Source organism: Lycium ferocissimum, chromosome 2 (genome assembly GCF_029784015.1).
Source record: "Lycium ferocissimum isolate CSIRO_LF1 chromosome 2, AGI_CSIRO_Lferr_CH_V1, whole genome shotgun sequence".
Taxonomy (NCBI): Eukaryota; Viridiplantae; Streptophyta; class Magnoliopsida; order Solanales; family Solanaceae; genus Lycium; species Lycium ferocissimum.
Window position 1 is genome coordinate 29,599,324 of NC_081343.1, and position 64,916 is coordinate 29,664,239.

General features: G+C 37.6%; 1 protein-coding gene and 1 pseudogene across 1 annotated transcript; both read right to left on the reverse strand.

Annotated features, from left to right (window-relative positions):
• Window positions 1–1,295: 1,295 nt before the first annotated feature.
• On the reverse strand, window positions 1,296–49,113 carry LOC132047485 (gamma-tubulin complex component 2-like; annotated as a pseudogene).
• Window positions 49,114–51,449: 2,336 nt separating this feature from the next.
• On the reverse strand, window positions 51,450–56,050 carry LOC132034628 (ankyrin repeat domain-containing protein, chloroplastic). Its single transcript, XM_059425017.1, has 7 exons — window positions 55,204–56,050; window positions 53,215–53,291; window positions 52,885–52,983; window positions 52,619–52,717; window positions 52,240–52,338; window positions 52,042–52,140; window positions 51,450–51,877 (listed from the first exon to the last, which is right to left on the reverse strand). Exons 1-7 carry the CDS (start codon window positions 55,955–55,957, stop codon window positions 51,779–51,781), a joined length of 1,326 nt encoding a protein of 441 aa, XP_059281000.1. The 5' UTR covers window positions 55,958–56,050; the 3' UTR covers window positions 51,450–51,778.
• Window positions 56,051–64,916: the final 8,866 nt, after the last annotated feature.

Consider the following 64,916-nt stretch of genomic DNA (forward strand, 5'->3'; position numbering starts at 1 on the left):
CTCAAGTACATATTCCGTATCGAATTTTCTTCGGGGTCTGCTTTCACGCCCGCAGTACGTACGCTCGGCCTTGGTGATCCACCTGTCTAGGACACCCGTTCTGCTTTCTGAGAGTGCTCCTTCGTCTGGAGCCTATATTTGGTATATATACTTTTCTGATGCATATGTACATATTTATTCAGGGGTACGACGGGGCCCTGTCCCGTCATTTGATTTTGTTACTCTGTTTAGAGGTCTTTGGATATGTCTGTGGGTATGGCTATATCTGTACAGCTATGTGTGTGTTATTTGTATTGGGCGGTCCACCCGCGCGCGATGTTCCCGCCGGCTCGCCTCGTGTATATTTTGAGATCTCAGACATTTTGACAAATTTCAGCCGCTTATGCTACTTCGATGACTATTATGCGATATCTGAGGCTATATGTGATTAATTATGATTATGCGAGTTAATATGCTAGTTCTAGTTGTCGGGTACGTATAAGTGTCCATCTCGACATTAGTCACGGCCTACGGGGTTGGGTCGTGACAGGTACGGATAACACCGAGCCGTGTTATGGCCGGATACGGATAACACCGAGCCTTATTATGGCCGGGTACGGTATCATTATATATGTAGGTATGGAATGTTTTTGTTTTCTTTAGAGAAAGGTTAAGTTTGCACGACAGTCGCCTTAAGAGGTATTATGAGGTATAAATTGATCTCTTTATCTCATGTTATCTTCATATTTTCATTATGCCGCTATTCATGCCTTACATACTCAGTCCATTATTCGTACTAACGTCCTTTTATTTGTGGACGTTGTATTCATGCCCGCAGGTAGATAGAGAGACGGACCAGACCCCTAGGTCGCTTCTTCAAAGGAGGGGCAGGGGCGCTCCGTTTGTTTCGGAGTTGCAGATTAGCTAGTACTATTCTTTTGTGTACATATATAGGCATGGTGGGGTCCTGTCCCATCTTTATGATGTTTCCGCACCTTGTAGAGGTTCGTAGATATATATATATATATATATATATATATATATATATATATATATATATATGTGTGCTCTATAACCTTACCGATTCATATTTTTGTATATCATTTTTGGCAGCCTTGTTGGCTTGTACAAATGGGCATAGTTGATGAAGTTTATATAGACATGCATAAGTCCGATGGAAATTGTGTCTCTTCAAGTTGTGGTGAATATGAGTTAGCCATGTGGCTCACCTAGAAATGATTATAAGAAGTGTGTTAAGAGGTACTCGTTAGGTTGGCTCCGGGTACCCGTCATGGCCCTCCAGTTGGGTCTTGACATTAAAAACCAAAGTACAAATTCATTACAACATACATAACAGATTCAAATACTATGACGCTTTCAGCAGCTAGTCTCAATATCTTAGATGAGGTCCTTAGTTTCAAGTTCTTATATTTATCTATACTGAGAGAATCAGTAGATAACATCTCAGTATCAGCAATAGCCAATAAGGAGGTAATCAGTCGTTGGGTTACAGCTGCATATTGTAGATATGTCAATTGCAAACTCTCCACCTTCTGCATTTAGAGAACATTCATGAGGAAAAAAAATAGTTAGAACAAAATACCAAAATTAATCCCCTGAAAATGGGAACTTCAGTAAGCAGATAAACAACAAATATATTGATAGACTCAAAACTAAAACGTAATCTAGCAGTTGCTATTGAAATGTGCCCACTAACAGGTTCTTCTCGAACGTTACAGAAAAGCTAGTCATCATCAATACCAGCACCTTTTGTGAAGATTTTCTATTTAAGAACAAAGTAACTGAAAGGCCACCAAAGAAGAATCAAAGAACAAATGAAACAATACATTAAGTTAAAATGGAAGGACCATCTCAGCAGGAATCTCTTCTATAAATGTGTTTAGACACAAGGTTCCTTTGTAGTTTTTACATAAGACAAATTTAACATAATCATTTTACCTCGTCAATGCTTTTCGTTGTTTGAAGTCTACTGAGCATTTCATGGGAGTTTGGTACGACCCAATTCAACTAAGTCGCGCGGGCACCTACCTTTCCCAGCTCGGTAGGCGAACCCTCAACCTAGAAATAGTAAAAACACAACCAATTAATTAAATAAGCGGAAGAAATAAAATCACGTAAGTCTGACAATAATAGTACAAAATTATGCGGAAGTACGGAAAATGCACCCCAGAGTCTGGTCTAATCCATACAAGAGCATCTAACTAGAATATACAAGTTTGGAATATCAATGATACATCAAGTCTGAGTATGTCTCGGAATAGAAAATAAGACATAAATAAAGAAGAGTCTTCAAGGCGGCGGACATCTCGTGCTCACCCTGTCGACTCTAAGCAACTCTCAGAGCGACTATCAGCCACGACAAATAGAGGTAGATCCAACCTGGAATTCTACATTCATAAAAGAATGCAGCAAGTCCAGATCAGTACAAAACCACAGTACTGGTAGGTATCATAGGCCGATTAAGTTTAGCTAACATAATCGAGACAATAAAGTAAGATAAATAGGTAATCCACAAGTATAAGTCAACACAAATCAGAAACCACATACACGTCATCACCTAGGTTATAGCATCTAATCCCAAGTGTGCAAAGTCTTAATATAATCAATCTGAATCCAAGTAACACAAGTATATCACCAGATCATCAACACAAGCCACAATGCAATACAACGCAATGATGTATGAAATGTGGATGTAATGCAATGATGTGTACACATATACTCCGGACGGAAGTATCGACGTCTCAGTAGCACAACCCATGGGGGACCCATGAAGTTCATGTACCACTTGTTCCGGATCTTTTCCCAACGGTAACGAGTCTTTGGATCTTTGCCCATGGAGGATCTGTATCAAATCGTACCAGCACAACCCATGGGCTACCTAAGGAGTCCATGTACCACTCGTTCCGGATCTTTGCCCAATGGTAACGAGTCTCCGGATCTTTTCCCACGGAGGATCTGTATCAAATCATATCATATAATATCACATCACCCGGAACCATTTTCCATGGGGCATTTAACACATTTTCTCTTATAGATACCATAAATCTTTCATTGATCAGTTCCAAACCATTTCCATCATGTATGAATGCATAAATGCTAAATCAATGCAATAAATGCCAACGAATATGCTATGGAAGTCACAACACTATCAGCCCTATCGAGACTTATATAAATCAACTCAATAGTAAGCAGGATCTCATCATCAACAGCCAGATCCATATCACAACTACTAAGCATGGGTACACCAACAATATCATGAAAAGGCTACACAAGCCATATAGAACACTATCCTCGTATCAAACGTCCACAAGTAAGATACTTCAATATCATGAAGAAGTATAAGTCTCCAATGTCTACTATCACCACGTGGCATCAATCCAACAACAATAGAACAAATCAAGTCCCAACAAAGGGGGTGGCTAGCCCCGATCACAAACCAGGGCCCAACATATGACAATATCCAACCCAACATCATACCCGAAGGTTTTTATGCTTTCTCCGACAATATCATCTAAATATATGCTTCATTGAACGAAGTCTCACCATAAGGTAAACTGTTGTCAAGACCCAACCCGAGGGCCATGACGGGTACCCGGAGCTAGCCTACCGAGCACCACTTGTCAGACTTCTTCCAATCTACCTCGGTGGACCACTTCTCTAGTTATCAAATAACTCAACCTGAATAAATGCCATTCTAAAAAATAAAAATTGTTACGAAGCATTCTTCGATTCCACCTTAAACATATATATAAACAAGCCTGCAAAGCTACAAAATGATATACATAAAATACACTAATAAGGTCATGAAATATATAATATCCACACATGTCTACGAGTCTCTAACTGGAGTATTGAAAGTCATGAGGACGGGAAAGGACCCCGCCATGCCCCAAGTATGAACACAAAAGAATATACCAATAAACTGCAACTCCAGAGTAGTGGAGCGCTCCTGCAAATTGCTGATAAAGCTCCTAAGGATCTGGACCCTCTCCCTGTCTACCTGCAGGCATGAACAGCGACCCCAAAAGAAAGGACGTCAGTACGAACAATGTACTGAGTATGTAAGGCATGAATAATAACATCATAAAGAAATAAAGAAATATAAGATAAAGAGATAACCTATAACTAATTGCCTCTTAAGGCGGAACCATGCATGCTAATTTTTACCTTTTAAAACAACATCATAACATATATATAAACTGCCCGACCATATAGGTACGGTGTAATCATCATTAGCCTGCGTCCGAGCTAGCCTTTGAAAGAAGTGGACTAGCCTTAACATACCTTTATGTCTCCTTAACGACTAAACGTTCTCCTCTCAAGCTCACGACTCTACATTCAAGAGAATTCGTACTAAGGTTAGGTCATTGAAAGCATGATTAAGCTTAAACTAAAGTAACTAAGAGCTAATGGAATTTAATAAAAGATTTCCTTTGTTTCATCAACTTTCTCCATATAATAAACAACTCCCAAACATCAATAGCAGCATCCATAATATCATAATCAAGAGGCTTCTTTCAAGTTAAACACTGTCCAATCCTCAAAACTCCTTTTTAAGGTCATTCATAACCATAGCTACAACACAACACCATATTCACCTACATACAATACTTCCACCACATCATTAGTACCACCCACAATAAGATTATACTCATGGCATACTAAGAATAATGATTCAAGTTAGTTTACTACTCAAAATATCATTAAATCCATATTTGAGCTTCATCTCCTACTTTCTTCCCTCACCCAAGTTATTCAACAACCAAATACTCTTAATAACATGAAATAGATGTAAAACTCACCTTTCATTGTACAAGGATGAACTTTGGATTAATGAATCTCACTTGAATGAAACTCCAACTTCAACACCAAAGGAAATCTTGAACTCTACAAACCCTAAAGAGTTTCTCCACACTTGATTCTCTTGATTCTTGCTATTTAATCCTTGGTTTCTCTTGGGTTTGTGTTAATATGGTAAGGGGAATGTTCTAGACCTTCAAAACATGGGGAAAATGCGGGAAATGAATTAAATGAACATGGGTCATCTATATATAAAAAGAGAAAAATCTGGAAAAAAAATGACCCGACCCGATTATACGGCACTTATACAGTCCGTATAAGTGGTCGTATAATCTTACCAGGGATTACCCCCTCTCTGGAATGGTTATACGGACCGTATAAGTGGTCGTACAACCCATTTTTTTTCCGAACTTGCTCTCGTTGATTCGTTTGACTTCCAATTCTTGTTGAACCTTCTTGGCATATGTATAACACTTCATTAACCATCTAAGGAGCCCTATAGCTCTTCCTCAAAACATTACTAATTAAATATTAATTAAATTATTGCAAAAACCTTCCCAAACACTAGTCATATTTCACTTCCTTCAACAAACTTAGTTCCACCGATTCATGTGACTTCAAAATCTTGTAGTACGCACTTTAAAGCTATCAAATACTCTTCTTAACTTCATAAGGACTTCATGTTTACCCTAAGCTCGCATTAGTCTATTCACAATGCAACAACTCAAATTTTCTGAGATGTAACAATTGTACCCTACCTGGAAGGCCGAACAGCAATATCACCAACAATCACTCCTTAGCCTTTCCTTTCCTTTGAGTCTCGAGATCAAGAAAGTCTAAGCATAATCGAATCATGGAATTAGAATCAAGAAGAACATCAAAACCAACCCTACTTCTATCAAGACCTAAATCCCCAACCTATGGAATAGGGTTTATGAACTAAAAGAGTGAATTTAGGGATCTAAAGGTCCCAACATGAAATTAAACCTCTAGGTAATCAATTCCCATCAATAGCAAGCTAGAATAATCAATAATTCACTCAATTTCAGATTCTAGGCAAAACCCCCAAATTTGGATGTAAACCCTAGTTTCCAATTCCACAAATTAGCATCTAATTAAGAAGAAATTATGAAATAAAGAATTCTGATCATCAATTTAATGCTTAAAGAAGCTAACCTAAAAAACAAATCATGACTTAGAAGCCTAGATAGAATATTCATTAAAACCACCTTTAATCTTCCATTACTTAATGAACTAACAACATAAAGGGATTCTAAGATGATTAGGGGCAATGGAATAGCAAGGAGATTCGAAGGACATACCACCAAGAATGAATTGCTCCCAATAGCTCAATTTTCGGAATGGTAATAAATGAGAGACTAAGGGCTTTTAATACATAAATAAATGAAATAACAGGCTCGATACCGATATGGCGGCCGCGGGACCGCTGCGGCGGTCCTGCCCTGACGGCCTCTCAGACCGCCGAGACGATCAGCTACAAATACAATTGGCCGCCCAGCGGCCCATCCCACCGCTATGGCAGTGCCGCTGGGATGGTAAGGGTGCCACCATGGCGAACAACAGCATCAGAATTTTTGAAATAACATAATCTCAATCCGAAATCTCGACTAATACCCGAGGCCATCTGATCACAAACCACATACACAGACACACATAAAAACACGCTACAAACGCACTCGTAGCCTCAGAATTTCCAACGGAGGTCTCGTTGATCGAGTCAACACCCGATACCTCAATTTCAACTTTCCAACTCAAGTTCCAAAATGCACCTAAGTGCATTGAGAATCAAACTAGATATACACACAAGTTCTAAAAGACCATACGGACCTCTCGAAATTAATGAATTTCCTAAAAAGGTCCATTTATCCGAAAGTCAACTTGAGTCAACTCTTTTTTGCTTAAAACCAATTTTTCCCAAAAAGTCACAAAAATCAACCCTCAAACACCTCAAAAAACGTGTCAACAGTCCCCTCGGATCAAAAGTGAGCTAAACAAGCTCGGGGAAAGGTCAAAAGTGTCGGAAAGACTATAACGACCAAGCAGGTCATTACATCAGATACTAATTAAACAATCGCTCGTCCTCGAATGACAAGGAAGGGAACGGGGAAAGATACCTGAGCCCGCAATAACTAAGCATATCTTGAACACATATCAAATTTCTCCTGATAGGAAAGATTCACTTTGAACAGAACTGAATCACAACGAATGATATATGAACCATTAGAAAGGCACTTCTCCAACATAAAAGCATAGAAGACCAAATAAACACCTGACCGGCCTGGTGAAAAACTAACTCATAGAACAAAGGGTCCAACAACGGGTAGTCTCAAATGGCCAATACACCTCAAGCTCACTTGCCCTCCTTCCCAAATCGCATGACACCTTTGCCGGGTGTAACCTTCAAACCTGATCATTCACTCTACCAGTCACAACTCTCTAACTCAACTCAAGCTCCAATTCTCATAACTCCGTATTCAAATTTCCCTTACAACTGATCCTCGAATAAATGAATTGCTTTTACTTGAATTCTCTGATGGGATAAAACCGCAACTCTGAACATGATCAATAGGCCCCACAAACACTTTCCCAAACCAATGCAATCCTCTGAAACATGGTCACAAACCAGAGCCTATTCTGAATCGACAAAATATTCTGATTTGAAACCAGGACTTATTCTCGCCAGAAATAATCCTTGATTCATCTGCGATCTCTACGCTATTCCATCAAAACTGATCTTATCGGCAGCCAACTTGGCCAGTTCCAAATCTTTTTAAACCTTCCAATCACAATACAGGAACCATACCACTGAATATCTCGTCGAGCAAACAACTGATCACTATAGAGACATCTCACACAACAGTTCCTCCTCAAATCTGTACTAGGCTCATTGTATACCCTCATTCTATCCCAAATAACTGTTCTTAAAAAGTATCATCAAATCCACTAGAAAATCCTGAAAAGCTCCGTAAGTCTGTCATACCTCAAATCTGAGCTGAAATGCTTTGAGTCCTTAGATATCTTCCTGGAAGTGTAATCATAGACCTTTCAACTTAACTCGAACAACGTTGACCCTGAACTATTGCACAACTCTCAAATATCACCAATAGTCATTAGAACTGACTCCGAGTTTCGAAACCAATCACAGTCATACCACGCATAACAAATCCTGTCTATTATTTTTGACTCCACAAGTTGAGTCCTATCCAAATTATCAACTTAGTACCAAAGAGCTATACCTTATGATTTCAAACTTTATGTTTCTTAACCTTTACCCGATACGCAAATCCGATACAACCCCGAACTTTTTTACGTGAAACCTGAAGCCTCATATAGTAATTATATAACCATTAAACCTCTTATAGTATCACCTCGATATGCTCGTAAATTCTCTGAAAATACCCATTCTTACACTGCTGCTCGAAATCTCACACAATTACCCCCAAGTCCTTAATAACCAAAGTTCTTACCCAAACTATCCAGTTAATATTACTTGCAATCATACTGTATTACCACGAGTAAGGTCCCTCCCCGAAAATATAACTCTAGCCTCATATGATAGGAATTCCACAATCTTTTCTCTTAAAGCACGCTAACTCATTCACTGTAGAAAGTTATGAACTTTTCCAACGGTGCACCAGCAAGCCATTTCTTATAAATCCCAACATGTCGGTTCACTGAAATATGCTCCTCACTAGTCACTGATCACGAACCTAACGGAACTCTATCATATCACATGGCCCATTTCTGTAGATTTCCTTCTTAAGCTCACGCAATAATCACATCTCCACCGGAATGTACAAGAAAACGACACCACAATCCATACTGGCCATAAAATCCCCAAGATGTACCTTTTTCTTATCGGTTCACAATCAACTATACCTTTTATCGACTCATCAGTTCTCAATTTTCTAATCACTTCACGATCATCGATACCGTAATCAATCCTCGAATCCACTCCATCGAATACCACAAAATCATAAATCTTGCAATTAACTGAATTAATCCTGGAGATAGGATCGTACCACACACTCTGCACATTAGAGTTTCCTTAAACCTTACAACTCGAACGTGAACACTCTTTAAATGCAGCGTATCACACCTACAATCTCACTAATATCCGCATGTATCCCACTGAAGCATCCTTGCCCGAGTTGCCTTACTCAATTTTTGAAATGTATACCGAACACAACTCAGTTAACCCATCATCGCCCATTCTATCATTTCAAGTACCCATGTTATCTTACCTCAAGTCTTAAGAACCTTAATTCCCTGAACCCGATAGCAATATGCCTTATCGACATCCTTCAATTCCCATATTTCAATTCAAATCTCTTATCACTACCGACTAACAAACACTCAAATACACTCGATCGTCTAAACTAATCATCCATATAAGCCAAACGAATCACCAAACAAAATCCATATTTCTCCTCAAATCTAGGTGAAACAACTAGTAATTCCTGAAGTCATTAACGCACGTATACGCCCATAATTAAAGTCATCTCTACCAATCAATTACTAACTTCTCAGAAGTCTACAACCCAATCAATTTACCGATCAAACGATGTGCCCATAGCATTCACTTAATAACCGAGTAGTCCTTTAACATAAACAAGCATATATCCAGAATAACTTTTAGTACCATATCCCCAAAATGTCACGTGAAACTGTAAGTACGACTGTTACCCAACCATGCCTAATTATTTCCACAAGATTCAATACTCAATAATAACCATAGCTCAGACGACCACTTCCATCGGTACCATTCTGTCATGTCGAACCCTCTTTACCTTTCACAACCGAACACAAAATTCGCCCTCGTATCAATTTCAACCTTATCCTGACAACCATGTCAAATACCAATTCTTTTCCTTCCCAATCTCTCAAAAAGTACTCATGGCTAAGATATTCTATGAAGTCTCACTTCGCTGTACGCTTTTCACAAAAGTCTTCCTTCATGTCCTTATTGTCAACTTCCTTTCTTTATTACACGCGGTTACAATACGTTTGCCTAATTCGATGGTCATTACCGAACTTACACTTGTTCCCATATACCGAAGTCTAATCCTATACCGCTGCTAACTCATTGACCCGTCATTAGTACACCAGTGTCACGTACACCATCATTATGCCTTGACAAAGCTGAAGGCAACCAATCACATCACCGAGCAACCCAACACTGAATCATAGAGATCATGTAACCCTCTGAACTATCTTTCCCATTTCTCCCAAACCTCCACAATAGACGAGCCTAATTGCGAATCCTCATAACAATTGAGTCTAATCGCGACTCCACACAATTGAAACCTCAGGCCATAACTAGTGACTGAACTGGGTCACGCATCTGAATTAGAATAACACATCTCGTAACATGCCACAACACGTTATAGATCAACCATTCCTGTAAGAATTTAAGGATGGATTTTCATCTTCCGATGATGATCAAGATAAGAATGTCAAGATACCAATTGGACTCAACTACATACTAATTTGAATAAAGTCGCACAAGAGAATGAAATAATTCAAAGTTTTCTAAATGTCTTATAGCCTCTCGCAGATAACTACGGAGCTCATCGTACCGATCCACGAGATTCTACTAGACACGCACTTGTATTATAGACCGGGCTCTGATACTAACTTGTCACGTCCCAATTCAACTAAGTTGTGCGGAAACCTACCTTTTCCACCTCGGTAGGCGAACCATCAACCCAGAAATAGGAAAAACACAACCAATTAATTAAATAAGCAGAAGAAATAAAAAAACGTAACTCTGACAATAATAGTACAGACAATATGCGGAAGTAAGAAAAATACGCCCCAGAGTCTGGTCTAATCCATACAAGAGCATCTAACTAGAATCTACAATTTTGGAATATCAATAATACATCAAGTCTGAGTATGTCTCGGAATAGAAAATAAGACATAAATAAAGAAGAGTCTTCAACACAGCGGACGTCTCGTGCTCACCCTGTAGACTCTAAGTAACTCTCGGAGTTACTATCAGCCACGAGAAACAGAGGTAGATCTAACCTGGAATTTCGTATTCATAAAAGAACGCAAAGAAGTGCGTGTCAAGATAAAACCACAAGACCGGTAGGTGTCATAGGCCGACTAAGTTTAGCTAACACAATCCAGACAATAAAATAAGATAAATAGGTAATCCACAAGTATAAGTCAACACAAATCAGAAACCATGTACATATCGTCACCTAGGTTATAGCATCTAATCCCAAGTGTGCCAAGTCTCAATATAATCAATCCAAATCCAAATAGCACGCGTATATCACCAGATCATCAACACAAGCCATAATGCAATGCAATGCAATGCAATGATATATGAAATGTGGATGCGATGCAATGCAATGCTGTGTACACATGTACTCCAGACGAAAGTATCAACAACTCGGTAGCACAACCCATGGGGGACCCGCGAAGTCCATGTTCCACTTGTTCCAGATTTTTCCTACGGTAACGAGTCTCCGGATCTTTACCCATGGAGGATATTTATCAAATCATATCAGCATAACCCATGGGGGACCCGCGAACTCCATGTACCACTCTTTCCAGATCTTTTCCCGATGGTAACGAGTCTCCAAATATTTGCCCACGGAGGATCTTTATCAAATCATATCATATAATATCACATCACCCGAAACCATTTACCATCAGGCATTTAAAATATTTTCTCTTATAGATACCATAAGTCTTTCATTGATCAGTTCCAAACCATTTCCATCATGTATGAATGTATAAAGGCTAAATCATTGCAATAAATGCCAACGAATATGCTATGGAAGTAACAACACTGTAAGCCCTATCAAGACTTATATAAATCAACTCAGCGGTAAGCATGATCTCATCATCAACAGCCAGAACATATCACAAGTATCAAGCATGGGTAAGCCAATAATATCATGAAAAGGCTACACAAGCCATATAGAATACTATCCTCGTATCAAACGTCAACAAGGAAGATACTTCAATATCACGAAGAAGTATAACAATAGTCTCCAATATCTACAATCACCGCGCGGCATCAAGCCAACAACAATAGAACAAATTAAGTCACAACGCACGAGGTGGCTAGCCCCAATCACACAATAGGGCCCAACCTGTGATAATATCCAACCCAACTTCATACTCAAAGGTTTACATGCTTTTTCTGACAATATTGTCTAAATATATGCTTCGCTAAATGAAGTCTCACCATAAGGTAAAACGTAACCTACTTGGAAGGCCGAACAACAATATCACCAACAATCACTCCTTAGCCTTTCCTTTCCTTTGAGTCTCGAGATCAAGAAAGTCTAAGCATAATTGAATCATGGAATTAGAATCAAGAAGAATATCAAAACCAACCCTACTACTATCAAGACCCAAATCCCCAACCTATGAAATAGGGTTTATGAACTAAAAGGGTGAATTTAGGGATTTAAAGGTCCCAACATGAAATTAAACCTCTAACTGATCAATTCCCGTCAATAGCAAGCTAGAATAATCAACAATTCACTCAATTTAGGATTCTAGGCAAAATCCCCAAATTTGGGTGTAAACCCTTACTACCAATTTCACAAATTAGCATCTAATTAGGAAGAAATTATGAAATAAAGAATTCTAATAATCAATTTAATGCTTAAAGAAGCTAACCCAACCAACAAATCATGATTTAGAAGCCTAGATAGAATATTCATTAAACACACCTTTAATCTTCCATTACTTAATGAACTAACAACTTAAAGGGATTCTAAGATGATTAGGAGTAATGGAATAGCAAGGAGATTCGAAGGACTTACCAGCAAGAATCTTCTCCAAGAATTGCTCCTAATAGCTCAATTTTCAGAATGGTAATAAATGAGAGTCTAAGGGCTTTTAATACATAAATAAATGAAATAACAGGCCCGATATCGATACGGCGGCAGCGGGATCGCTACGGCGATCCCGCCCTGATGGCCTCTCAGACCGTCGAGATGGTCGGCTACTACCCGAGGCCATCTGCTCACAAACCACATACACAGACATATATAAAAATACGCTACAAACACACTCGTGGCCTCAAAATTTCCAACGGAGGTCTCGTTGACCAAGTCAACGCCCGATACCTCAATTCCAACTTCCCAACTCAAGTCTCAAAATGTACTCGAGTACATTGGGAACCGAACTAGATATACAGACAAGTTCTAAAAGACCATCCGGACCTCTCGAAAACAACGAATTTCCAAAAAAGGTCCGTTTATTCAAAAGCCGACTTTGAGTCAACTCGTTTTCGCTTAAAGCCATTTGTTCCCAAAAAGTCTCAAAAATCAACCCCGAACACCTTGGGAAGCATGTCAACGGTCCCCTCGGGTGAAAAGTGAGCTAAACAAGCTCGGAAAAAGGTCAAAAGTGCCGGAAAGACTATAATGACCAAGCTGGTCGTTACACAGTTAGGTTCAAGAACCTGAAGATACAATAAGATACTGGTTCAATCTAACTAGCAATATACATCAAAAAATCTACAGTCAACCCTCTTGCATATATCAACCAATAAAATATCAAAATTTTGACAGTCATCCGTCTTGTATATCGACCAATAAAATTCATTTATTTAACATTCTAATAAGAGAAGAAAGGAATAACTGGACTTCACTAGTTTTATGGATGTACTAAAGCACATGTTTAATATACATCAATAAATGAAGAACATTCGAGAAAGAGAAGAAGGATACATTGGTGGTCTTTGCGGTGACATGATGAAAAGAACAATAAGTAAAATTGGGAAATCAAAGCACGCAACCAGAAATAAATATAACAAAGGAAGTATAACTTGTCAAAAAATAATAACAAGGGAAGAATACCACAAAAAGTTGGGAAACTCAAAGCATTCAAGCAGAAACAAATGTACCACAGGCAGGCAGAACCAACAGAGATAATACAGAAACTGCAGCCTTATGCAAGGGTGAAACTTGCCTCAAATGTCAAATAGTGTAAGAGGCTACTTTAGCATATTGCGACATAACAAAGATGATACAGAAACTGTAGTTCCTTGCATGTCAAGTTTGCGGAGACCCTATAGAAACAAAAAGAAGATGAGTAAATCTATCAGAAGTCAAAAAGGAAAAGAGATGAAATTTTACTACTGTTAGTAAAAGTAATCAAAAGCTCATACCTAATGTACTTGCCATGCCCCAGATAGTTGTCTATCAACATGCTTACAGTGAAATAAGAATATGAAAATCAACTGGTATTTTGTCAAGACTTTCCATGATATTACAAGAGATAATGACCATCGAACCTGAAACATAATAAAATGCAACCAGATCAGGAAACAATAATACAATGATTCTAGCAGATATAATTCCATGACCTTCAAGATCATTACTCCATACTACAACTACCATCGTCATTCTCGCCAAAACAGATAAAGAAGAGAAGAAAACAAGATGCCCTCCCTCAATGTCAGCTATTAGCATACAATTAGTGTAATAACAGATGATTATATGATAACTTAAGAGAGCTTACTACTGTAGATTTCTATTTTTGTAATTCCTAATCTTTAGGAAGTTGTTGTAACTTTCTCCTCCTATTTAGGCTCTGTTTTGATAGTCATTGTCTTTTTAAAGTTTATCTTTGTTGATAAAGGTGTTGTGCAGATTCTTTAAATATGCTGCCATATGATTAGTAACGACAACACATTGTTTTCCCATCTTCTATTCTCTTTATGGTATCAGAGCGACTTTAGACTCCCACGAGTTTATCCTTTGTTTTGCTTACTCACCCAAACACTCAAATGGCCTCTAATATTTCTGTAACCAATGCTGATGGGGTCAACAACACAAAAATGTTGTCCAATTCAATCCTATTATGCAACTGTCCATAAAATTTAACAGCAATCATAATTTCTCCCAGTGGAAAGCTCAAAGTGTCCATGCTTATGCGTGGTCAGAATCTCTATGGGCATCTCGATGGCTACATCCCTTCCCCTACTACCACCATCTCTCAAAACAATCAATATGTCTATAACCCTGAGTTGGTTCCTGGTATCGCTAAGATTAGTTAATTCAAAATGCTCTGTTGGCCTCCATTGTTCCAACACTTGCACCCACTGTTGCTATTGCAATCTCGGCCAAAGCTGTCTGGGATGATTTGCATATGTACGTGAACAAATTTAAAACAAGAATTTTCAGCTTGCGAGACCAATTGGCTCGCCTCACTAAGGACTCTCGTCTGATCACAAACTATTCGATCATTTTGTGATGAACTTGCAACTGCTAGTGTGCATGTATCAAATGCGAAACTTATTGTTAAAATTCCCAGTGGACTAAGATCTGAATTTTGAGAACTCTTTGTTGCCATTCGTTCTCGAGATTCTACGATTTCCTATAATGAGCTTTATGAGAAGCTTCTATATCATGAGTTTTTCCTAAAGCATGAGGGAGACAAAAAGCCACTGTCATCTCTTATTACTGCTGTTGTAGCACAAAAGATGACTTCTACTTCCTCTCGCCAGGGTAACAATCCTAACTCTAGAAATCATCGTCTAGGTGTGAATACTCCTGCCAAAAATCAACAATGGCAAGCACAACCATGACGTCCACAACCAAATAGTCAGCCACAGTACTTTGACAAAAACCTTCATTGCCAACTATGTGATCGCGTAGGTCATTCTGCTAGAGTCTAAAGATCGCAGTCACATACTGAAGACTTTGAAAAAAGAGATTTTATTAATTCTCAAGTGTGTCTATACAACCAATTACAGAGGTATTTATACACAAAACTGACGCCTAACTAGGAAATATACAATTAAAGAAACAAGATAAAATATCTATAATAATAGAAACTAAACCAGATAATAATCTGTCTAATTATGATTTAGAATCTGATCATATCAAAATCATATCAGAATCTAATTCAATCTTGATAGAACCAGAATTGTCAACACTCCCCCTCAGGTTGGTGTATAGATATCACACATGCCTAACTTGCAAACTAAGTTGTGAAAGGTTCTACTACTAAGCCCTTTAGTGAAAACATCAACTAGCTTCTTGCTAGATGTCACTTGTAACAGGCTCAAGGTATCATCAGTCAACTTTTCCTTGATGAAGTGTCAATCAATTTCAATGTGTTTTGTCCGATCATGTTGTACTGGATTATGCGCTATACGGATGGCTTCCTTGTTGTCATAGTAGAAGGATAATTTATTATCTCCAGACTTTCACAGCCACAGAAGTTCACAGACACCCTGAGCCATAGTTATATACTCTACTTCAGCACTTGATCTAGCAACTACACTTTGCTTCTTGTTTCTCAAAGTGACTAAGTTCCCTTCTATAAATGTGCAATAACCAGTTGTAGACCATATATCATCTAGAGATCCAGCCCAATCGGCATCTGTAAAAGCTTCTATAAGGAGGTGATCATGTTAGGCGAAAAGAAGACCTTTTCTAGGAGCAAATTTCAAATATCACAGAATGCAAAAGACAGTCGGCATATGAGACTCATGAGGATCATGCATGAACTGGCTTACCATGCTAACTGCATATGTTATGTCAGGTCTAGTGTGAGAAAGATAAATGAGTCTTCCAACCAATCTCTGATATCTTTGTTTATCAATCGACTCTCCTATCCCTGCTTGTAGCTTATGGTTGCTCTCAATTGGTGATACTGCTAGTTTACAACCCAACATACCAGTTCCTTCGAAGAGATCTAGAATATATTTCCTCTGAGAAATGGAGATTCCTTTTCCTGATCTAGCCACTTCAATTCCCAGGAAATATTGCAGCTTCCCTAGATCCTTGATATCAAACTCGTGAGCCAACAACTTTTTTAGCGGACCCATCTCTTCTTTGTCATCATCTGTTATCACCGTATCATCAACATAAACCATTAAAAGAGTGATATTACCCTCGTGATGTCTTGTAAAGAGAGTATGATCAGCATTGCTTTGTTGATAACCAAAAGAAAAAATGGCTTTGTTAAATCTGTCGAACCATGCTCTAGGAGAATGTTTTAGCCCGTATAAAGCTTTCTTCAATCTACACACCTTTCCTTGAATTGTTTCATTATCAAATCCAGGAGGAATCTCCATATACACTTCTTCTTCCAAGTCATCGTGTAAGAATTCATTTTTTACATTAAACTGCTGCAATTCCCAAACAAGGTTGATTGCACAAGATAACAAGATTATGATTGTGTTCATCTTTGTAACAGGATCAAATGACTCTTGGTAGTCCACTCGATATGTTTGAGTGAATCCCTTAGCTACCAATCTAGCCTTGAAACTCTCAATCGTACCATTGGCTTTATGTTTTACAATGAACACCCACTTGCAGCTTGCCAACTTCTTGTCTGGAAAAGGAACGACTAATTCCCAAATCTTATTCTTTGTTAGTGCCTTCATTTCTTCAAACATCACTTCTTTCCACTTGGGATCCTTGAAAGCTTCCCTCACATCCTGTGGAATAGACACAGAGGAAATAGACAAGGCAAAGACTCTATAGGAGGAGGACAAGGAATCATAGGACACAAAGTTAGAAATAGGATGTTTGGTATAAGATCTGACCCTTTTTCTTTGAGCAATAGGTCTATCTAAATCATCAGAAGAATAAAAAATTAAGGATGACTCACCAGAAGAGAACGATTCTTGGCAGGGAGTAGGTTGCATAATGGCTTCTTGTCTCTTGTTTCTCTTTGAATATCTCATCAAATCAGGTTTGTCCAGACATCCAATAGTCTTTTCATGAACGTAGTCCCCCATCCCCCCCCCCCCCGAATAGTACATCTTACAGTTTCCTCCTAAACACTCTCTGATGGTACTCTCACCTGGAGTAATATCATCAAGAAATCCAGAACTAGGTATCACCTCTTCTCTTTCATTACTCTCCCCCTGAAGAGGTCATTGGGTTCCATTGAAGCAAGGTTCAGATTCTCTAAAAGTAACATCCATACTTACAAAATACTTCCTTGATGGAGGATAGTAACGCCGATAACCTTTCTGTGTTGGAGAATACCTAACAAACACACATTTAAGGGCCCTCGGATCTAGTTTTCCTGCATTCCTACTATGAACAAAGCAAACACACCCAAACACCTTTGGAGGAATAGTATAGACATTATTCCATCATAAAATCTCTGAAGGACTCTTAAAATTGAGTGCTTTGAGAAGCATTCTATTGATAAGATAAGCAGCTGCTAGAATTGCATCTCCCCAGTAAGGTTTTGGAGATTCATAGTGAACATGAGGGATCTAGAAACTTCCAACAAATGTCTATTTTTTCGTTCAGCCACTCCATTTTGTTTACTAGTGTAAGGACAACTAGTTTGGTGGATGATCCCGTTAGACTCCAAATAAGTACCAAATCAACTATCCATGTATTCGATGCCATTATCAATTTCTCAAAAATTTTATCTTAGTTTCAAATTGAGTGCAAGATATCTTATGAAAAGATTGAAAGCAAGAAAATATATCACTTTTTACTTTTATCAGGTGAACCCAATAAAAGTGACAAACTATCGACTACCGGACAGAGAGGTTGTCTGAGTAGGCCCCTAAACATCAGAATGAATAGTCATGAAAGGAACGGCGCTTTTATTATTACTTGACAGATAAGAGTTTCTAGTATGTTTGGTATACTCACAAGAATCAACCAGAATCCTAGAAAACAAACTAGGCTATAATTTTTCTAAGATAAAAAAAGATGGATGCACCAACCGCCTATGCCACCGTATTATTTCTTGATTGGCATTCTTATTTTCTCCAAAAAATACTTGACATAGAACATCACTTTGATTCCTGTCCAACGTATATAAGTCATCATGCACTCTACCACTGCCAATTCTCTTCCCTGTTTGAAGATCCTGAAAGACACAATGATCAGGAAAAAACTCAATTTTGCAGTTTAGAAATTCGGTGGTGGCGCTAACTGATAAAACGTTAACTGGAAACTGAGAGACATGAAGTACAAAAGATAGCTTAATATTGGGAGCACAAAAAACAGAACCTGTTCTAGCTACCAGGAAAGAGAACCATTGGATATTCTAACATTGTCTATTTTTAGACATGGAGAGTAGTTACGAAGTTCTTTAGAGGAGCCTGTCATGTGTCCATTCACACCAGAATCAATAATCCATGAATTAAGATGAGCAGTACCTACTTCACCAAATTAGATGTTGCACCGGAGAAAGAGTCAAGTTGCGATAAAAAGGACTTGAGATGCTTCAGTTCACTAGGAGAGAAAAAATCACGAGGTTGTCTCCTTAGATGACTTTACTATCTCTGAAAAATTTGCTTGAGCTCTCATTGAGTTGACTCATTTTCCTCCACAACCTCTAGAGGGTCGACCATGTAACTTCTAGCAAGTTTTCTTGGTATGGCACGACTTCCGACAATAATCACAATGTAATTGATCTTTATCATAATTGGTAGCCTTTATGTGCTCACGAGAATCACTAGCGTTCAATCTAGACTTCTCAACTGGTGTTGTGTAATCACTAGCAGTCAGCCCAGACTTCTCTATTAGTGTTGTGTAGAGCATAGCACTCCTTCTTCCTGCTGGGCATAGGGATAGGCTTCCTCAAGAGAAGGAAAAGGGGTTTTACCAAGTACTTGAACCCTTATCTGGTCAAATTTGTGGTTCAACCAGACCAAGAAATCACAGATCCGCTTCTTTTCAACAAGTTTCTAGAACTTTACTACATCCTTAGTACAATTTGCTTGGAAATCTTCATAATAATCTAGCTCTTTCCACTAACCACCCAATTAAAAAAAATACTGAGAAATTGACATCTCGCCTTGCTTTGTGCCATGGACTTTGTTATGGATCTCAAAGATTTGAGCCTCATTCCCCATGCGTGAGTAGGTGAGCTTAGTTGCATTCCAGATTTTTTCAGCAGTGTCTAGCAATTGATATTGTCTGGTAATCTGGGGTTGTATAGAGTTGATAAGCCATGACATGACAAGCGAATTCTCTGAGTCCCACTGGCTATAGGTGGGATCAGAGGAAGCTAGGTTTTTCTTATCCCCATTAATGTACCCCTGCAACTTTCGAGCTTTGATAAATAATAAACTGGATCTAGACCAAGCAAGGTAAGTAGCACTACCATCAAGTTTCACAGGGCTAATCTGTAGGTGTGGATTAGTTTCTGACATGGTGGCAAGAAAAATGCAAGAACAGTAGAAAACAAAAGGAAAATCAGAGAAAAACTTTACAGCGGCTCAATAGTGTGGGAGCAAGGAAACTCTATCTCTTAAAAAGGCACGAGCTCTGCTACCATGAAGACTTTGAGAAGAGAGATTTTATTAATTCTCAAGTGTGTTTATACAACCAATTATAGAGGTATTTATACACAATACTGAAGTCTAACTAGGAGATATACAATTATGAAAACAAGATAAAATATCTATAATAATAGAAACTAAGCCAGATAAGAATCTATCTAATAATGATTTAGAATCTGATCTTATCAAAATCAGATCAGAATTTTATTCAATCTTAATAGAATCAGATTTATCAACACATACCATTTGCAAGCCCGGGTAAACTTTACTGCTCATTTTTCTCCTCAACAGACTCCTTGGATCATGGATAGTGGAGCCACTCATCATATTGCCTCTGCTGCGCAAAGCCTAGCCATTGTACATGACTTCCACGACATTGAAGAGATAATTATGGGCAATGGTAACACCATCCAATATCCTGTATGGTAACGCTAACATAAGTGCATTAAATCATCATTTCAAACATCTTAATACCTTATGCTCCCATCATAAAAAATAACCTTATTTCTGTTTCTCAATTTTGTAATGATTCATTCATCTATTGAATTCTTTCTTTTCCATTATCTTGTAAAGGATCTGAGTACGGTGGCGTATCTAGTTCGAGGGCAGAATAAAGATGGGTTGTATGAGTGGCCACAGGGTTGTACAGATTGTTCTCCTCAATACAGTGTGGTTGTTCTTATTCACCTGTGGCATCAGCGTTTAGGCCATCCTAATCATCGCGTTTTAAATACTATCTTGAATAACTTTTCCTTTCCTGTTTCAGATCCTAAACCTAGTTCCATTTGTAATTCCTGTTATTCAAGTAAAATGCACAGGTTGACTTTTTCAGAAATTCAATTCAAAGTAATAAGCCACTGTAAATCCTTTAAGCGATTAATGGGGTCCATATCCGATTTTATCAATTGACAAAAATGATATTATGCGTTATTTGTGTAACACCGCGTACTTTCGGGCTAAGATTTGACCCGTAATAAGGGAATATAATGGAATCAATATGGGAGGTAAAAAAAAAAGTGTCTTGAAACCTATTACCTATAAAAGGTATAAGAAAAGTATTTGGAAAAATTAGAGTTGGAAGTTACACTACGGACCATATTTTTAAGTGAATTTGCAGAAAGGCTTACTTCAAGAGACTATAACCCCCTTATTAGTTGGGAATTTGGAAATCTTCCTTGATGAAAGTTGTATCCCTTTGAAATACCTTTCCATCGACATAAGGATCAGGTCAAACGGATCACTGTACAAAATGTTATGTACGTTTTACTAAAGAGTTGTCAGTGGTGCTAGTCCACGGGCTCGCGACGCGAGCAAACTGGCGACCCAGAGCCATATCGCGCGCATCCGGGCAGCGAAGTGAGGCCCATTGTGTATGCGAGTGCACGCATGCATAGGCAAGTCAGTGTACACTGCTAAGCATGCAACCCGTCCTCCATGGCATACGATCCCTGCAGCCTTTTTAAGTGTGTTGTTTTCTTGAATTTTCATTCTATTCTTTACTTCTTCAAACCCTACCACGAAGTTTCTCTCCTCTTCTCATCCTCCCACATCGAGGTATGGGTCTTCTAGTATTTCTAAGTAATTCTAGCAATTATACATGAATTCTAAGCGAAATCTTACGCTAAAGACCTAGGGTTTCCAAGAAAACCCTTCTCAAGGGTTCAAGTGAAGGAGTTGGAGTTCTTCATCAAAAGTTTGGATTTTTCTTTGGGTTTTTAAGCTAATAAGGTATGTGGGGCATCTATCCACGTGTGGGAACATCTTTATTCTTCCCCACGCTACATTGATTTATGAAACGCAAGTTTGTCTCAGATTCTAGGGTATTTGGTCTCAATTCATGATAAACCTAAATACATGTTTTTATGAAATTATATACAGTACGTGTCATGCTTAAACATGTTACAGTATTTATATTCATGAATATCATTTTAACTTCTATAAATCTGTTTGTAATCCATGTAAACTCATGATTTAAAGTCCATGAATTCTTAATTTCAAGTCATGACCCCATGTTCCTCAAATTTTTGGGATTTCAAAATTTTCATATATTTTATTTATATATATTTTGTAGAACCAAAGATGAAGAATTAGTGGAACAACTCTTCTACCTTTGCTCTGATAGCAAATGATACGATTCCTAGGGTGAAACTCTACGAAGCAAACCAAATAGCAAGAAATTGAGATGAGAAGAAGAGGGATAGAAGTAAGACCCAATTAGTAAAGGAATTATAGACAAATTTGGACTCTATACCAAACCCTCCTAATTGATTCCTAGTAATGAACCTATTCTATTTGAATTCAACAAAGAGACACAAATTTGAATCCACAAATGAGCAACTCCAAATGAAATTCAAGGACAAAGGTTTGCAATTCCAACAATGGATTCACATAACTACAATAATGTAAGATAACTATGATTAACTAGCTAAACAAACTATAAGGATTCTGATCTTATTTAGAATCCTATTTTGATAACACCTCCTTTCCTTTGGGAGGTAAGGTTTTATGTCCCCCTCTTTGTATTTTCTTTTAGAGTAATATACATGGTAGGGGTCAATGCCAAACCCCTCATCACCACGAGAGGTGAAAGCCCGGGAAGATGGCTTTAATTGAAAAAAAAAAAAACTATCACTCAAAGAGTTTCATAAATATTCAATCTAAGGAATAAAATGAGGCTAGGGCATCTATTTATAGTCTTGCCTATTACATTGGAGGCCCAAAAGTGGCCTTTTGCGAAAATAGGCGAAATTGGGTCTCACACGCCCAATTGCAATTCTAGCCACTTTTTGTGGCATCCATTCTCATGCTTCCACCTTCATCATCCTTCCAAGCAATCTTTCCCACGTCATATCTTATGTGGTTCGTGTGGGTCTCTAAAGGGCTCCAAAGCCTCTTTTTGCATCTATATTGCTTGTAAGGCTCGAAACTCCTTGACTCGGCCTTGGATGGAGTACCTTGAACGAATTGTGCCTATCAATATCGTATCAATGATGACATTGACTTCTGGAAACACAGAAGAAGTGCATTTTCATAACATTCAAGCTAACCAAGGTGACTCTATTCCACCTGCATTGTCTGCTTTGATTGATCAATATACAAGCATACTTGAACCACCTACAACTCTTCCACCACATAGAAGAGCTTTTGATCATATAATTCCCTTAGTAGAATCTGCTAATCCTGTTTGTAAGAGACCTTACAGATATTCTGGAGTTAAGAAGGATATAATAGAGAAACTTGTGCAAGAGATGTTGCATCAAGGGGTTATACAGCACAATACTAGTCCTTATGCTTCACCAGTTGTTTTAGTGGGCAAAAAAGATGGTCATTGGAGGCTATGTGTTGACTACAGAGACTTGAATTAGTTGACTATAAAGTACAAGTTTCAAATCCCAATGATTGAAGATTTATTGGATGAGTTAGGAGGTGCAATGGCGTTCTCTAAAATCGATCTTAGAGCTGGTTACCACTAGTTGAGGATGCATGAAGGGGATACTCATAAAATAACCTTTAAACACATATGAGGGTCACTATAAGTTTTTGGTAATGCCTTTTGGTTTAATCAATACTCCATCCTCATTTCAAAGTCTCGTTATTTCAGTGTTTAGACCATTATAAGGAAAACAATGTTAGTTTTCTTTGATGATATCTTGATATACAGGAAGTGTATGGATGATCATATTGAGCATGTAAAGGTTATTTTTTATCTGATGCAGAGGTTTCAGTTGTATGCTAAAATGTCTAAAAGTGCATTTGGAGTACCTAAGGTGGAGTGCTTAGGCCATTTCGTTAACAAGGAAGGAGTTTCAACTGATCCAAAGAAGATCACAGCAGTAGAACAATGGCCTATTCCTACAAATACTAAGAATTTGAGGGGATTCTTGGAAGGGGATTCTTGGGCCTTGCTGGATACTATAGAAGATTTATTCAAGGTTTTTATTCTATGTGTAAGCCATTACATGAACTTCTCAAGAAGGATGGCTATAGTTGGTTTGATGATGCTACTACAGCTTTTGAAAAGCTAAAACAAGCACTGGTTTTTGGACCAATCTTGGCTATGCTTGATTACTATAAACCCTTCTTGGTGGAGACTAATGCAAGTGGTAAAGGGATTGGTGTTGTCTTGATGCAGAAAAGGCATCCAATTGCTTACATAAGCAAATCTCTAGCACCTAGACATCAAGCTATGCCCGTTTATGATAGGGAGCTGTTGGCCCCTATTTTTGTTATTACTAAGTGGTCTCACTACTTGTTGGGTAGACCATTTATTGTTAAAACAGATCAAAAAGCATTAAACATTTGTTGGAGCAACACATTCACACTGATTTCCAAGTTGCTGGCATTTCTAAACTCATGGCCTTTGATTTTTCTATTAAGTATGAGAAGGATACTAAGAATAAAGCTGCAGATGCTTTGTCATGGAAGCCAAAGTCTTGAGTTATTAGCTTTATTATTAGTAACTCAAAATGATGCATTGTATGAACAAATCAAGGCAACTTGAACTACTGACATAGTTTTACAAGACTTGATTGTGAAGTTGTAGGTTCAACCTTTCAAGTCTTTCACTTGGTGCAACTCAAAATGATGCATTGTATGAATAAATCAAGGCAACTTGGACTACTGACACAGTTTTACAAGACTTGATTGTGAAGTTACTGGTTCAACCTTTCAACTCTTTCACTTGGTGCAATGATCAGTTAAGGTGAAAGGGTAGATTGGTAGTTGAAAATGATTCTCAATTGAGGATGACTATTAATGAATTTTAGGCATGCTTCTACACAAGGTGGTCATTCTGGAATGGATGCTACTATCAAGAGGTTAGAATCACTATTTTAATGGAAATCTCTTATTCCCGATATAGAGATTCCATGAACAAATGTGAGGTATGCCAAAGACACAAATATGATGCTGCTGCTTATCCTGGGTTGTTACAACCTTAGCCTATTCCTGATGGGGTACGGACTGATAGTTGTCCAGATTTCATTGAAGAGTTTCACAAGTCTAGAGGTAAAGACGTTATCTTAGTTGTGGTAGATAGGTTGAGTAAACATGGTCACTTCATCTGCTTACAGCACCCATAGACTGCTCAATCTGTGGCACAATGCTTCCTAGACAATGTTTTTAAGTTGCATGGTTTGCCTGCTACAATTACCAGTGATAGAGATCCTATTTTTCTTAGCACTTTCTGGAAAGAATTGTTCACTCTACAAGGTTTACAGTTGAACGGATCCACTGCATATCATCCCCAAATTAATGGTCAAACTACGGTTTTAAATAGGACTTTTGAGACTTATTTGAGATGTTTTTGTTCTTATTTTCCTTGAGATTGGCCTAAGTATTTACCCTTAACTGAGTGGTGGTATAATACCACCTATCATCGCTATAAGGTGCACCCCTTATGAGGTTTTATACGGACAAAAACCACCTATCCATCTTCCTTAGTTAGCTAGTGAATCTTCTTGTGAGATGGTACCCAAGTCACTAGTTGCTAGAGAGGCAATTATTCTTCTTTTGAAGTTTCACATTCAAAGAGCACAACAAAGAATGATGGATCTAGCTGACAAACACAGGACTGATAGAAGTTTTGAGGTAGGAGATTGGGTTTATCTGAAATTGCAGTCTTACAGGCAGATTTCTGTTGCAGTCAGGCCATTCAATAAATTGGCTGCTAAGTACTTTGGTCCATATCTGATTGATGCTAAGGTAGGAGTTGTTGCTTACAAGCTTCTTTTACTTGCTGATGTGTTGATTCACCATACTTTCCATGTATCTCAGTTGAGAAAGTGTCATGAACTTCCCAATGAGATTAATCATCCTCCTCTATTCCATCTTTCTAGTCCTTATTGTCCTATGTTAGATTCTATACTTGATAGAAGGATGGTGAAGAAAGTTAACAAGGATGTGGCTCAAGTTGTGGCCAAATGGACTGACTTGGATGTAGTTAATGCTACTTGGGAATTCTTGTCATAGTTACGGCACACATTTCATTCTTTTCAGACTTAAGGACAATTTTGTTCTTCTGCAGGGGTATTGATGCAAGTATACACCTTAATATACACTTGATATACCAGCTGAGGTGTTGCTGACATGGCTGACTAGTTAGTTAGTTAGTTACTTCCGGAAGTTAGTTGATCAGTTCCAAAAGTTAGTTACAAGCTCCACTAGTTACAATGTGCAACAGATTCTAATTCAATTAGTTGGTTGATTAGTTAATGCTAATGATCCATATATACAATGTAAAAGTGTACAATTGATGATAATACAAATATCTTCTTTATCTATACATTTCTCTCAATTAGCTTCCTTCTCAAATTCTTTTCCCTGAGTTTGCAATTACAGTTCTTCGAGCAATACTCCTAAATCTGTTAATTCACTGTTAAATAATCAGTTGCACTGTAATTGTGAATCAAATAAGACCAAATATAAAATACCCAACCCAATATCCCAGTGATCCAACTCCTATCCGTAAGGCAAATACTTACAAGTTACAACCTATTCAAGTTTACTGCCTCTGCTCAGTACTCTCTATAGACACGAGGGTTCAGAAATTAGAGCCTTTATTTGTTGTCGACTCACGATTGATAGCGGTGGTGCTCCCCCAATTATTGTTTCCGCCTCGTCAGATTGCTCGTCCTATCCAGATAAGCTTAAATATTTCACTCGTTTATTTTTCTACTGAGACTTTCTCAGTTTCTCTATACATTTTTTTGAGTAAAATTTCTCGCTTCAGTGTGTATCTTCGTTCTCTTTTTATTTTTTCACCTTTCAACAAGCATTTTCAAACACAAAATCAGTCTCAAGATTAGATATATGGTTTGCGATTCACTCTTCAGTTGTTCTAGTTTGCCTTTGAAGTTTGATTTTGCTTGTGATTTATGATCTTGTCTCCTCATTTAATTAATTATGTGCTCATTTATGTCTCTTAGTCTAACTTGCATTATTTGTATAATCTTGTTGGTTTAATTATTCATGCTCTCATTTCGAGCCGTGGAATTAGTCTGTTGCACAAATGCAGGGTAATGTTGCGTATGATAGACCTTTGTGGTCCGCCCCCTCCTTGGACCCTGTGCATAGCGGGAGCATAGTGCACCGGGCTGGCCTTTTTTCTTTTTCATTTCTGTCTACTCGTCTAATCTTCTGTTGTTTCTATCTCCTTGCTCAATAAATTTTGTGCTCATTAGTCGTTTGTCTCCTCATTAATCTTCTATTGCTTCTGTCTCCTCGCTAGATTAATTGTATACTCGTTAGTTATTTCTAATCAAGCTGCCTTGGAATTAAAGTCACCAGAATACTAGAGTTTGTGGTTTTAAAATCTTTAATTTTATGTCTAAATAAACTCTGAAAAGAACCTTTATTCTGTAGATTGTGCTTTTATAATTCAGTTTGAGACTAATCCTTTTCTTACGTAAAAGTTGAAATGTGGGACTTCTTGTTCAGTTTCTGTAATTATTTCAGTACATCTACTTATTTGTTTCATGGTTTTTTTTTTTTTTTCCTCTTAGAAATATTTTCATTTCATGTTAATGGTTTACTTGTGGAAAATCATAGCAAGTAGAAATAGTGCAGATTCATTATGCTGTGCATTTCTTTCTTGTTGCAATTACCTTGTTTCCTAGTAGGGCTCTGTTGTAGTGTTGTTTGTCTCCTTGTTAGGTTTAATTATTCATGCAGAACATTTAAGTTCTATTTTTCTTATTTGTTTCCATAGATGGCAGAAAATGGAAGTAGGGTCATAGATGGCAGAAAATGGAAGTAGGGTAAGTGAAGGTGGGGGTTCAATGAAAGCATACCTAATACTTCATGTCCAAATCCATTTGAAGTTGAAGCTTCGAACAAAAAAATGTCATGCAACTTAGAGCTGGTTGTTGCAATCACTTTGAGAAGTGCATTGAAGAAAGCGGATCTACTAGAGCAAAATGTAAGTATAGTGGAAAAACTTACGCAGCTGCTACAAAAGGTAATGATACTACATCAATGAATAATCATTTGACGAAGTGTCCTAAACTTCTTACCATAGAAAATAGTCAAACACCAAAGTTTTCTGCCATCTTCAACTGTAGCAAAGGAAGGGGTGATTTTTTTTTTCTTTTGCTTGAGAGGTAGTGACAATTGCAGATCATCATCCTTGCTTCTGATAATAAAAGAAAAATATGAATACATCATTGGCAAGGAAGGGGTGACTTAACATTTGGAAATTTGATCAAGAAAAAAAGTAGGAGAGCTTTAGCCCAAATGGTAATTGTGGACGAGTTGCTATTTAGTTTTGTTAAAAAGGAAAGTTTTATTTACCACAATTTCATATTCCTTCTCGTTGAACCTTGACAAGATATTTCTATGAACTTTATAATGGGTAGGCATTTCCTTATCAAAACTGATAATCACAGTCTCAAGTATTTACTTCAACAAAGAATTTCTACTCCTAGTGAGCAGAAATGGCTTGTAAAACTGCTTGGCTATGATTACTGAATCATGTATAAGAAGGGCAAAGAAAATATGGTTGTTGATGTTTTATCTAGGAAGGAGGAGCTCAATTAGTTGTTCACCATTTGATGAGGTGTCCTAAACTTTCCTATACCGTAGAAATAGTCAAACAGAAATAAGTTTTCTACCATCTTCAACTGGTGCAAAGGAAAGGGTTTGATCAAGCACAAAGTAGGAGAGCTTTAGCCCATATGGCATATGTGGATGAGTTGCCATTTAGTTTTCTTGAAAACGAAGATTTAAAAATTTCGTGTGAGTTAGTACCAGAATTTCAGATTCCTTCTCGTAGAACCATGACAAGAGATTGTTATGAATTTTGTAGTGAACAAAGACAAAGTTTGAAGAAGGTTTTGAAAGAAGCACTTCCAAAAAATTGTCTTACAACAGATACTTGGACATCTATACAAATCAATTACATATGTCTAACTGCTCACTTTATTGATAGAAATTGGACTTTGAATAAAAGAATCATGAACTTTTTTCCTATTTCCAATTATATGGGCGATGATAAGGTGGCTTCCGTTATTAAGTGTTTGCTAGAATGGGGCTTGGAGAATATTTTAAATATTACGGTTGACATGCTAGTTCCAGTGATATTAAAGTGAAAGGAAGTGTCTAAACAATTGAATAATTGGGGAACTAATATAATAGGGGTAAACATCGTGACGTGAGATGTATGATTCATATGCTTAATCTTATTATGCAAGATGGGTTGAAGGAAATCGGTGATTATATCAAGCGAGTTAGACAAGCTATGAGATCTTGCAAGAATTAAAAAGTTCAAGAATGTTGTGAATCTCAAAATCATTATGTTTAGATGTTCCTCCTAGGTGGAACTATCTGATACGGGTGCGAATCGAGAGTCGGATTCGGCAAAATCTAAATTTTAAGATTGGGGGGGTGCGGATCCAAGTATGGATACAGGTGTTGGGATTCGGCTAAAAAATTTCAAACTTATAAAAATAGAGCTATAAATATATTTTAAATTTTGATAGATATTTTGTGGAAAACTTACATGTATATTGTATAATTCAATAGTTAAATAATATATAGAGCATATTTTAAAACATGCAAATCTAATAGTTAATCAATTTTAAAACGGAAACCCCAATAGTTTAGAATCAATCACCCCATTTATCTTCCGTCACCCCATTAAAATACCTAGATTTGATATATATATTTATTCTATATATAAATATTGACCATTATTATGCTGTTGATATAATTGCTAATTAGATGTACAATATACCAAAGATTTTATTTAATACACCAGGCTTATTTTTTAAATATAATGCATAAATAAACACAATATATAAATAAACACAATACCTAAACAATAAACTCTCGAACAAAGACATGTGTCTTAAAAAAGCAACGTGTCAAAATAATTAGGGGGTACAAATAAATAACGTATAGTTATATACAAATAATGTACTTTTCCTCTTAGAAGAGTCGTCTTCCCCAAACCCTAGCTCTGTGCCTCTCTACCTCTCTACGTCTCTACCTCTTTGTGTTTTTCATGGATCTTGGTCAATGTATAAATTGCTAAACTGCAGAGGAATTAAAGGTATTCCACTTCCCATCTCTTCAAATTTGTTTCAAGAAATCAAATGTCGAAAAACAAAATCAAATTTGTCCATGACTCTGGTCAAAGTATCCGAAGTTGGTTGAACGAATCCTAGACGTATCCCGCACCCGTACTCGTCCCAGTCTCGTGTCGAGACGGGTTCAGCATAAAAAACGAAGAATCCGCACAACTTAGGGTTTTATGATACTAGATTTTCTTGGATCATCGTTGCACTTATGTTTGTCAAGATGGAACTAGTGCAGGTGTTCTCACAAGTGTTGATTGGGAAAATGTGAGGTCAATGGAAAAGTTTCTTGAAACTTTTTATCTGCTTACTTTGGTGGTCTCTAGTTCAATCTATTTCACTTCCAATGCGCACTTTTTTAAAATTGCTAGCTCGGTCATATTCTAAAAGAGTTATGGAAAATGAAGATCCTAGTTTGCAATCAATGGCAACAAAAATAAAGGAAAAATTCAACAAGTACTGTGGTGAACTAGAAAAAATAAACAAGACGATCTTTATTGCATCTATGTTCAGGTCCCCGTAACAAGCTTAACTATGTTCATTTTGCAATGGAGAGGATGTTTGGAGAAGACCCTGGGAAGAAACTAATTGGTGAAGTGAATAAATATATGCAATCTTTGTTTGATCATTATGTTAAGAGAAGATCAAAATGCTCTCTATTTGCATTATCTTCACCTACTTCATATGACAATTCATTGGATACATCTAGTGTGAGTGGTTATGACAACTTTCAAAAGGGAGGAACACTGAGAACGAAAGAACAATTTGAGAGACACAAAGAAATTAGTGGAGGTTTAGGTAGTAAATCGGAGTTAGATAGATTTCACGGTGAAGATATTGAGCTAGAGACAGAGAATTTTGATATATTAATGCGGTGAAAAATTAATGAACCTAGATTTTCTGTTCTTGCAAAGATGACTTGTGAAGTGTCAGCCATTCCCATTTCAAATGTCGCATCAAAATGTCAATTGCTACCTAAACCGAGATATCTTCACCAAGATTTCCTATCTTTGGCTCATAATGGACCTAGATTTCCTATCTCTAGCTCAATATCTTCACCATGATATCTATCTACCTTTAATTTTGTCACACCCCAATCCTGATAGGGCATGATGGGCACCCGACCCTTACTTAGAGCCAAGCGAACCCACTGGTTCTCGTTATACTCGTGATCTCACTAGACTTTTAAATCATGGGATAAAATGCATAAAGGAAGCTTCTCGACAAACATTCTTTTGGTTTATCTCAAATCAAATAGAATCCGTAGTCATACGAGATCTATAAAGAAATACATAATGGATACATCGGCTTAAATAGCCGCTTACTAAAGCGCGAGCTATATACGTGACTGCGTACGCAAAGTCTCTAATATAAATCATCATACCATAACATAGATGCTCTGACTCGGCAACACTCCGGAAAGAAATGGAGCTCGCCAATCCAGCTGGAACATCTTCTAGCCATATCCTCTACTCGTCTGTATACACCTGCGTGGCATGAAACGCAGCGTCCACAAGAAGGGACGTCAGTACGAATAATGTACTGAGTATGTAAGGCATGAATAAAAATATAAAATAGATATGAAAAATAATAAGGAGTAAGATAACCTGTACGTCTGAATACCTCATAAGGCGGATGTCATGCATGCTTAGCCTTTAAGAAAAACATTTCAATACCTATACATAGAAATAGTAACATGCCCGGCCATGAAGGCTCGGTGTGAGAGTAACATGCCCGGCCGTTAAGGCTCGGTGTGATCATCATTAGCCCGCGTCCGGGCCTCCGCGTCCGGGGTAACATCATAACATGCCCACTTTGCGGTGGCGTGCACATCTACGTGCCACGCCGGCCGACTATAGCGCGGCGCGGTGTGAGAAAATACATACATATATATAAAGCATGCATAAGAGCCCAATTAAAAGCCGCAACTATATCGGAGTGACGTAAGGTCGGTAGCCTCCGATTATATTATGGAATAATCATCGTCGCTTTGTCTCACCTTGAAGGAACAATTATTATAAGGTGAGACTATCAATGAAAAATAGCATTAAGAGAAAACATAGAATACAATTATAAATCTCATAAGGCATCAATTCATATACTTGGGGAATTTAGAAATAAAGTCACTATCCATGAATAAATTGAGAAATCGATAAATAGCTCAACATTCTCATATCGTCTTTGAAATCGTAAACTTGGAACATTCAAACATGAAACCATTCTCATCATAGTCATCATAATAATATTCTCATTTCTGACATCATCGTTTTCATCATAAGGGCTCACATAGCCACAATCCTTGGGTTGAAAAGAACATATGAATATTTCGGAAAATATTTATGGAATATCATGGAGGAAATCATGTCTCGGGATCTTAGACTTCTTAACTTTTGATAACATGGAGAACTTGGAAACATTTATGGAAACATAATCTAGGGATCATGCCTTTGAAATAAAGGGGAAACGAGCCTTAACATACGGAAATAACTCTCGACTTCCAACTTACTTCATGTCGTGCAATTCGCTGAAGATTATTCGTAGCCTCGTAATCTACATATACAACCATTCATACTATTATTAGAATCATCATCATACGCTCGTCTCGAAACGTTAATTAAAATCCTTTTAGATTCTTGTCAAAATTAAGAAGATCTCCCCTGTTTATATGCCTAGCCCGAAATTCCAATTCAACAACCAACACAACAATGACAATACCAACATCAATACAATCATTTCCATATCAATATACTTCCTAAAACATCCCACACGATGTTTCCTAAATTTCTCAACTAACCCACTTGTGATATGACTATTTAATAATCTTTACTTTCGTAAAGAAGTTGAAATTAATACCAACACATCAATAGCATCATCCTCAACATTCTACAAGATGAATATATACATATTTTATCCAAAATTTTTATCAAACCTCAATCCATAATTCAACAACCTCAACACAACAAAATATAACCTTTATTCTTGCAATTATTCCTTAATCCATATTGATAAAGAAACAAATTCAATGATTCATACCTTGTATTTACCAAAGTAACAAGATCTTAAATTTTCACTTGCTCCCAAGCTCCTCCAACTCCAAAATGAAATCATAACTGAGTCTACGCGTTGCCCGGACCTCGATTGATATCCCGTAGTTTGAAATTTTGCCCAAAATCTTCAATTTTTGTGTGATGAAGGAGCCTTTTTAATGGCTGAATTTTCTGGAACATTGTAGCATTTTTTTTGTGATGAAAATGGGGGTTTTTAGCCCTTTTATAGTGGGTGGGCCGACGATGTGTTTGTAGCCCGATCGTAGCGATACGTAGCGTCCGTTTCTGCGCGATAGTTCAGTTTGTAACGTCTATAACTCTCTACTCCGAGGTCCTATCAACAAGAGGTTTATTGCATTACAAACTAGACTCGACGAACTTTATTTTAGGCTTTTGTTTCGCCTTAAAACTCCAAATATACTAGAAGATATGCTCCTCCAAAGTTGACTAAAAATCCATCCAGCATTTCTCAAATGTTCGTCGAACTTATTTTTTTCAATTTGTTCGATCTCGAAATATTCCGAAACTCTCCACACATGATATTTATCACTTATTATACTAATGATGGCCATGTTCTCGTGTTTCAAAATACTCTTTCCCGACTACGACTTACGAGATCGTAATTCACCCTTTTTCTTCCTTGTTACGTACTTTCCATGGCTTGTGCCTTTCAAAACATCATGGGACATCTCCGACACTCCATTACTATGGTGAGGCGCATGTCATACTTATGCTCCGAAATTGCGGGGTATAACAAATTTACTACCTAAACCTCCATTAACTATTTTATGCCTCTCAAATTCTCGCTTCGTTCTCAATATTCTCCTTTTCTGAAAGTTTCCATAACCACTCACACTAGATGCATCCAATGAGTTGCCGGATGAAGTAGGTGAAGATGATGCAAATAGAGAGCCTTTTGATCTTTTCTTAACGCAATGATCAAACAAAGATTGCATGTATTTATTCTCTTCACCAATTAGTTTCCTCCCAGGTTCTTCTCCAAACATCCTCTCCATTGCAAAAGGAACATGGTCAAGCTTGTTACGGGGATCCAACACAGATGCAATAAATATCATCTTGTTCATTTTTTCTGGCTCACCCAAGAGTTGTTGAATTTTCTTTCATTTTTGTTGCCATTGGTTGCAAACTAGCATCTTCATTTTCTATGAACTCTTTCAAAATAAGATCAAGCTCAACAAAGTATGCATTGGAAGTGACATAAATTGAACCATAGACCTTCAAAGTAAGTAGATAAAGAAACTTTACCATTGACCTCACATTTTCCCAATCAACACTTGTGAGAACATTTGCACTAGTTCCATCTTCACAAACATAGGTACAACGATAATCCAAGAATCTAGTATCATAAGAACTATATCTATCAAAGGCAAGCTCAAGATGTTGTGTTGTATCTAGCATCAAGTATGTAAAGTTCCACCGAGTAGGAACATCTAAACATAATGATCTCTTACAAGTTAACTTTTGAGATTTACAACATTCTTTGAACTTTTTTATTCTTGCGGGAGATTGTGTGATGTATCTCACGGTTTGTCTAACTCACTTGAGAAAATTGCCGATTTCTTTCAACCCATCTTGCATAATAAGATTAAGTATATGAGTCATACATCTCACATAAAGGTGTTTACCCTTCATTATATTAGTTGCCCAGTTATTCAGTTGTTTAGAGACTTCTTTCACTGTAACATCATTGGAACTAGCCTTATCATCCGTAATTGTAAACACATTCTGTTATATCCCGTATTTTGTGCGTTGGAATATTTTAAGTTGGTTGCGACAAGTTATGGACAAGACTTTTAATCTCCGGTTTTGTTGATTTTGTGTTAATGCACAAGTTGCATATTCATCTTTTCATTGGCATGAAGTGTTAAGGGTAAATTGGGAATAAGAAAAATTTGGGGTTAAAAGTGAATTATGAAAATTTAAGCATTTCATGGAAATTAAGGGTTAGAAGTGAAATTTTGGAAACTAAATATTTCATGAAAATGGCCATATGTGGCCATGTGTGTGGTGTGGGCCATAGCCCACATGTGTTAATTATATAAGTGGCAAAAGATGACTAATTAAGTCATCTTCATCATTTAGCACCCTAGAAAATTCAAGAAGCATGGAGAAAGAACAAGAGGCCATTCGGCCATGACCAAGAAAAATTGGAGTCCAAAAATTGACAATCATGTTGTTGCTTCATAATTTAAACTCACGTTGACGACATTATATTTCGTATTTTTGTACGTCGGATTATTCGCAAGCGAGGTGGGGTCCACACACCGAGATTTTTTTGGGACATGCGACAATTTATATGAATCACATATGTGAAGTTAAACATAACTCAAGAAGGACCCTTGAGCCAAATCAAAGTGGAAGTCCTCCAAACAAATATTTTTAAGTAATGTTTTCGGGTGATCGACTTCGGGCAGAAACGGTATTATAAGTTTGGAATTTGGAAAAACACCAAAGATAGAAGTTGTAGATAATTGAATTATCTTTCCAACCATAGGTTGTGAGCCCACAGGTGACATCGGTATAAGGAGATATGGACGTTTTAAGGCGGAAAGGTCAGTGGGCTAGGCTCAAACCGGGCCCAATCGGGTTAGGCCCATGGCCCATGCCTATTTAAGTCTAATTTCAGCCCTTTCCTCTCATTTTTCAGACCAAGAATACCCAGAAAATTCTTGAAAGAGAGAGAGAAGAACCTTGGAGAGAAGAAAAACCAATTTTGACTAAAATCTGAGCCCCGAATTCCGAAGCCCATGAAGAGAAAAGTGTTGTACGCTGCGTTGTCTTCAATTTGAGCTAAAAATCAACCAAGGAGAAGAGTGATAACGTGGGGGCTGCATGCTTAAGGTATGAATACGGTTCCTTTTCATTGTTAACGAGTGTATTTAGAATTTTAACGAATTAAAACGGAGGGGATAGTGTGTAGAAATGGATGAAATTCATGAAATTTTGTATGTTGATGTTGAGCCGTGAGTATGGGCTGTTTTGTGACAAGGAATGAACTAAATTTTATTTAGTATTTTTGGTTGTTGTGTTGTGGATTCTATGATGTAAATAAAGGTTTAATGAATTAAGTTGAAGATAAAATCGTGTGTGGGTTGTTTTGGAAGCTAATGTAAATTAAATATAGTTTCTTGTATTTATGAAGATAATGTTGCTAAAGTGTGGATTGTTGGTGTAGTTGATGAATTTGAAAGAAAGAAATGTGTTGTTGTTGTTTTCTTGAACTTGGTAGGGTTCGGTGCATTGTGTGTTTGATGGGTGATTTGGATATTTTGTGAATTGTTGGAAGCATTCTTGAATCTTGTTTAAATGGTTTGGATTAGTACTTGAACGTGTGAATATTGATGTTGGTTTGATCGTATGCGGTTGATTTGAATGAGAATGAAATATCGTCGAATTGTATAGAAAAGAGTTATTAATGTTAGAATGCGTTTGAAATGGATTATTGATATTGTTAATATGGTTGTTGGTATTGTTGTTGATGATATTGGCCGAGTTGAATTCTCGGGGTTGTTGAATTTATAGGGGAAATGCTGCCTAAATTTCTGTAGAAAAAGTAATGGCTTGGAATTGAATTCTTCGATGCTTATGGCTAATGTCGGATGTCTAATAACGTTGTTGTAGATTTTGAGAAGCCGAGGCGTAAGATTGGACTAGCTTAGGAAGCGGACGAGGTATGTAAAGCTCAACCCTTCTTTCTTTTTGGCATGTCTTAGTTGAAAGTAGGTTATGACACGAACCCCGAGGTAACTCTATTCTTGCGGTCCGAGCATGTCTATGATTCTTATTTGTTTCTTGAGATTCGTATTCTTAATGTAGTCGAATTGTGGTTCTTATGTCTTTTGTATGACTAAATTTTAAAAGTTTTATTTTCAAAAGAGTTTTGTTCCTAAACGATTCCGAAACTACGAACGTCCGTAACTTTCACAGAAAGGCTCGGATCGCTTCGATATGTCCGTAGAGGATTCCGTAGCGTATGATGGCCCTAACTTCCATAGGCGGGCTCGGATTGGTTTGATACCCGTCCGTGGGCCCCGAGACTTTCCTTTGCATAAGTTCTAGCGTTTTTCTTTAGAATTTAGTATACTTATCATCCCGACCCCCGAATATGATCACCTACTTACTTACCGAATCTGAAATAAGGATTGTTATTCATATGATTCCGATACGTAGTTATGATTTTTAGAGTTCTGTTTGATATGTTCCCGAGTGGCATTCGGAAGGAGCTTGATTGGACTATTGTCTTAGTTTGTAAATGATGGTTCGTTTTGATTAATTTATTGAGTCCTTATAAATGTTTAAATTGCATATGGTTTATAAATGTGTTAAATTGCATATAGTTTCCCACGATTCTCGCTCGTACACATTATTGTTAACTCCTTCGCCGAGTCCCGGCCGTATGTATCGTGCGCATTTGTTATATTCCGAAGTATGATGAGTTTTCCGAAGTATGATGAGTTTTGATATATGATATGAAACGAAGTATGATGAGTTCTGAATTATGATGTGATACGGAGGATGTGTTCGGAGATATGCAAAACTTCCGAAGTATGATGAGTTATGGCGCCCAAGACAGGAGGGGCGACCACGTTCCGTCCGCCGGGTCCCATTATGGACCGCATATGATATATGTTCTTGATATGCATGATTTATGTTCAGAAGTAAGCATTCTGGTATTCTGATTATTATTCATGTTTTCTGTAATTTGCATATGATTTCCGATAATTGACATGCATATGATGATTTCATTCACCGAGTCCCTCACTAGAGGGCCGGGACACGCTATATGTTTATACGATGATTTTACTCACCGAGTCCCTCACTAGAGGGTCGGGACACGCTATATGTTTATACGATGATTTTACTCACCGAGTCCCTCATTAGAGGGCCGGGTACGGTATATATGTACGATGATATGATGACAGGATTATGATATGGTTTTACGTACCGACATATGTACATGCATGATAAGTGTTTCAAAAGGCAAGTTTGGTTATCTGGTTATTTACACTTGTTCCTGTAACCCCCATTTCGATTATGATCCTGTTTACTGTCTCTCATGCTTTACATACTCAGTACATATTCCGTACTGACCCCCTTTCTTCGGGGGCTGCGTTTCATGCCGCGTAGGTACACCCAGTTGAGTCAAGATAGTAGTAGAAGATGTCCCGGCGGGATTGGCGAGCTCCATTTCCTCCAAGGCCGCCGAGTCAGAGTATTTATGTTATGACAGTTTGTTCTATGTTAGAGACTTTGCAGACAGGGTTCGTATAGTATGTGTCAGTTTTGTAAGCGGCTCTGTAAGCCGTTGTATTATTATGCATTATATTACGGGTTTTATACGATTATAGATTTATTTGATTTGGAAAAGATAAAAAGGCATGTTTAATTTCCGGAAAACTTTCATCATGTATCTATGTTATGATTTAAGGGCCCAGTATGATTACGAGTGTCACGAGAGTCAGCGGGTTCGCTCGGCCCTAGGTAAGGGTCGGGTGCCCATCACACCCTATCGGACTAAGGGTGTGACAAATTGGTATCAGAGCAGTTCGTCCTAGGGGTTGTTTGCAAAGTCGTGTCCGGTAGAGTCTTGTTTATGGTGTGTTGCGCGCCACATTTATAAACAGGAGGCTACGTGGCATTTAGGTTGGTTACCCTTCTTTCATATCTGAGATTGTGCCATCGGGCCAAGTCATAGAGAATGAGATTTCTCTTACTGACCTTTGGTTTCAGCAGAAGAATGGCATCGACAGAAGAAAGTGACGAGTGATGTTGGAAATTTCAAAGCACGCAGGTAAGCAAAGGTATGAAAGATACATGTCGGGTAAAATATTGAAGTACGATTGAAATACAAGCTGAAGATTAAAAGGGAAAGTGAACAAGAAAGTGTAACGAGTGTGCGAGTTTAAAAAATTTGGGCATACAAGGTATGTTCATTATTTTCGCATCGTTGTTGATGTTGGGAGCCTGTGAGGCGTGATATGATATGATATGTATATACGTGTTGGCCCTGTGAGGCATTGTTGGTATTTCCTGCGTGCAGGTTTTGAGATAGTAAGAAATATAGAGGAAGCTCTGTCGAAATTTTCCAGAAAAAAAAAAGAATGAGATATGGGTTTGTAATACGACTTGAAAGGTCGTGCCAATAGTAATAGTGAGAGTAAGACAAGAGTACAGAGGAAAAGAATTGTGACGGATATAAATGTATGGATAAGACAGCTTGTGAAATATAAAGGGTAAAGTGGACCAGAAAGGGTAAAGGGTTAAGAAGTGTTATGTTATAGGATTGATTACGAATAAGATATAATGTGAATATAACGGGGATTGTTATGAAGATAAGTGAAGCCTAGTGAGAAAGTGGCCAAGGTTATGATGTGATCTATGTAGCTAGAATATAAAGGCAAGTGTGAGACGGAGAAACAAGCTATGGAACAAATAAGGAAGGGTTTGAGTTAAAGATTAAGAGACGACACGAGATAATGTGCCCAGAATGTTACAAGTTGAGTAAAGGAATTACAAGAAGGAAAAGTTTAACCGGGGGATGTATTGGACCTTGTTATGTTGTTCGTAAAATAAGAAGGTTACGTACTAAAGACATGGATTTTGTTAAGGTACTGTGGCAGTGTAATAACAAGGAGGAAATGATTTGAGAAGTTGAAGAAGAGATGAAAAAGAAATATGATTGGTAGGTGAGAGTGCATGCTATGGTAATAAAGGAAACCTCCTCCGAGACCCTTATAAGACCGTATGCGATTAGTTGAACATTCGAGGACGAATGTTCTAAAGAGGGGAAAGATGTTATATCCCGTATTTTGTGCGTTGGAATATTTTAAGTTGATTGCGACAAATTATGGACAAGACTTTTAATCTCCGGTTTTGTTGATTTTGTGTTAATGCACAAGTTGCATATTCATCTTTTCATTGGCATGAAGTGTTAAGGTTAAATTGGGAATAAGGAAAATTTGGGGTTAAAAGTGAATTATGAAAAGTTAAGCATTTCATGGAAATTAAAGGCTAGAAGTGAAATTTTGAAAACTAAATATTTCATGAAAATGGCCATATGTGGCCATGTGTGTGTGTGGGCCATAGCCCACACGTGTTAATTATATAAGTGGCAAAAGATGACTAATTAAGTCATCTTCATCATTTAGCACCCTAGAAAATTCAAGAAGCATGGAGAAAGAACAAGAGGCCATTCGGCCATGACCAAGAAAAATTGGAGTCCAAAAATTGACAATCATGTTATTGCTTCATAATTTAAACTCACGTTGACTGCATCATATTTCGTATTTTTGTACGTCGGATTATTCGCAAGCTGAGGTGGGGTCCACACACCGAGATTTTTTGGGACATGCGACAATTTATATGAATCACATATGTGAAGTTAAACATAACTCAAGAAGGACCCTTGAGCCAAATCAAAGTGGAAGTCCTCCAAACAAATATTTTTAAGTAATGTTTTCGGGTGATCCGACTTCGAGGGGGCGTAAACGGTATTATAAGTTTGGAATTTGGAAAAACACCAAAGATAGAAGTTGTAGATAATTGAATTATCTTTCCAACCATAGGTTGTGGGCCCACAGTGACATCGGTATAAGGAGATATGGACGTTTTAAGGCGGAAAGGTCGGTGGGCTAGGCTCAAACCGGGCCCAATCGGGTTAGGCCCATGGCCCATGCCTATTTAAGTCTAATTTCAGCCCTTTCCTCTCATTTCTCAGACCAAGAATACCCAGAAAATTCTTGAAAGAGAGAGAGAAGAAAAACCAATTTTGACTAAAATCTGAGCCCCGAATTCCGAAGCCCATGAAGAGAAAAGTGTTGTCTGTTGCGTTGTCTTCAATTTGAGCTAAAAATCAACCAAGGAGAAGAGTGATAACGTGGGGGCTGCATGCTTAAGGTATGAATACGGTTCCTTTTCATTGTTAACGAGTGTATTTAGAATTTTAACGAATTAAAACGGAGGGGATAGTGTGTAGAAATGGATGAAATTCATGAAATTTTGTATGTTGATGTTGAGCGTGAGTATGGGCTGTTTTGTGACAAGGAATGAACTAAATTTTATTTAGTATTTTTGGTTGTTGTGTTGTGGATTCTATGATGTAAATAAAGGTTTAATGAATTAAGTTGAAGATAAAATCGTGTGTGGGTTGTTTTGGAAGCTAATGTAAATTAAATATAGTTTCTTGTATTTATGAAGATAATGTTGCTAAAGTGTGGATTGTTGGTGTAGTTGATGAATTTGAAAGAAAGAAATGTGTTGTTGTTGTTTTCTTGAACTTGGAAGGGTTGTTGCATTGTGTGTTGGATGGGCCGATTTGGATATTTTGTGAATTGTTGGAAGCATTCTTGAATCTTGTTTAAATGGTTTGGATTAGTACTTGAACGTGTGAATATTGATGTTGGTTTGATCGTATGCGGTTGATTTGAATGAGAATGAAATATCGTCGAATTGTATAGAAAAGAGTTATTAATGTTAGAATGCGTTTGAAATGGATTATTGATATTGTTAATATGGTTGTTGGTATTGTTGTTGATGATATTGTCGAGTTGAATTCTCGGGGTTGTTGAATTTATAGGGGAAATGCTGCCCAAATTTCTGTAGAAAAAGTAATGGCTTGGAATTGAATTCTTCGATGCTTATGGCTAATGTCGGATGTCTAATAACGTTGTTGTAGATTTTGAGAAGCCGAGGCGTAAGATTGGACTAGCTTAGGAAGCGGACGAGGTATGTAAAGCTCAACCCTTCTTTCTTTTGGCATGTCTTAGTTGAAAGTAGGTTATGACACGAACCCCGAGGTAACTCTATTCTTGCGGTCCGAGCATGTCTATGATTCTTATTTGTTTCTTGAGATTCGTATTCTTAATGTAGTCGAATTGTGGTTCTTATGTCTTTTGTATGACTAAATTTTAAAAGTTTTATTTTCAAAAGAGTTTTGTTCCTAAACGATTCCGAAACTACGAACGTCCGTAACTTTCACGGTAGAAGGCTCGGATCGCTTCGATATGTCCGTAGAGGATTCCGTAGCGTATGATGGCCCTAACTTCCATAGGCGGGCTCGGATTGGTTTGATACCCGTCCGTGGGCCCCGAGACTTTCCTTTGCATAAGTTCTAGCGTTTTTCTTTAGAATTTAGTATACTTATCATCCCGACCCCCGAATATGATCACCTACTTACTTACCGAATCTGAAATAAGGATTGTTATTCATATGATTCCGATACGTAGTTATGATTTTTAGAGTTCTGTTTGATATGTTCCCGAGTGGCATTCGGAAGGAGCTTGATTGGACTATTGTCTTAGTTTGTAAATGATGGTTCGTTTTGATTAATTTATTGAGTCCTTATAAATGTTTAAATTGCATATGGTTTATAAATGTGTTAAATTGCATATAGTTTCCCACGATTCTGCTCGTGCACATTATTGTTAATTCCTTCGCCGAGTCCCGGGCCGGTATGTATCGTGCGCATTTGTTATATTCCGAAGTATGATGAGTTTTGATATATGATATGAAACGAAGTATGATGAGTTCTGAATTATGATGTGATATAGAGGATGTGTTCGGAGATATGCAAAACTTCCGAAGTATGATGAGTTGTGGCGCCCAAGACAGGAGGGGCGACCACGTTCCGTCCGCCGGGTCCCATTATGGACCGCATATGATATATGTTCTTGATATGCATGATTTATGTTCAGAAGTAAGCATTCTGGTATTCTGATTATTATTCATGTTTTCTGTAATTTGCATATGATTTCCGATAATTGACATGCATATGATGATTTCATTCACCGAGTCCCTCACTAGAGGGCCGGGACACGCTATATGTTTATACGATGATTTTACTCACCGAGTCCCTCATTAGAGGACCGGGTACGGTATATATGTATGATGATATGATGACAGGATTATGATATGGTTTTACGTACCGACATATGTACATGCATGATAAGTGTTTCAAAAGGCAAGTTTGGTTATCTGGTTATTTACACTTGTTCCTGTGACCCCCATTTCGATTATGATCCTGTTTACTGTCTCTCATGCTTTACATACTCGACATATTAAAATCTTGACCCCCTTTCTTCGGGGGCTGCGTTTCATGCCGCGTAGGTACACCCAGTTGAGCTGAAGATAGTAGTAGAAGATGTCCCAGCGGGATTGGCGAGCTCCATTTCCTCCGGAGTGCTGCCGAGTCAGAGTATTTATGTTATGACAGTTTGTTTTATGTTAGAGACTTTGCAGACTGGGTTCGTATAGTATGTGTCGGTTTTGTAAGCGGCTCTGTAAGCCGTTGTATTATTATGCATTATATTACGGGTTTTATACGATTATAGATTTATTTGATTTGGAAAAGATAAAAAGGCATGTTTAATTTCCAGAAACTTTCATCATGTATCTATGTTATGATTTAAGGGCCCAGTATGATTACGAGTGTCACGAGAGTCAGCGGGTTCGCTCGGCCCTAGGTAAGGATCGGGTGCCCATCACACCCTATCGGACTAAGGGTGTGACACATTCTCCAAACCCCATTCAAGCAAACACTTAGTAATGGAAGCCGCCATATCATCACCCTTATGACTAGAAATAGAACAAAAGCTTATAATTCTTTTTTGCAAAGTCCAATTTCTATCAATAAAGTGAGTTGTTAGACACAATTAGTTGATTCTTTGTATAGATGTCCAATTATCTGTCGCAAGACAAATTTTTGGATGTGCTTCTTTGGAAACCTTCTTCAAACTTTGTCTTTGTTCAAAAAGTAGGGTCTCCATTTCTGAATTGCTATCACCAAAGCCAATAATTTTTTTTCATAAACTAATAAAGCTTTGTTCTTGGCTAGACAACCCTTTACTGAAGAAAGCAATGGATTTGCCATCTTGTACTAGAATAGCACCAATGCCTTCTCCTGAAGCACAGTTTCAATAGTGAACTCTTTCGAGAAATCAGGAAATGCCAAAACAGGAGCAGTAATTAATGATAGTTTCAATTTTTCGAAAGCTGCATCAGCATCCTTATTCCAGTGAAAACTCCCCTTCTTTAATAAATCAGTCAATGGTCTAGCAATGACTCCATAACCTCTAATAAATCTTCTATAGTACCCAGTTAATCCCAAGAACTCTCTCAATCCTTTGAGAGTCTTAGGGTGTGGCCAATCCATGAAAGCTTCAACCTTAAGCCTGTCCATTGCAACTCCTTCAGAAATCACTTGATCGAAGTAGTCAATTCTAGTCACACCAAAATCACATTTTCACTTTTTTACATACAAGACATTAGCTCTTAGAATTTTAGAAGTCTCTTCTAAATAGATCAAATGATCAGTCCAGTTAGGAATGTATATCAAGATATCATCAAAGAATACAAGAATAAATTTTCTGAGATGAGGGTGGAAAATTTTATTCATCAAACTTTGAAAAGTGGAGGGGCCATTTGTCAGGCCAAATGGCATTGCCAAAAACTCATACTGGCCATGATGAGTTCTAAAAGCAGTTTTAGGAATGTCACCTTCACACATCCTGATCTGATGATAACCAGATCTGAGATCCAGTTTTGAAAAATATCTAGCACTATGCAGTTCATCCAATAGCTCTTCAATAACTAGAATAGGAAACTTGACTTATACTGTGCAACTGTTCAATTCTCTATAATCCACACATAATCTCCATGTCACATCTTTCTTCTTCACCATGACAATGGGTGAAGAATGTGGACTTGTCTTTGCTCCTGATAAACTCAGAACCCAACATCTCAGCCACCATTTTTTCAATCTCATTTTTTTGTATAGTAGGATACGTATAAGGCCTAATGTTTATAAGTGAGGTTCCCTCCTTGAGAATGGTTTTGAGATCATGATCTCTAGGGGGTGGAAGTTCAGTAGGAGTTTCAAACAAATTTGCATACTTGTCCAATACCTCCTCAAAGAGCTTGTCTTTTATCAGCTCCCACTGCATGTCCTTCTAGTGAAAATAAACTTGCCTCTGCATCTTGTCCCTGGAACATTCCCATGTTAATCATATAGAGTTCAGCAGGTTTAGCCAAGAGTTTATCCATTTTTCTAGCCCCAATCATCTTCACTGCAGTAGGTTGAATACCTCTGAGTGATACTTTTTGACATTTCAAACTGAATTCTTATATCACCAAGTGTGATTAACCATTGAATTCCCAAAACCATGCTACATCCACCAATGGGTAATATCAATATATCATAATCAAACTTTACACCTTGCATTATCCATTCTAGTTTCTTGCATATATAATGGCTCTTGACCTCATTGCCATCAGCAATTGACACAGAAAATGGGGTTATAGATGTCCTTCTGCACCTTAAGGGGTTGTTTGGTATGCAGACTAAATTATCTTTGTATTATAATCCTGGGATTATAGTCCTAGGACTAATTTATCCCATCTGAAAAGTGGGATAACATAATCCCAACTATGATGGGATATCCCAGGATTAGTTTTGGGCTTCAGTTACTCTGTTTGGTACAAGGTATAAAATTATCCCATTTATACTCTATTTGGTACAAGGTATAAAATTATCCTGGGATAAATTTATACCTTGTACCAAATAAAGTATAAAATTAATATCAAACTTAATACTAGGATATCCCACCTTATCCCGCATACCAAACGATCCCTAATTTCTTGGCAGTATTAAAGTCCAAGAAGTTGTGTGTACTTCCTGTAGCTATCAAGACTTGTATAGCCTTTCCCTTCACATAAATGGTCATCCTCATGGTCCAGCTGAATGATATTTAATGTATTGCGGCCGTTTGGAACTTGGAACCCATTCACTGTTAAAATAAAACTTTTAGCTCAGACTTCCTTTCAACGCCGGGCCGCCAGAAATTTGCTCCCCCGTATGTGAACAGATCAGGATGTCCGTAGATGCATTTCTCCCTAGATATCCAGATCAAGGTGATTAGCATCTGCATTGGAATATTAGTTGTCTGTCTAGAGAGCTGGGACGAAGGAGTTATTAATATGTTGGCAAAGACACCAAAACCGAGAATTAGATATGCTCTCCCGTTCTCAAGCCAATTGATCTCTTTGATTGTATAACTGGGGAAGTAGCTGGATGTGATCGATGGACAGGTTCTAGTCTTGGACTAAGAAGGGGAGGTCTTTTCCGTGTTTCCTTTGGGAATCTGCAGTTGCTTTATTTCTACGGAAAAGGGTCAAACATACCCCTGTACTATCAGAAAAGGGTTAAATATACCCTCGTTATACTTTGAGTCCAAATAGACCCTTTTCGTTAGACTTTGGGTTCAAATATACCCTTCTTTTATACTTTGAGTCCACATATATCCTTCTTCCGTTAAAATAGTTCAAAGTGGACATGAGCTATGACGTGGCACTGACAACTCAGTGAGGTGGACAACACATGGCATGCCACCTCACCATCCCAACCCATTTAATTACCCCTCTCTTCCCCTTCTTCTTTCACCACTACCATCTTCTCCCCTCCACAACCTTTGCAACCATTAGCACCACCACACCACCACTTTTTACAGGTTGCAAGTAAACTTAGCTTTCTTTGTTTCTTCTATATTTTTGGTGTGGTGGTGCTAATGGTTGCAAAGGTTATGCAGGGGAGGAGATGGTAGTGGTGGAAAAAAAAGGAGAAGAGAGGGGTAATTAAATGGGTTGGGGTAGTGAGGTGGCAGCCTTGTAATGCGTGTCGCGTCGACCTCACCGAAATGGCTGCCACATCATATCTCATGTCCACCTTGGACAATTTTAACGGAGGAATGGTATATTTGGACTTAAAGTATAAAAAAAAGGGTATATTTAAACCCAAAGTATAACAGAAAGGGTGTATTTGGACTCAAAGTATAATGAGGGGTATATTTAACCCTTTTCTGCTAGTACAAGGGTATATTTGACCCTTTTCCGTTATTTCTAAGATCGAAATCCGACATCCATTCTTAATTTCTTGGTACGTGTTTTTATTTTATATGCACCAACGATTTTTTAACATTTTACTTCCTAGTTGCTTATTTTTTCTAAATTTCACTGTCTTTTATCTGTTTTCTTAGCGTCTTTGCGCTGTTAGTTGTTTTAATTTGATATGACTAAGTCTAAGTTTCTCTTTTGGACTCTTTGACTGCCCAAGGAAGGAAGGGGACAACAGCCAAGATCTGGATATGCTTTTTGAACCTAAAATTGAGCCCTTTCTAAATTACAATCCAATGCTACGAAGCAACTGCAGTCTGGATCTATGATCGATATAGAAGGCATACAGAACAGCTTTCACAAAGCAATTTTCTTCTCTTTCTTTTCTTTTCTTCTCTTTTTGTTGTGTGGCAGCTGCGGTGTAATTTCTTCTAAAAAACGAAGAAAAGAGACATTAGAATACAAACCTTGTAATTCAAAGAAAAAGTGTCCAAGCCAGTAATGCTTAGTGGTTCCTCTAAATCATTGCTATCTGGAGCAGACCAGCTGATTTCAAGATCTTTCAATGTACTCAAAGTAGTCCTCTCCTGAGAAAAAATGGACCATGTTTAACATACATGCTGCAGACTATCCCCATGTCTGAAGATAAACATGCCAAAGTAATAATAACTCACCACACAACACAATAAGTCCTCATGGCAAGGATCTGCGGCAGCTGCAGTATATTGCTAAGCAAGGTCTAGAAGAGACTACTCTGAAGAAAGAAAAGAAGGTGAATACCATGTTACAAGGAGCTTCAAATGTTTTCCCTATGTAACACAAAGCAGAAAATAAAGAACTAAGTATAAAACCTGTAGCTTCTCCACGGAGATCTCATCAGGCTTCTTCATGAGCTCCTCTCTAGCTGTATCCACGAAGTGAACTAAGAAATCACCCTGCATGACCAGTTGCAATGAGTACGAAGATAAATTTCTCAATGGACAGACTGCATCTAATTGAAAACATACAAAAACCAGCAACAGAATCAGGAGATAATACTTTTAATTCCATCCTGAGAGAGCACACATAAAGACAATAAAGAATGAAACCAAAGAAAAATCTCAAAACCAGGCCCAGATAGCAGAGAGCTTGAAGCACAATAGCTATTCAGCTATTGACTGATTTGCTTGCTTGGAAAAGATAGGGATAAGAATGTTTAATATATTCTTCCTTCTGCAACTCATTTTGATGCCAGCTAATAGCCCAACAAATATCTTCTTTCTACAAAAAGACAATAAGAAGGGGCTGACGAGTTAATAGAACAAACTTATCGCAGCATTCCTCTGCATGTAGCTTTTAAATTCCTACCAGGTATTTCCCCATATCTAACCCCCCCAATTCCCAAACTATCATATGATGAAATATATAATCTGCTAACCACTAGTTGGTACCTGATCAAGAAGAAGATAGTGCTTGATAGATTGCAGTTTTCCCATAAGATCATACTGCCAGAGAAAGGTTTCATCAGAGCGGAGTTTCATGTAAAATAAAAGAACTTGCAGTCACCAATCAAGAAACATGGAGAAAAAAAAGCTGTCAAGAAATACTTTTCTTGCTTCAGCACACCTTGTTCTTAACAAGATTTAATAGTTCTCCACTGGCAAAATCATAAGCAGACTTGATGCACTCCAAATAGTGATGATTTGCGCCTATACTTGTCAACTTTGACTTTTCTGCCACAGAGATCTAACAAAAACAATTTGGTCACGAGCTTCTGCTAATACTACTAATAGAATTGTAAAGCAAATAAATATAGAATAGCTTTATCGGGTGAACATATAAAAGCAACGAGATCTTGTCAAACCTGAACACTATGTCCACACTGTGCCATGACGTTTAAATATTTTCCAGTGATCAAAATTGTTTCAGCTGCATTTGCAAGGGAACTGGGAATGTCATCCTTCAGGCTATAACGTTGCTGCCAGTACTTGGCATCATAATCTTGAGTAAGACTTGTGAGAACACCTGCACTAGTTCAAATGCCATAAACAAACACTGATTTCAAATCAAAAGTTCAAATTTTAGCTCCAAATTGCATGGCCAAACGAGCCCTTTATTGAAATGAACCTGTCAAACAGAGAAGAAGTATAGGGGAAGAGAGAATAGGTAATTAGTTGAATTTTTTAATACAATAACGAGATTTTGGCATACCTATGTCGAGATATCTGAAGCAATAAAATAAATAGTGAATACCTGATAATTGTAATTCGTCTCAAATGTTGAAATTGAAGTAACTGCAACTTAATTATAGCAGGTCACAAAAACGGAAGTCACAAAGAATTGCTCAACAATTTCACAAAATGTGTGGATGAAATCTTTTGGGAAAGCAAAGCAGACACACTGGTTTTCCCCTGGAGGCTTACGCACTAAATCAAATAATTCAAAATGCAAATTGAGCCAAGAGAGATAAATTTACGCTTTAAATTACTTTCCCTCTCTTTTTATTTTCTTCTATACTTTGGTCATGATGCAAAATAGATGGCAACATGGCTTTTGTTTGAAGCAGAGTGCGCCAAAACGAATGATTTTTGTTTTGCTTGAACTGCTTTTTTAAACAATATAAAGGTTAAATTAAGTTTTCTTAAATCACTCTAAAAAAAAATAAAAAAATAAGGAGTTTAGAAATCTGAAAACCTAACAGCATATTTGCCTATGCTTCAAAATTTACTTATTTTAAGAAGTTCTTTTTTTATGTCAAAAGTGTTTTTCAAAAAATATACGTATAGGGTTGCTTGGAGGGCGTTTGGATTGGCTTTAATCTTATTTTCGTACTTTTTTGGCTTAAAAGTAAGGGTTTAAAAGCATTTTTTTTATCTTTCTCAAACAATACAAAAAATATAAACAGAGCTTAAAAGTTATTTTGGCCAAAAAGCAATTAAACTAAGCCAATCCAAACACCCTCTTGGCAGGGGCGGATCTACACACAAGTGAGGGTGTTCGAACACCCTCGGTAAAAAATTACACTGTATATATAAGGTATTTTTGTATTTTTTGTGTACATATATAGATTTTGAACACCCTGAACACAAAAGTAAGGGTTGGTTCAGTGATCTTCGAACCTCCTCAATGAAATTTCTAGATCCACCACTGCCTCTTGGTTTGAAGACAAGTTATCTTAGGGATTAGTTATCCTGCTATTATTTCTTATTGACTATTTGGTTTGTTACATTAAAAGTAACATGCATTGCATAAATTTCTAAGAAGAAGTTGTTTGTTTACAAAAATACGTTTCACCTTATTTAGTAGAAAAAGGATTTGAGGGGACCTCAAGGATATTTTGTCATTTTCATTGTTTTATTCAGAGATAACTAATCCTTGTACTATTATTCCACCATCTGGCACGGAGAACTTATCCTGATACTATTTCTAATCCTGATATATAACTTATTTCAGAATTAGTAACCAAACACGGGATAAGGCCGTACTAAATTTTTATTCCATTACTATTTATGCTTGTCGTAATACCAAACGACGACTTCTTAGAGAGTAGTAATTTGTGTTTGGCAATATTAATAATTTTTAAATAAATAATATCTTTTTTGGCAATATTAGAGAAGTAATCTATTGTTTAATCACATTATTTGGCAATTTCTCAATATTTTCTAGTTATTTAAGGTTTGCTGATTTCGATTATTTAAAAATCGTTTGAACAAAAGTTTTCCCAATAGAAAGTTAAGTAGTCAAAATGGTTCGCTCGGTAGTTTTGGTTAAAGATTGATTAGAAATTAGGTTATGACAAAACAAGTAAAAACCCAGCAACAAAACAAACTGATAATTTGCTCCTAACAAAAAGAATTAAACAGTACATAAATCAAGTTCTTTGAAATAAAGTATCTCTCAAGATGTGTAATCACATCACAGGAGGTTTGAACAAATTTGTTCAAAGAACTTGAGTGTCTATTGAACATAAACGTAAGCTTGAGATCTGAATAATTAAGATTAACCTTTATTAAGTGCAAACAAATGAGATTCAAGTATCTAAGATTTTTGATAATCAACTTTATAATATTTCACAGGACTCCACGACTAGTGAAAAGACAGAAATAAATACCATGCTAACATCTTAAATATCACATTCAAGTAAAATTTGTTCTGCGCCTTTAGATTCATAGATTATGTGAATGGCGGGATGGAAATTTCATCCCAGATAAAGGTCCTTTGTGCTTCGTATGCATGTTCGCAATTTTAGCCTACAAGGTCTTGTTTTTCTTGTCAGTTTTCCACTTCGTTAATTTGAGAATCACAACTATCCATCAGAATGTTCAAGCAACCAGCCCCTAAAACAGATCAACCTAAAAAATCTTCATGTGCTCAGTAGAAAAACCTAGGTTATAGAGTTTGAATCCAAAAATTTCAAGCTATCCGATGTCTTAAGTAACAATATACAGTTGTATTTACACTTACTATGGTGCACATTCTGCAGTGTAGTACAATGTGACGAAATTAAAAAGAGAAAATTTCCTTCTCTACTGGGGTAAACATAAATCTGAATCTGCTTCTCAGGCCAACTCACAGGCCAAGTGTGTGTTGTAAAAATAATTCTCAGGTGCGACACAAAAGAGCCAAAGGCAAAGCTGGCATTTCCAACTTGCTAGCCATCGGCCAGTTTCATGCGCAGCTGCATTTTTAGGTCGGACCAACTAACGAACCTTGGGAAGTTGTTTCAACAATTTGATAAGCTCATAGGTCCTTATGTCTCGACCAGAATGGAGGCAAATGTCAAGTGGGGTTAGACCGTCCTGCAACAAAACCATACGAGAAAATATTATCATCTTGATTTGCGAACATGCTAAAACATCATAGAGGACGTATACATTCTATATAGGCACCAAAGCTATGAGATCTGAAGAAGCAAAAGCTTGACACCAGAGGTTCAAAATGATTAAGCAGAAATAGAATTTACCCTGTTCTTTAGATTCTTGTCAGCTCCCTTAATTAACAAAAGCCTCACTATATCAGTTCTACGGGATTGAACAGCTAGATGCAAAGGTGTCCATCCATCCTGCAAGAAGTCATTCCATGTTCATAAACCTAGAGACGAGCACAAAGGAGTACACTCAAAAGTATTTCAATATGGCATTTAAGAGTTAATTGGTCATACATGATCTTGGAGGTTTATATCAACGTTATACAAGAGAAGAATTTTTATCATTTGAGTTGATGCCGTTCGGACAGCATAGTGCATCAAGGTGGCTCCATCCTGTAATAAGTCAAGAAGATCTTATTAAACTAATAGCAAATGGCAACACTAATTATCCCAAGTTTATAAAGAATAGAAATCATATGACTAATTCTTATGGTTGACGATAAAGCTTAATACTGATATGTGGTTCAATACAGTCTTCGACAAGAGGAGAGGGGGAAAAAAAGGAAAGGATGTTCAATCTGAAATGACACAAGGATAATGGTTGCATGGATGATGATGAAAAAGAACCAGAAAAAATGTACATTGTCAAGCATTTTTAGAAGCCTGTGCTCACTTTGTCACGTATAAGTGGATTTGCAGACTCTCTTAAAAGAAAGTTAAATATAGCCTGCTTCTTGCCAAGAATTGCTTTGTGGATTGCTGTCAATCCATCCTGCAAATAAGTAATAAAACAAAATTCAGTAGGAGCTAGGAAAAAGAAGACACTACTTTCATACCTAGGTTATTCCGTATAAGAACTTTAAAAGTTAAGTAATAAAAACAGAAAATATGGTGGAGCAGAATGGAGTATTCTACAAGTACTTGTCATTCTTTGTGTACCTTGTCTGGAACATTAATATCAACAATGTGCTTCAACAAAGCAGTGAGAAGGTAAAACTCTCCTGAGGCAGCTAGAGTATGTAGAGGCTGCCACTTTGCCTGCATGGTTTTCGTGAAATTCAGGAATCAATCGAAACCTTCTAAGTACTTGCACAAAGTGCATTGAAGATTGAAAAGAGCTTGTACAGGAACGAAAATGTAGAAATAGAACAGCGTAAAACAATCAGCTTCAACACAATGTATAAGTGAGAATAGACAATATAGGAGAAAGCATATAAATACATTTCACTAAAACCAATATATAAGCTGACACAGAAGGCAGAAACTTACAGAGGTAGCAGGCACCAAATCAGGAAACCGCTTGTTTAACAGGACCTTTTCCTCCTTAGTGAAAAGCTTACGAGGACCTACATAGATTAGTATACCAAAAACGTTAAAGAGTTCAGAATGACACCCAATAAAGGGAACAAATAAGCACTTACTTTATCAAAAAAAGATGAGAATTTAGGGCAACAAATAACATTTCAATTATATGACCAAAAGGTCACATCAGCCTGTGGAAGAGAGTTTAAAATAAAAGGTGTACACCACTACTGAATTTGTCCAATTTAATGACAGGGGAAAAACACATTATATGCACTAAGCAAATACAAATAGTAGACACCAGTAAATAAGTATTAGCCTTAAGCAATATAAGCTTGACAAGGATTTGTATCTTAAATTTGGAAACAAAAATAAAAAATGTGGATAGAGGAATTTCTTCGAAAATCGAGTTCCTCACAACTTCTCCAGGCTGGCAACGTTGAGAAATAAGGAGATTATGATATAACAGGGACCATAATTAAGCAGATTTGCATCTTGTCCAAATCTTGTTTCTTTTCTGGACAGTTGCTAAATCCCATTCAAGTAATGGGATTGGAAAAAATGCTACAAATATGAGATAACAGCTTCCATGCGAGCCATAGACATCTACTTCAGTACTTCTGGATCAATTCATGCATATGTTTTATCTTTTAGAAACATCAATGTACTTCGACATACTGGAAGACTAATAGCTGCTAGTGTTTCAAGATTTAACATCTTCAAACTCCCAACTAATGTGGTAATTAATGCTTATATCACCACTGACAAACAATATATACATGTAGTAATAACAAACCAGAAGAAAGGAAATGAGGTTTAATCTTATATTCTATAGACTATGATAAAACACATGAATCTACAGTTACTTCACTTTTGATGATTATTGATGATTATGAAAAACATGAATCAACAAATGAGGTAATTGATGATTATGAAACACATGAATATTCAGCATCTTGAGCCGGGGGTCTTTTGGAAAGAGCCTCTCTACCCCGTAAAGGTAGGGGTAAGGTCTGTGTACATCCTACCCTCCCCAGACCCCACTTATGGGACTACACTGGGTATGTTGTTGTTGTTGTTTGTTGTTGTTATGAATATTCAGCATCTATATTTCTCTTTGCACTTCTGACATACTATAAAAGTCCAAGTCAACAATGCCAAGTTGGAAAGAATCAACTTGATTGACCCAGCAACAAACCTAATATTTGAAAAATCAAAACTCAATTAACTTAGATTAGTTATCAGATGCTTTGCTAGGCTAGTATGTAACGCTGGAAGCCTGGAATTGTTTATTACCAACATTATCTCAATCTAATATAAGTATGTATAACATTTTTGAGAACAAATCAATTTTCGCAAGGTCTAGAAAAACAAGTATTCCATACAATATACATTTTGTCCAAAGGGTAATTTCCTTAAAGAGCTGACATGTATATATCTTAATTCATCCCTCTCTCAATTGGATGGAATAGCCTGAGTTTAATATTTCTCTGTCCTGCTTTACATGATATTGGAGAGTCAAACTGCTTTTTCCAACAACTCAGTCAACTGTTCGGTTCAACAGAGACGAGCCCGAGTTTGGTACTCCTTTATCCCATTTTATATAACACTATCATAGGGGTCGTTTGGTTGCTGGTTAGAGTTATGCAGGTATTACTAATACAGGGATTAATTATGCATGGTTTAGTTATTCCATCTTCCATTATACATAGATTCCCTCATAACCCTATATATGTTTTATACATGGAAACTAAAATGCTACCAAATATGGTACTAACTATGCTGGTTTTAATACATGAATAATTCAGCAACCAAACAATCCCTTACTATTTGGAGATACAAGCACCGGTTTCTTTGACTAAGTAAATATAATTAAGTACCAAACTTGAAATTTTAGTACAAATTATGTAGTTGCAGTTGCAGAAATGTACACATAATTTTCTAAAGCTTCCATACCTTCAGGACTTTTAGCGGCATTGGCATCATAAATGCCACTATTAAAGAAGTCCTTAATATCTTCCAATCCACCACCATATACAGCTGATCTTGGATCTCTTGGCAATACCCTTCCACTTGAATAAACCCTCGACTCACTTCCGCTCTCCTCTTCATCACTTTCACTCAATTCACCATCACTCTTTACCTCATTTTTATCCCTTTTAACCTTCCCATAATCAGGGTTTTCAAGCACAAGTGGCTTCAATTGCTTCAACTTTTCTTCTCTGGCTTTCAAATACTCTTCAATACTACTCCTATTATTATTATTACCAATTGGCATTAAATCTAGTCTCCTTCTCTCAGCACGTTGCCCAAACTCCAATTGCTGTGAAAGCTTACGTCTTTCCTTCTTAGTAATGTTAATTTCCCTTTGAACTTCAACCCATTCATCAGGTATTAAATTTTCCTCCTCAATTTCTTTTTTCTTGTTGTTGGTGTTTTGTGGTTTGCTTTCGTTGTTTTGGGCAAAAGGGTCATCGAAAATGCCTTCTTCGAATACTATGCAGTCGCCAATTACGTGTTCTTCGTCTTCGAGTGGGAATTGGGGTTGATTTTGAAAAGAGAAGTTGAGAGAATTGGGTGGAATTTGGGACCGAAAAGACATTCTTGGAAATGAAGGTGGAAAGTTAAGGAATTGAAGTTGAGAGAGTTTGGATAGGGGAAATGGAATGAAATTTGGGATTAGAGGGTTTAGGATACCTGTTGCTGACATGCTGAGATAGACTAGAATGGAGGAAATGAAGTGAACATGGATTTTGATTTTTAATTAGCTTTCTTACGAAATGGAAGCAGGATGGTGCAAGTAATAATATGAGAAAAGGCCATAAATAGTCTTTTATCTATGCGAGTAGGTCTAAAATGATTCCTTAACTATATACTTATCGATTTTAGTCCTTTAACTATCCAAAAACTTATCAAATTTGATCTCCATACATTTTTTTATACAAAACAGACAAACTCATAAACCTTCGTGAGATTAATCATTAAACCATTCCTCGTACCTATATTTCTTTCTCCTCGCTTCTTTTTTCCTCAAGTTTATTCTTTAAGCTCAACTTTTTTCCTCAAGTTCTCTCTTGCGTTTCGTAACCGACAGAACTGTGTCGGTTAAAACTGACTCAGTCCGTCGGTTTTGTTAAAAAAAAAAAAATTAAAAAAACTGACGGTCTCACATCGATTTTTTTTTTTTTTTTTGAAAATTAAACAATGAAATGTAGGAACTTGGAGTCAATCCCGGGTATGTTCCTTGGCATTAAAGGGCTTTACCACTAGACCACTGATATTTTTTGTTCATATACTTACATTAATTTAATTTATACTGTTTTTTTGCTCTAAAAATCGACGGACTCCATCTCCATCAATTTTTTATAAAAAAATAAAAAATAAAAATAAAAAACCGACGGACTCCATCGGTTTATTTTAGAAAATAATATAACAAATAATTATATTTTTTTCGCGCATTTTTGTGCAAAAAATAATCGACGCTGTCCGTCGATTTTCTTAAAAAAAAAAAAAGGTTTAAAAAAATTATTGAAAAAACTGACAGAATCTGTCGGTCTTTCCGTCGATTTTTACCAATTTTTTAGTAGTGTTTGAGAAGAATGGTTATAGAATTTTTGTGCCTGAGTTTGTCTTTTCGAATTTTAGAGACTCGAGAGCGACACCAGTGCGTATTGATCTTTTTTTTTTTTTTAACAAGAGGAACTTGAGGAAAAATAAGCAGGGAGAGAGAAATATTGGTCTGAGGAATGGTTTAATGATTAACTCACGAAGGTTTATGAGTTTGTACGCTGTTTGTATAAAAAAAAATAGACGGAGACCAAATTTGATAAGTTTTTGGATAGTTAAAGGACTAAAATCGGTAAGTGTATAGTTAAGGGACCATTTTAGACCTACTCCCATAGATAAGAGACTATTTATGGCCTTTTCTCGTAATAATATACTTGAACAAATTGCGGGATTATGACAGAAAAAGGGTGTTCTCGAAGTATTGGTCCTGCTTCCCAATTTATTTAAGAGCTGATACAAAATATTACAATAGCCAAGATAATCCACCTCATCATCAATCTCCACATCTACTAGTCCTTCAAATTTTACGCCCCAAATTCTAAGGCATATGCCCTATAAATCTAAACCTTTCATTTGCACCCTGGCATATTTTTGGTATCACGCCTCGAGACTCGCCTCCTTTGAAAACACTACAACAAAAGACATTTTTGCTTTTGCTAATACCTCATCCTCCCTCTGTCCCAATTTATGTGGCAGCATTTGACTTGATCCGAAGTTTAAGAAAGAAAGAAAGACTTTTGAAATGTGTGGTCTAAAACAAGCCTTATATAAATGTGTAGCTGTAAATCATCTCATAAAGTTAAATATAGAAATATGACATTCTTTTTTGGACAGACCAAAAAGGAAATGGTGCCATATAAATTGGGACAGAGGGAGTATATTTTTAGTCGTAAGAGTTGTCTACGAGGCAAAAGTTTATACTCCCTCCGTCTAATTTACGTGGTATAGTTGGAGAGTAAATTTTATTTCAAAAAATTCAAAGCTTCTTTTTTCCGAATTCAAGGTCAAAATGTAAAAATTTGAATCTCAAAATTCCAACTGTGTAATATAAATTGGGACAAAGAAAGTAATAAATTGTCACGATTGATAGGTTTGATATTGCCTAAAGTTTTGTCTTTCAATTCATGTTTACTAATTGTTGTTAGCTGTTGTCTGGAAGTTTTTGTTGTTTTTGTTTTGTTTTTTGGCTAATATGAAATGTGTTTTTGATTCAAGAATACTTATGATGATTAAGGTCGGAGAAATTATCTAAATAGTTGATTATAAAATGGTGGATCTTAATGTATGTTCTATTTCCTTTTATTGGGTTTTGTCTATGACTGTAGTACCCCGAAAATTTTCAAATTATTTATAAAGTCTAATAAATGTTTAACTGGTGTCGAGTACTTCGTTTTACGTGCCAAAGATGGCTACATTAGCTATTATATCATACTAACATAGTATTATACTGCTAAAAAGGATTTAAATGTATTCGTATTGGAAAAATATCGAAAAACTCAAAATAAAAAAGTTTCAAAAATAACGAGAAGGGCTTCAAGGAGGCGTCAAGTATGTCCATGGGACTCGCAAGCTGCCAAGGACACGACTCATCCAAGGCAGAGCTTGTACCTGGCACTAATAAAAGTAAATGAAGTAACATAGTCATATTTGCTTTTATCATGGTATTATACTGCTAAAAAGGGTTTAGATGTATTTGTATTGGCAAAATATCAAAAAACTCAAAACAAAAAAGTTGAAAATATAAAGATAAAGAGAAGGGCTTCAAGGAGGCCTCAAGTATGCCCATGCGACTGGCAAGCTGCCAAGGACACGACTCGTCGGCGTGTAGCTAGTACCTGCCGCAGATAAAAGGAAATGAAGTAAGATGTTCATATTTGCTTTTACCATGGTATTAAACTGCTAAAAAGGGTTTAGATGTATTCGTATTGAAAAGATATCGAAAAACTCAGAGCAAAAAAGTTGAAATTCAAAATTAAGAAGAAAGGCATCAAGTATACCCATGGGACTGCAAGCTGCCAATAACACGACTCGTCCAAGACAGAGCTAGTACCTGGCACGGATAAAAGCAAATGAAGTAAGATTGTCATATTTGCTTTTATCATGGTATTAAACTACTAAAAAGGGTTCACCTGTGTTCGTATTGAAAAGACATCGAAAAACTAAGAACAAAAAAGTTGAAATTCAAAATTAAGAAGAAAGGCTTCAATGAGACATCAAGTATAACCATGGGACTGGCAAGCTGCCAAGGACACGACTCGTCCAAGACACAGCTAGTATCTGGCACGGATAAAAGGAAATGAAGTAAGATTGTCATATGTGCTTTTATTTGTAACGACCCGTTTGGTCGATATAGCGCTTTTGACCCATTTACCCCATTGACCCTTCCTCAAGCCCTGTTAGTACGATTTTGACCCACGGGGATGGGTGGTACGGTTCCCGAGGTAGTCAGACGAGTTTTATGATAACTTATGCGAAATAGAGCCTTAAAGTGAAAAACGTATAACCAATAGTTGACTTTTGGGTAAACGAACCTTTTTCAGAAATTCGTCCATTCTGAAAGGTCCGGATGATCGATTATGACTTGGTGGGATGTTTAGTTTAGTTCTCAAGGCACTGTGAGAGTTTTGAGTTATTGGTTGGAAAGTTGATCTCAGGCCATTGGGTGTTGACCTGGTCAAATAGACCTCCGTTGAGAATTTCGAGACCACGAGTGAATATTTTAATGTACGATTGCATGTCTGGTTTGTATCTGGGAGGTCTCGGGTGATTGTCGGATTTTAGGATTGAGTTAGTGAAAAACCAAAATTATTCTGGTGTCTAGTGTCCGCTGTAGCGGCACCCTGTTTTCATATGTACACCGTTTTCTTTTAACTATGCAATTCACTTTTTACCCCACTTTAGGCCTAGCCTCATGTTCCCCCTTATGTCTCCAATTAACACCCCCCAACTTAGGCTTTTAGCCTCAATCTTATCACATTAGCACTAAGGAGGGACCAGGTACGAAGAGAGGAATATTCAGAACGGGTATTGGCTCATTACGGCTAGTCAAAGAATAGGCTTAAAGGCTCAACATGGCTAACAAGGTATATTCATCTACATGTAGGCTTATAATCAGGCTAAAAGGGTTCTCTATCAACAAACAAAGCCTAAGATCACTTCGCAGCTCAACTTATCCTAGGACTCGGGCACGTCTAACCAGGCAAGTTCTAGATTACACACATAACCAGAGAGTATATATACAAGAACCTCACACACATGGCATAAGAATTGTCAACACACTAGTCTCCCCACTAAGAATTCAGCACATAAGGTGACGCAATAATCTGAATGTCACACAAAGAATCGTGCATGTCAATTAAACAACCAGTTCCAAGTATACTTATTTTTTGGAAGGGAGTGTATTTATTTCAAATCACAACAAGGATGCCTTAAGTTACTCAAACCACCACCACATAAGTCAAGATTACTCTATTCTATATAGACATGACCTAAATGTTGCAGCTTCAACAGAAAGTAAAACCCTCAGGAAAAGAACCAGGGAAAAGAAAAGCTGAGGGGCTCCTAAACACATATATACACTATCTACATATCAAGTACCCACACTCCCAACTAAAGAAATCTGCAGTGTCCCCAATGCAGTAAAATAAAAGCAATGAAGTAGGAATACCTATGGCGCACTAGGCGCACTGCTTATCTCGAAGATCTAAGGCCTACGAGGCATCAGCTGGAGCATCAATGGCTACAGTAGTAGCAGTACCCTCAGGCACTAGCTCTGGAATAGGGAGGGGCGGTGGCAAAGTCTCCCCAGCTGGAGCACTACTCGATGTGGCCTCTACAGTCCCACGAAGATAGTTCAACTCTAGAGAATTCAGGGTAGCTTCCTGGATATGCTGCTCCTCTAAGCTCTGCCCTCGAATTCAAGTCCTCTCATAACTCATCCTCATCATCATCATCCTCGACCACTCGCTTCCTCTTCTCCCTAACATTTGCAGCTGGAGTGACAGTCAGGGCTCCCTCATCATTAAGTAACTGTACCACCGGAAGCACGTCCTCATCCACCTCAATCCTGGTAGGGGTGGCATCGCCACTACACTCGGATCACGAACCTACAAAATCAGTATTGCAGCTTTCAGGTGCTCCAACTCAACCCTCAATGCACCAGCAGAAGTACTCAGTCGAGACAGATCCAAAGCTGCGAGCCTCGCGTCAAAACTATCTAAGTGGCCTACCTTAGTGGCACCTTAGCAGCTGCAACCCTCTTATTTACTAGCTCATCTAGATGCCTGACTATGATTCTGGGGTGCTCATCTACCGTTGCTGCCTGCTTTGAAAACTTCCTGAAGTTCTTGAGAAAAAAAGCATACGGGTCAACAACTCTGGCTGCCCCCTGTGGCTGTGCAGCGGGACCCTGTGGCAGTGGACCTACCCTTTGTGGTTGTAGAGTTGGAGTCTGGGTCGCTGGTGCATCTATATGTGGAGGCTCAGGATTTGTAGTCCGGATAGGCTTAGAAATAGGGGCAGTAGTGGCAGGTAATACCTCCGTGGTATCACCGGCGGCCCCTGAATATGGAATATCTTGAGGCTCAGGCAAACCCCCAAACAATACCAAGAAGCCATCCTCTGCACCTTGGCCTCTCTAATGGCCTCATCTCTGCTCTTCGTCACTGAATACACATGTAAGGCGATAATCTGGTGATCAATATGTGGTAAAATATGGACATGTGCCCTCCAAACGAGCTCGGTGATCAAACACGGATATATCAATGAAGTGGTGGACTGTGATTCCCTCAGCTAAATCTCATCTGCAGCCAATCGCCTAAAATTAATCGGGTATCTAGTCATCAATGCCACAACTATAATAGATCTGTCAATAGAAAGTGCATTATCGGCCTGAGTAGGAAGAAGCCGCAACTGTACCACACTCCACCAGAACTTTCCATCAAGTGTCAACCAGCGCTTAAGTATCCACTGGGACATGTAAGTAGTCTCCGTCCTCTTGCTTGGTCGGCCAATCACTGTCGCCACTTAATCTTGGACTGTCTGCTCCTCTTTTTTGTCAAGTTTATCATTCAACTTATCTGTATGTCTCGGAACAGCATAGTCATCACTGAAATACACTCTGTTGATTGATTCAGTGGAGATGTCAACTTTCACTCCTCTAACCTCGACCTCAGTCAGTGGGTCAATCTCAATTAGCCTCTGTCGCGGTTTTCTTACTTTGTTAATCAAGGCCCCATATGCAACATACAATTCCCACACCAACACTGGACAGTACTCCCCAGGAGCGTTATCCATAAAACCTAAATGATAGTGAGCAATAGTCTATCTAGTGCGCGAGAGGAGCTCCAGACCCTCAAAACTAATACACCGCTCCTCATGTATAGCCTTATTTTCATTCGGACCAACCCCGCTTTTCAATACAACCCCAGAATCATACAATTCCTTAGCATCCGTGACTGTGAACCGGAGACGATTATTTTCTAAAATTTTGCTTTTGAGCTCTCGTGTTGTAGTTGCATCATCACCATCATCGGATGGAGGTGAACTCTGCTAAGTCGGGGATCTAGTAGGTGATTGGGAGGCCTGTGAATCACCCCCAGTAGTGGGTTGCTGCGAGACCGATGAAGCGTCTCCTGAAGAAGCCTCTGAACCCTCTTCCGCATCTCCGTCACCTGATCCGGATGAAGACGATCCCTTCTCTTTAGATTGGGAGGAACCAAATGGTAGACTAGATGGTATTGTGACCTGCCTGTTCCAAATGGGAACAACAACCCTGTTCTTTTTTATTGGCATAACCTTGGCTTCATCCTCCGAAGGTTTGTCTCTCAGCGTGAGTCTACAACTGGGTCGCCTTCTACCTGATTCTCTCTGTGTCTGCTTTGAACTGCCCCTCGTATAGTTTTCAACTTGGGAGGGGCCATACCTGCAATCATAAACCATTTTCCAGTTAATATGCACAATATAGGCTCAATAAAAAATACTTTAGTTATTTCTGTCTGTTCTCTGAAACTTGAGACTGCAAACCGCCGATGTACTTCGATGGACCGTCGAACATATTGATGGATCATCGAGTAACTTGACGGTACCATCCTTGTACAAGGACGGTTCATCGAGTTATTGACAGTACCGTCAACACATTACGGCCCTGTCAGTTTACAAAACAGAGAGTTTGCAAGTTGTTTCCAATTCCAGATATATAGACATCAAAGACTCATTTTCATATATGCACAAACTTTTTGGGGTTTGGGGTTTGGGGTTGGGGGTTACTCAGACTTGACCCTCTTGTTCCATATATTTTTGACCATTTGGTATATTGTCGGGTTTTGTTTGGCGGGCATAACAATGTCAAACCAAACTTCTCAATCGAAATGCCTTCCAACCCGTTGGAGTTACTCAAAATTCACTCTATTATTTCCATTATTCTTTACATAATCACTTTTACAAACTGTTGGCGGGCATAATGAATCAATACACATGTGGATCAAAATCCCCGCCGACTCAATGGAGGTACGATATTCTCATCCTCACGAGTCCTAACTACAGCAAACATACCAAATTCCCCACCCCCAACCAATATGTACAATTAATTTCAAATTTTAGCATGAATCACAGCCCAAATTACCAACCCTAGGTCATGATTTCTACCCTTTATGTTATTCACCATATTTAACTGTCCCCAACCAATTTGTATACCCCCAACATAGTTTTAACACAACCTAGTTCCATTATATAAGGATTCCATCAATTTAGGAATCCTAGGTGTGTCTATTTCAGTTTCAAAACCAAGTTTTCACAAACTAAAACTAAGGAAAGGGGCGTTTCATAGTAACATACCTGATTAGCAAAGAAATTTGAAGGAAAAAAAACTAGGGAAGTTTGGTGGAAAAACACAAAGAATCCGAAGAACTTTTCCTTTTCTTTTTTTTTTTTTTTTTTTTTTTTTTTTGAGCAGAGGGTTTTGGGGTGTTTAGTGATAGAGATGTTGGGAATTTATAGTATATTAGGGTGTGCTAATGGGGTGTAATAATTATGTGGGTAGATGGAGGGTTGAGTACGTGGGTTTGTTTAGTGGAGAAAAATATGAAAGAGAAGGGCGCGACTTTTGGGCTTTTTAAACCTTCTGCTCGTCGATTTATATTATTAAGTTTTTTTTTTTTTTTCAAAATCAGAAAAACTTACCTGGGCTTAAGGATGAACCGTCTTTGTACATCGACGGTTCATCGACTTACCCTGTATGTAGACTTAACTGAGAGTTGCAAGTTGCTAACTCTCAGAACCCCAGCTCTACAGACCGTCGTTGTGCATTGACGGGATCGTCGAATTTTGACGATCTCGTCAATGTGCACTGTGATTCCACTTTGCCAATTTCCTGAGTTTCAGCTCCTGTACACTCAACACCCATCAAATAGTCCAGAACACTACTAAAATCAAGAAAAGAAGAAGAAGGAAAAACAAAACAAACAAAGAAAAATATAGAAATCTAAACTTGGGTTGGATCCCAAGAAACGCTTGATTTAACGTCGCGGCACAACGGGGGTACCGCCTTATTTCAGATCAGGATTTGTCCCGCATGCTTCAACCGGTACCTGTCAACAATCCTATCATCATCAACCCTCCCATAATAGTGCTTCACCTACTGGCCATTCACCTTAAATGTCTGAGTTCCATATTCGGACTTTAATTCAATTGCACTATTGGGAGAAACACTTACCATCTCGAAATGCCCGGACCACTTTGATTTTAACTTATCCGGCAATTGCTTTAGTCTGGAATTATATAGCAAGACAGAATCACCTGTCACGACCCAACCGGAGGGCCATGAAGGGCACCCGGAACTAATTCACTGAGCACCCCTCATCATACCTTCACAATCATATCTAGGTGAGCCACATGGCTAACTCGCAATTTCTAGGCATCAATAATACACATTCCCTCGGTTAAGGAACTTTATATCAACATCATTAACTAAGCCCATATATATATATATATATATATATATATATATATATATATATATATATATATATATATATATACACACAAGCCGACAAGGCCATCAAAATGATATACAAAATATAAGCCGACAAGGCCGAGAGACATCT

Excerpts from the sequence above, each read along its gene's own strand:
- LOC132034628 (XM_059425017.1), bottom strand. The coding sequence starts at position 55,957 with ATGTCAGCAACAGGTATCCTAAACCCTCTAATCCCAAATTTCATTCCA. Across the intron at positions 52,984-53,214 it reads ATTTGGTGCCTGCTACCTCT|GCAAAGTGGCAGCCTCTACA; the intron begins GTAAGTTTCTGC and ends AAAACCATGCAG. Across the intron at positions 52,718-52,884 it reads ATATTAATGTTCCAGACAAG|GATGGATTGACAGCAATCCA; the intron begins GTACACAAAGAA and ends ACTTATTTGCAG.